Below are 55,745 nucleotides of genomic sequence, written 5' to 3' on the forward strand. Positions count from 1 at the left end.
TTAAAGATGCCCCACCGCTGACAAATGGTATTTTTGTCTTTATCAAAAACAAGAATAGACGAATTTGTATTTTTCTTCAGCTACAAAAATTACTTACTCACCATTGAAAAGTTTGACTACTGCTTTTAGTCCAAGATCAAAATATTAAAAATCATTAATTTCATCTAATAAACGTGGCACTATGTCTTATATGGAATAAAGTTCTAAATTATTTTATATTTTTTTTGTGTGTGTGTTAATTAGACATGCATTTACACGATTAAACACCAATTATTGTTCTCTAAAGCTCTGATGAAATATCCGCAATGTATGTATGTACGGTGTGTTCTCCATTTGCCCACTTTTAGAAAATAAAGAAAAGTGTTGGTATAGGAGAACAATGAAAAACCAATTACAGTCAGATCAATATCGATTTTTACCTGTGCTTACCTGTGTTCGTTTACCTGAGATACCTATATTTTTTATCATACTTGTATGGGAGGGTGTGAATGTGTGTGAAAGTGTATATTGTTCTGTAATGTGAATAATGTCCTTATGTCTTCTTACGTATTACTATATATGAATATATTTATATGTTGCGATAAGTTGTAAAAACTTAAGCAAAATAAAGCATCTGAATCTGATTCAAAATTGGGGATATCGAGAGATATGAATATATATACAGTACAGTACTTTATACATTTTATTCATTTAGACAGAATAATATGCATATTAGTTAAAAACAAACATATTACAGAATACTTTTAGCATGTCACTATATGTTTCATGTAAGCTGCAAAATACCGGTATTTCACAAGAGTAATACACACATTCCACTATCATTATCATAAAAAACTTATACATTTGTCGTTAGAAGGAGAACCCAACAATTTAACTATAACCATATACACCAATCCCATTCCCTTCCCAATAATGCACTGACACCTGTTGTTGTCAGTGGAAGAAAACCACACGTAAAAACCACCGTTGGGACTAACCCCGGATATCTTTATTTCATTTCACCAGATTGTCGGATTATCGTCCGATCACTGTTAGTTTTTAAGAACATAACAGTGCGAATGCTTCCGCTTGTCCGTCCGCGCTCTCCATACTAAGTATGATAAGCGAGTGGTAAGAAAAGTCTTGACACAAGTGGAAATTACCATTAGGACACAACAGGGCTCGGTATGTCGTGTGGTGCCTTCCTGTCCTGGTTGCACTGTTTTGTAGTATTGCAATACATATATTTGTTAAATGTGATATTAGTTCCCCTTTTAGTACGTATTTAAACTTCTCCTAATTGTCAAATTAACTAACCTGATGCTAGGTCATTTTAGAAGGAAAGCCTTTTGTGAACACATACTTTTTGGTTTTTAAATAACAGATCTTTGTAACCTGCGTTCATGGGATATCATTGACCAGAACGGATCTATCGACCAATACTACTCAACACTTGGAGGAAATCTGTGGACCGATTATCACTTCAGAGCAAAATGGCAAGGCGACACATTTTTGTTGGGTTGCTTGTTTCCGTAATTTTGACATTGTTCATTACATGGAATAATATCCTACCAAGGTGAGTAGTTATTGTTATTGTGATATAAGACTTTTGTGTATCTGTTTTTTACGTATGTTTTTATTCATGCACCCCTTCATAAGCCCCTCTTCAGTTCGTTATCAGTGTTATCCCCGACACTGTTATGACATAGAAGGTATTGAAATGACTAGAATTTGATATAAACAAACAATACAATGTATATAGAAAAATATAATAATACGTATACATTGTACAATTTCTAATATTATTCATTCAGGTAAAAGGCATAAATACAAAATCATTCATCACACCATGCACCATAAACAAGTTTCATACAAATTGAGATCATATCATACTTTGAAAATAAATATATATATAAACGATATTATATAACGATGTTTTGAGTTATAAAATACTTGTTTTCTGAAATAATCTACATTAATGTTTAAATTAATATCGTAACCTTCCTCATCTGAAAATATCAATTATTGCATTTACATTATATCAATAAACAAAAACTGAATTTCATATTGATAAACATATTTGTTACTGAATAACAACGAACTCTTTGGCTAGCGTATCAAAAACAAATCTGGTTGGAAGGACCTGGTGTTGTTCAAAAATAAACTTTTTGTGTAAGTTACCTTTTCACAAATCGTTATGTTAAACATGTAGTTCAGATATTAATGTAAAATCGGGATACTGGCCGGTATCATATTGACATATAACATATTCTTAGTGGTTTTTACTCAATAAAACATTAATTTAAAAAAAATGATTTCTTTCCATTAATTAAGTCCTTAGTCTCAGTACTTTTCTTTACTCCCTTATTGTGTTCTACGACTGCACAAACAAACCTTAAGGTATTCATGATCCTGGTGTCTCAGATTCCTGGTGTGTTTACAAATTTTAAGTAGATATGCACACATAAGTTAATTTTAATATGAAGTAATATTGCTAAAGAGACAGGCTAGTTATTACACACAAAAAGTAGTCAGATGAAGGAAGGCTGAAAGTTAATTAAATGACGTTAAATAGATAAATAAAAGGGGCTATTGTTCATAAATCAAAAATGGTGTAATTATACTTACAAATGTTATAAGACATTCTCATAATTGGATCCTGCCTCACTCACTTTAAATTATTATAAACATTAAGGCATAGATGATGAAAATTGGATCATTTAATTACATGTTACTTCAATTATTATTAAAATAAACTATTTTAATGTAGCTTGAGCTATCTAATAAAACGTTATAGATAGCACAGATACAAGACAGGTATGTTAGTCGTGAGATAACACAGGTATACTTTCGTGAGAGAACACAGGTAAACTTCAGGTAATGTCTATACAAGGCATATCATCAATGCTGTTACCATGAATACACATTCCTGTGTATTTGCTACCTCGTGTATAATGGTAAGCTGTATCTTTATGACCCCTTTATCTAGATTGATCACAATCTATTATAACTCTGAAACGATTGTCTATATTTATAATATTATAATGGCATGTTGGTGATATTTTTATTGTATATACGTAGATCAATAAGGGATTTACTGGTTATACGTTTCCATGGATACATATTGGGATGACGCTGTCCAAAGTATTCTACAAGTTAATTAAAGAATAATTAGATATGATAACTGATGGCTCTGTACAGCTCCATTACAGATGTAAGTTCATGGAATGCCTTCGTAAATAAAAGTTAGTGTCGTCTATAGTTTGTACTACAGACAGACGTTCTATCGATAACCATGCAGGTCTACTGGACTAGAATTGTAATAATGTAGCTCAAAATACTTCTAGATAGATAACGGTATCGTCCGGTAGGAAAGCAAATTAAGCCGTGTACATATACAATTGAATGTAAGCGCGTTCAAGTGCTTTTTGGATGAGATAAGTGTGTAAATTGTTTTACCTTCAATTTAACCAATATATTGGCTCAGGTATAAATACTAGTCAAACAGATCGAGTATAGAAAAGGATGTGAATACCTGAATGAAAGTACGTAAAACAAGATATTTAGATAATATACTATAAACATTTCTATAAACTAGCTAGGATAAATGCAGCTATTTAAGCAATAAACTGTTACCAGATTGGACATACAGTTGATATGAAGCCCATCCGGAAGGAAGAAAAATAGATGGCGCCCGTTAGGGCGCCATGAATATTTATCTTTCGGACGGATGGGCTTCATATCAACTGTATGTCCAATCTGGTAACAGTTTATTACTTATATTTCCATTACGATCATTCAAATTCAAAACTATACATATATATCTTTTGAGTTCCCCGCTTGCGTTAGTGTTGACGTCACCAAGTTCAATAAACAGAACAGCCATAGCATCAGCTTCTGAATATAGTTCAACACAAAACGGTTTGAAACAAGCGAACAAATGGGATAATATTTTTTGATACACGCTATTTTGTCAACACGATATTACCATTAGATTTCATAGACCGCACAACTTTAAAACCACTTTTAAAAATATTTGACCGTTATGTATAGGCGTAAGTATACAGTGTATACATTGTCAGTGACACGGCGGAAACGTCAAATATTCATACGCTTGACCAGATTGGAGTTCATAGCCAGATATTGCCCATCTGGTTTACCATAGATCAAACGGGAAACTGAAAGTAGAATGGAAATATATGCATATATGCATATACCTGTAATTTTCAAACGATTTTGCGTACAGTTAAGTTTGAATATCTTAATGTTATTTCTTAATGAGACCACATGACAATAGTTTTAATTAATAAAGATATCTTAATGTTATTTCTTAATGAGACAACATGACAATAGTTTTAATTAATAAAGATGTCCTGCTTTAAAATATTGATATGATTTGTTTTAGTTATTTATATACAATCAAACTTTAAAACTGAAATATTGTTCAGGTGAACAATATAAAAATATACCAAGTTTGAAGATGTTCATTAAGTGCGTAGTAAAGCAACATTGTAAAGGTCAAATTAGCCGGACCAGTAGACTGTTTAGCAACCTCAAGTAAGTAAGTTGTCAAGTTAACATAACAAACCAAAATGCATATTTATTATTTAATGAATATCCCTTATATATCACATATAGATTTATCATGTCTTCAATACAGTAGCAATAAAATACCATCATTACTTCGCATATTTACTCAATAAAGTTGAATTAAATAAATTTATTTCAACCACGATAACTATCGCCCAGACCCCGTTCCTACCGCACAGACCGCACATCGTGCGCACACTACGCATACCGACCATCGTGTATACATCGTCCGCAAACCGCACATCGTGTAACGTTCTGTGGTATACGATCGATGTATACACAACTGTACCATTGAATACCTTCAGTATTTATATTTCCAGCTGACGGTGTCTCGTTTTGGACTATTCCAATAAAATTGATTTTAAAGTAAATAATTCTTACGTGCTGATAGAAGTCTGATACTCTACCTGTTGGCATTGCCTTATCGTTAGGGTGGGTAAAACGATTAACTAGACGTAAAATGACAGAACAAAAAACTAGACCGACATTTACACGTAAAGCAGTTTGTATTGATTTGATTAAATCCCTCTACATTTTGCCTGTGAAAGTTTAACGATAACAGTAGTTTATTGTTTGCTTACATAACACACCCATCCATTACAAGTGATAATAAGCTATCCCTTCCAGTTTGAGTGTAGGGTGATATCAAATGATTCATCAGGGGTGCATGGTGTTAACGCTTCATCGACGACTACGTTCGGCCTCCGTTGCATGTATATTTAATATAATATAATTATTGTGATAGTTAGAACGTTTCTCTTCGTTCTAGTAATGTGTCACTGAAACTACCAAAGACACAAGCATATAGCATGATGGAGTATAATGACTCGTTATACACATAATAACATGCATACACATGTATATAGTTTTTTTTTCTTTCTACAATTTCGATCTCATTATACTTTAAACAATTCATTTTCTTTATTGCTATTTCATAAAATTATTCATCAAAAGAATTCAATGTAGTGTGATGCAATTTCTCTAATTTGTTCGTTTGGAATAAAACAATATATTTACATTTCCGTTTTCACTTTCCTATATAACCTTACTAACGGGGCAATCGTTTACACTTGCGCAAACGCAGCGGGACTGCTGCGCAAGAACACAAACCAAAACACTGACTTCCGCCCTTATGTAAATGCGCATCCGGTTAGGCCAAAATATATGCCATGACAAAGGTTCCATATCAACATCAGTTTTAATGCAATGGAAAGCATTGTATTAATATTAAAAAGAAAATTTAAAAAAAATGAAAAGATATGGAATAAATTGATTAAAAACGATAAAGTTTTTGTGGAACTATGTTTTATTTACTCCCGGAACTTGATACATTTTCCTGCCAAATTTGAGCCAGCTGTTTCGCGATTCCATCAATTACTCAGCTGTTCCACCAATCGTATGACGTTGAAAAAACGAAGGTTTATTTTACCGGAACACTAAATTTAAATGAAGTGGTCGGTCGAAATGTGAATATAAGGAATGTATTATTTAATTTTTTGTTGTTTACTTGTATGTAAATTGCATTTTTTGTACAGATATTTCAACATGACACGCTGACTCGCGTCATTTAAAATATCTGTACAAAAATGCAGTTTACACACCAGTAAACAACAAAAAAATAAAAATCGTTCCTTAAATAAACACGTGTATAGGAAGGAAAGAATATCAGAGATCCTTGAATAAAGCGTGGACGATGGCGAAATGTTATAAAAAGAAAACGGAACAAAAGGCACTAGTCAGTCACGGCATACTATAAATAGTACATTCTAATGGTTAATGATTTTTTGAAAAGCTCTTGAAGCGGTAATGAAAAAGGACGAATATTTGAAAACTTTTTTTTTTATCTCGCATTTCTCTTCTTTTTTGAAATATCTCTTTTTTTCAAATACACATTATATTATTAAGTCTTCTGCCAATACGGTTCAAGTAACAATCATTCATACATTATCAAATAGAGACAAACAAAGGCATATTTTGACTATTCAAACGCTTTTAATTTATCCAATATGAAAGTTGTTAACGCACATGTACACGAAGAAGGATTTTTTTAACAGTAGATGTTTACCAAGACCGAAGCGGGTCAAGAGTTCGATAAACACAATAATAAACAAATTAGAATATTATTTCATGTAATATATTAGCTTAAATTCAGTTCTTTGTTTCATTTTAAGTTAAGGAAATCAAATAGCTCATAAAGATTTGTATGTATCAAGATAAATCCTTCGGCATCGAAGCACCGGACTTAATAACGGTACAACGATGTCAAAAACACTTCAGAAGGGATTTCTGTAACCCACCCAAGAATGCGCTGAAATGTGTTGTTGTCTATAGTGGGGGAAAACCACAAGTGAAATCTCGGTACAATATGATATAATACTATGCAGGATATCTTTTTCGCCAGATTGTCTGTTCGGTCACGTGATCGGCGTGTGCCGGTAAGTCACTTTCAAGAATATATCAGGAAGCACATTTCCGCTTGTCTACCCGCGCTTTTATAAAAAGGCTTGATACAAGAGGAAATTACCTAATAGCACACACCTGGAGCTGCTCGGTATATCGTGTGGTGCCTTCGTGTCCTGGTTGCCCTGTTTTGAAAAATGTAGAGATTCTAAACCCTAGCTGTGCACGTGGCAATAGTATTGACCAGAACGGATCTATTCATTAATACTGCTAAACACTTTGAGAACAGTGGACCAATTATCAGTTCAGAGGGAAAATGACAAGGCAAAAAATATTTGTTGGGTTACTTGTTTCTGTAATTTTGACATTGTTTATTACATGGAATACAATCCTACCAAGGTGAGTAGTTATTGTTATTGTGATTCTCAGACTTGTGTGTACCTCTTTGTTTACGTATGTTATGTATGTGATTCGTGTGTCCCGTCATAAGCTACACTTCAATTCGTTATTAGTGATACTGCCGTAAATGACATAGAAGGTATTAATATGACTAGAATTTGATATAAATAAACAATAAGTAAATATGAAATAAGATAATAATAATACAACTACATGTTATAATAATAATAATAAAAATGTATAAATACATAAAAGGTTCACCACACCAGGCATCACAACCAAGCTTCATTCACATTGATATCATACACTTTGATAATAAATATATAAACGATATCATATAAGGATGTTTTGAGTTATAAAATACTAGTATTCTGAAATAGTCTACTTTTTAACATCGTAACCTTCCTCATATGAAAAAAATCAATCACCGCATTTTTATGATATGAATACCGGTATTGTTAGGTATAAGTTACCTTCTCACCAATTGTTATGCTAAAATGTAGCCCAGAGATTATTTAAAACCATGTTTTTCCCGGTATTTATATTGACATATTTCATATTTGTAATGGCTTTACTCTACGACTGCACAAATAAACCTTAAGTTAACATATTCCCGGTGTCACGGATTTTTGAGTGTGCTTACAAATCTTAAATAGACATGCGCATATAAATTTATTTTAATATAAAGTAATATTGCTAAAGAGACAGGCTAGTTATTACACTTAAAAAGTGACCAGATGAATGAAGACTGGAAATTAATTAAATGACGTTAAATAGATGAATAAAAGGGGCTTTTGTTTATAAATCAAAAATGATGTAATTATACTTACAAATGTCATATGGTATTCTCATTATAGGACCTTACCTCACTCACTCTTAATTATCATAAACATCAAGGCATATATGATGAAAATCGGATCATTTAATTACAGTTTACTCCAATTATTATCAAAATAAATTATTTTAATGTAGTTCGAGCTTTCTAATAAAACGATATAGAAAACACACCTACAAGTCAGGTATGGTAGTTGTGAGAGAACACAGGTAAAATTCAGTGACAGTTCTATACAAGGCATATAATCAATTATATTACCCATACCTGGAATGAAGCACAAATTGCTGTGTATTTGCTACCTAGTGTATGATGGTAAGCTGTATCTTTACGACCCCTTATCCAGATTTATCATAACGTATTATAACTCTGAGAACGATATTCTATATATTATGATATGACAATATGGTGATATTTCTATTGTATATACGCAGATCAATAAGGGATGAACTGATTTGACGTTTCCATGGATACATGGGTTGTATTGATGCTGGCTGTAAGTGGTATTTAGGAAATAATTAATGAATAATTAGAGTTGATAACTGATGGCTCCGCACACCTCCATATCGTTGACAGTATTATACATGTGTACATTTACGAGTTTCTAGAATGCCTTCGTAAATAAACGTTATTATCGTCTATATACTACAGCTAAGACGTTATATCCATATCACTACAGGTATACTAGAATAATTATATATCTTACGTAGTGATTTATATAAAATTTTCTTTGTAATATTGTAGCTCAAACTACTTCAGGCAGGTAATGGTGTCGTCCGCCAAAGTAAGCCAGCAGGAATGTATGTTGAGTAGTCGGCCGGGTACTTAATATTAGCACGTCTGTGTGATTTTGGCTTTTTAATTTCTACAGGCGTTAAACTTCCATTTTGTACTTGTGATATAATTTCATAATCACCCGTTATTATGTGTTTCTAAAAAAACTTTACTGCAAATTATATGCAATTTATTCATGCCTATAACTCTTGCGATACAATCACCCCACAGAGAGTCCCCCACCTCCAATCATATCAAAGGAGTATTGTTTAATATGCCAACCACTACCGGTGTTGTACAGAAAACACACCCGGAGTCCTGGGAAATAAATACCTGGACTATTTTTACAGTTTCTAATAAAAAAAAATTACACCACTGTAAATTATATGTAATTGATCAATGCCTATATAGAGAAAAGGAAATAATGTAACTATTTTTGCGGAACAAAAAATACAGAAGGAAAATATGGAAAACTTTGAAATAATGAAAAAGATTCTACATATAACATAGAGCTTGTAATGGATAGGAAAAAACACATATCTATATGTATAATCTTACAAACTATCGATTATACATAGAGAAGTTAATATCAGTAATTAAAACATGGCTATAATGTCATCTTTTGTTGTCCCCAGTACTTTATTCAGACTATTGTTCAAGTACTTGTTCTGTCTGTAGATTAGTACACCTTTCACTGTACATTAGTTTACCTGTAGCTGTAGATTAGTTTCAACTAATCTACAGTTCCAGGTAAACTAATGTGCGATGAAAGGTAGAGAGTGACACTACATGTACATGCAGCATTGTAAAATTGGACGGATAAATAACAAATAAATGTACTCAAATTCAACATAAATGTTATAGAAAACTTCAATAATACATATTATTACATATTTTCTGTTTTATATATTGATTCGTGGACATCGGCATAAATCCAATCACATCAACCACAACGCATTAAATTACTCCTTGTGTTGAAAATCAAGACTCTTTAGTATTTCGACAGCACAGGCATTCCTACAATGATGTTTTAATTTTAGATAGATATGTGTACTTTCTTTCTTTGAAAATTGAATGAATGCTTTCGATATAGTTCCCAAAAAATTCACTGTTAATTGCTTAATTTCTTGAATAAACATACACGTAAGACACAAATCCACGTTTCCCAAATTGAATAATTTCGGTAGAATTCCTTATCCAAGAATCACACAAAGCCTACTGAACAAATTTGAAATTTTAAGCTTTCTTTTCATCACTTTGCCGTTTTCACAGAATTTCAATGTAGTTTCCTTTAGAATCCACTAAATCTTGATATTATGTTTTAGGACCAATCATATTCTTCATTTCAAGACGTAGAGCGGTATATTCAAGATTAATACGTTTCCATGGTAATCCTCCATATCTTGTGAATTTCCGACAAGTTATAAATATCCAAGTGAATAGTCTGCCTCTGACATAAAGAGCAGCTAAATTCACAAATCACAAAATAAACTCTGTTATTGGAAATTTGATAATCATTTTAGATAGTTTGACTTCGTAAAGATCTGATCTGTACTGTCTGCCATGTTGCCTCTTGTACTGCTCCACTCAGAATGAAGAGAACTCAAACTCACAAAAAATTCTCTGGTAATAACATTGGTGTGGAATTTCATGAAAAATTCATGCAACGCATACACGACCAGAGTAGACCTATATTACAACAATTACTGTGCTGACATGTTCAGTGTCAAAGATGGTTGAAGGCCTTACCTGTAGCTGTAGATTAGTTACACAATAGCCATAGTTAGCATTGTACATCAGAATGCCATGTTTTAAGAAAGAGAAACACCTCAAACTGTAGATTAGTCAAGATAATGAACAATGCTCGGCCCTTAATTAAAAAAACGTTATTTTCCGTTTGTGTCCCATAGAACCACTTGATCCATAGTAAGGAAAATATGTACAACCCCATCGGTATCTTAATGTACACCTCTAGGAGCTAAATCTGACGGCCGCGTCATAAAGTACAAGGCCATTAGAGTTACGGCCCTTAGACGCAACTGATTGACAGTCAATATTTCTTCTATATTTGACCATTCACGAAAGAGTTTGTAAAATGGTGCGCATGGCATGACAGGTGTACGTTGCGCTGGGCGCTTTGTCCCTCATTTAACAAGGGAGAATTTTTGAAGAAGTAGATCTTTTTTGATTGTTGATGAACGACCTAAACCCCTATACAAACAGGTAATGGCAGTACAATTGCTTCTATAAATAGAAGCTGGTCTCGCTGAAGGTGAAGCAATGTTACACAAGAAATCGCAAACAACGCTGAATGTTCTGGCTTGGGCAGAAATTCACAATTTCGGTCACATCAGAAACACTTAAGTTTATACGAAAGTCTATCATATTAAGATATTACCCAATAAAAAGGCACCTGCAAAGCAGCATACCTAAACCACTGCTTCTCGCTTAATCTGTTCGTCTATTTACTCTCCACACAAGCACATTCTATCTTTGTTTTTTTTCTTGGTTCCGCTAGAACAGACATTGCTAGGAAATACTTTGGATGCTTTTGAAGTAATATCGGAGGTGCGACGCACATTTCCAATAGTTTGCCTATCCAAGGTTGGGCGGGCCAGAACTGCGCGATTATTGTCGAAAATGCCCGCTGAATTGAAATAACATCGAGAACTTAGGGCCCAGTCTATCTGAGAAAATGCATCGACTCCTGATACAAATTGGTCGCTGAATCACCTGTTGCATACGGGTAAATGAGTGTTCAACATTGTCGCGGAACGATCTGTAGTCACCACAACGTATCGATGTAGTTCCACACTTGTGGGCGCAGTTTCACCTTTTATATCGGATTTAATTTGATCAACCAATCCGTTAGAAAATTGAGCCTTAAACCGATATACTGTATCATGCCATTGAAAACAGAGATATTCTCTATAATTTAGAATAACTAGTTTATAATTAGCACTTGCACTTTGAAGGACAGTGTTTTTGTCTTCGTGTAGGAAACGCGGAGTAATAAGGTGAGAATTTAACTCACAAAGGTCTATAATTAGTCTGTAACATTTGTTTTTCTTTGTTACAACATGAATAGTTATACAAATAGGCGAGTTAGTTATTTCAATCACATTTAAAGAAAGGAATGATTTAATGAATAAAATTATATTCTTTCTCAGAAACTTTTAAATTTGGGATGTAAAACGGATACACACGGTAAACGGTAATTTAACACCTGTTAACCATATCAACACCTTATCACAACAACCCATTTCAGACCATATTTATCAATGTTGTACTGAATGGAACCGAAACAAATTGTGTAGTAAATCAAGGTCCTTGCTCTTGATGGTCCTGGCTTGGAGGTAGTCGATATGCTGGACGGCAGTTTAAGGAATCAAAGATAACGAGGTCGATTATTATACTGAAATGGCTGACTGCGTCCTCTATCACGGTATTCCCGTGTTTTGCTGCACTTATTTCCGCCGCGACTCTGAGGTTATCCAATGACTGACCACTTAGAGCTGGGGCATCTTCCTTCAGACATATGAACAAATTGGAAGTTTTATTGTCAAACTTCCTCTTTATGAGTAACCCAGCAAACTCACCTCGAAGAAAGGCTATTTGCGCATGTAGAATGGTGTACAGTCTGCCTTGTAGTTCGAAATCCTTAGAATTATGTTCTGGATCACTTTCAAACTGAGATAGTTGTTTCATAGATGACATTCAGATTACATTGACAGTCTTTAGAAATCCCTTGCTTGTTCTTGAAAACACGGACGTTGTTTGGTAATTGAATTTTATTGAGAGTTTCCTTAATGAGTCGGTATTCTCTCTCTATACTGTTCCCGGTTGTTGCTTCAGTATCGTTAATACCGACATAACGGGGACCGGGGGGAGGTACACTCCACGAATTCGGCTCAGCGGCTTGAATATTGGACAAAGGCTGTCCTGACGATCTATCTTGTATTCCAGACTCTAAATCTTCAACTCGCGGATGAAAAAGTCTTGCTCGAACTTCTGAAATCCTGCACATTTCTCGGTTTCAAGTTTCAATAAAGGCTGATTGATATTGTCGAACTTATTGTTAGTAGTCACTGAAATTCATCGATTCGACTCTTTAACTTTTTATGTGTCCGTTCAACTTCCGACATATCAGATGTAGTGTAGGGGCACACCATGTGGTGATAAAAGCACCGACAAGCGTTGTTGTACAGAAAATACATCCGGTGTACCGGTAAAAAAATCTGGAATATTTTCCGTGGTTACAGTTTGTTTCCGTCTGAGAACAAATCAACAGAATTTGTTTAAACTACATACAATGATAGCATATGAGGTGACTCAACTTTGGATTGAATTTGAGGTCAAAAGGTCACCTACAAAGGTCACTCATGCTAAAAATAGATTATTTGGAAAATATAAGTTTCCAGACGATATTTTACAATGACAATGATAGCATATGAATATATACAGCCTGGATTTGAATTCGAGGTCAAAAGGTCAACCAAAAAGCTCACTATTACTAAAAATAGGCTATTCCACAAATATTAGTTTCCGGACGATGACTAGAGAAAACATCAACGGATTTTGATCAAATTTCACACAGGGTGTGAGAGGGTACGGTTTTCAGCTGTTCTCCTTAACATTAAGCCCAAAGACGGCATGAGTGTATTGCATCAGATAATAAAGTATTACTTCTAAAGGATTTAGGAGAAATCTATTTAGTTTCATGCATATGTTTGGTATTAGTCATGTATAGAGGGAGATATCTTAAGGATATATGTACGGAGAAGACGCTAAGAGGTCGATTTATTGTCTAGATATAGATAAGGGTATACAGGCATTGATTGGCAGCCAGTCGCCGGTCTGCTCAAGTCCCACAGAACACCCTGTAGCTACATGTACCTGATTATAAATCTACAAAACCTACAAAATATTACTTTTATAGACGTTCATGACATTAATAAATATATATTTACATATACAATATAAATGTAATACACGTACATGTACCTTTTTATGTATGTTTGGGATAAGTAACCAGTATTTATCAAACCTGTTTAATTATAACTAACTTATTTATTTACTTATTTATTTCAGATATTATACAGAACTATCGTTCCAAAATATTAACATCGGCTTGGCTAATATAATTTTCCAAAATCCAAATTTCAACGATCATCTGCCAGAAGTCAAATTAAGAGGAATATCAAACACTTTCAAGAATATTCCTCTTTCGGACTTTGCTGCCTCTGTATCTAAATCATATTTATCATCTTACCAATCGTACTTGTCATTAAGAAATATTACGGATCTGAAAAAGATTGCAAGTAATATTACTTCTACACAAGCTCTTGCTTCAAACAAGTCTACGTATTCTTTGGGAGAAGTGATTTATGTGAATATAAAACTTTTCGACGGATATGGGAAGCCACTAACCGACGGTGGAGATATTCTACGTATTTGGTTGACAAGTACGTCATTCAATGCACACGTAAATGGCTACGTCATCGACCACGGCAATGGATCTTACACAGGCCACGTTCGGGCTTTATGGACGGGAAAATGTGTTGTTAAAACAACAATAGCGGCTACTAAGCAACAGATTGCAGTTGTTCATAATTATATTGAAAAACGCGGGTTAATGCACGACATGGTTGCTGGATTTCAAAACGGCAGCGTTGTGGAACGAACCCCATGTAGTTCAAAACCAGACGTATTTGACGAGACTGGTGTATGTAATTTTACAGCGGAAAACTACGGCCTTCATTGGTATTGTGTGGAACCAAAAAATCCTAAACTAAGTTGTCAAGACTGGAGGATTACTAAAGGCCACCGTACCGATCATTTAAACACAACGGAGAGAACTATATCAAGGTATTGTGGTGAAGAAAGTGGTATCATGCAATAACAAATAATTATTTTCTCGTTGTCTTTAGCTCTGCTACATATGTTTTGATAGCAGTCGCGTACATGTCATTAATGCAATTATTCTTCTTTACCAAGTTAGATAAGTAGCGGTTCCCCAACAAATAACCTTTGTTTATCATGTTGATCAAACTCGAGATAGTGAATGTTCATTTTTTTTAAAAGACCGAGCTTTGACTAACTGTTTTAATAGTGGTAACTAACATCTGTTGGGCAACTTGTTTATTCCAATACGTTTTCTATCTGTATACCGCGGTGATCATTGGGGTGTATAAATATAAACGATAACCAACTGATATGGAACATGCGAAATTATGGGAAATCAGATAGGAAAACTACTTCCATGATTTCGGTATACATGTTAATGACTCCTTTTATGCAAAAATATTACATGCAAGATATAACTTTGACGTGAAAGAGGATTTTCTGATTTTAGAAACAATGATATTACGTTTCTTTGTGAAGTTATTCGGATTCTGTATGAAACCATGATATTTTATTAACTTACGCTGTTAAATATTTTTTAAACCGATTGCTTTTAATGTAAGATAACAGATACGACTGATTTTTTAGACCCAGATAATTAATAGGTTTAAGATATACTTCTCTTTTTGAACAGGACATACAAACATATGTTGCTGAAACAGCTACCGACAATAACAGTTACCGGTGGTAAGTAGAAAGCCATCAGAAAATATAATTCAATGTTCCGTGTAACGAACCTTTTCATTGGTTTAAAACTTGTGTTGTCATCTCATAACGTAACAAAATAAAGATTCGTGACGTTGCCTTTTATAAGCTGATACAACAGCGAAATGATTTGATAAAAAAAAAGTTCCCCAAGAAATAGTTTCACAGGATAAGAATGAAGATTCACTTAAATGGATGTTTTGATATTATAGAGTTGTGTCACATCTGCATATATTCCCATCATAGAACACTTCGTTTAGTGTTAAAGTTCATTTTAAAATATTCAGGTTACTACTTACATCAATGTGGTTGTTCTCGCCTTTATCCGCCATACAAACCTAGATCGCAATGACAATCATCATATAAAAACTAGTTTACAGTGATATCCGCCATACAAATCTAGGTCACAGTGACCGATGTCATTCAAATCTAGGTCATAGCGACATCCGCCATACAAATCTAGTTAGCAATGCTCGAAACTCGTCATAGAAACATGTATCACAGCTAAAACCACCACACAATTCTAGGTCATGGCGATATCCTTTGAAAAATGTAGGTGACAGCGACATCCGTCATACAAATATATGTTATAGCAACACCTGATATAGATCTCTACATGAAAGTGACAGGTTCTATTCATGCAGATATCTAGTATATATCAACACACCTCATAAAGATCACAGATTTAGTCGCATTTTACGATCATGCAATGGAACATCAAGAACAATCCGTGCTACTTACAGTTCATTGGTTGAAAGTGTCTCAAAAGACAAACCTAAATTACTTTAAAAAATCTGTTTTAAAACAAGAAAACCAGAAATATCTTGTTGACAGTCAGTACCATTCGTGGAATATGGCCGAATTTATGCCCGTAGCCACTAGATCAAGATTCCAAATTAAGTCGCCTTTTACAATGGGGCATTAAGCGCAATTCTGCATACCCTCTTTAATGTAGGTTTTGTATGCGATTTTCTCAAAACACAAACCGAAAAAATCTGCTTTAAATATAAGAAATCCAGTAGATGCTATGTTGACAGATGATAACATTAATTTGATATGACCTAGTTTATCTCCGTGACCCAGTCGATATGACCTTCATTCTAACAGGTCATATTAAGTTCAACATGCGGTACTAACATCAATATCAAATTATCGAAACGTTGTAAAATGAATGTTTCAGCAAGTTCCGTAACGTTTTTAATGCTAAAATAGAACAAATGCTTTACTTGGTCACTGTGACCTACTTATTCAATCTTTAATCTGTTTTTTTTCTGAAATTCACTAAGCCATAATTCACAGGCAAAAAACACTAAAATGTTATTTCTACTCTGATGTTTAATACATAAGCACTCATTAGTTATTTGTTGTATTTTTGATGTTACTCAGATACTGAATTCGTATCCTCCCCGGATCTACCGTGCTACAAGAGACCGAATATTGAAACCTGGCATGAGGAAACTCCTGTTGGATTTTATTACAAAGGCAAATGGCACCAGCGTGGATGCCGTAACACATTTACACCTTCCAAGTATTCGTACGAGAAATGCTTACGAGACCAGTATCTGTTTTTATTTGGCGATTCAAATATTCGTTCGTGGTTTGATCACATACAACACCAAACCCGAATGGTTGTACCGAAAGATGACAGATTAGGAAATCGGTGGTTCAGCTTGAGGAAAGCTGTTCGTCAGGATCTAAACTCCACGCTTCTCTGGGCTGTTCACGAGTTACCATTCTATACGGGAGAAGATTCCCCCCGAGAATTGATCAAGTCTATAGCATGGTACATGGATCTTATCCCGAACAAGAAAAAGGTTACGCTTGTCATCCATAATATGATGCATTTTGGCAGACTACCACCCTCTGAATTTCGCGAACATGTACGAGATATGAAGTTCGCTATTGGTAGACTATTCCAGCGCATTCCACATGCAAGAGTGTTTATAAAAGGACCACATTCAGCAACGTACATAAACCTCCTGAAACCTTTGGATTTTATCCGAAAATTTCAGGATCAGATATTCTATGAAGAATTAATGGAATTTCATAACGAGATAACATATTTAAACGAATGGGATTTGACAACATGTATTGGAAACGTTAACGTGCATCCTGATGCCTCCACCGTTCGAGATATGATTTATAATTTTATGTCGTATTTATGTGAAGAATAAGAATCTCAAGACAACGTTAGCAATCCAAGACCTCGATTAATTAACTACATATTACCCCCGATTACTAAATTCAACACAAGTTAAGCTGTTAAATACCCCGGTTAAGTAATTACACATCTCAATTTACTAATCTCAACACAAGTTAAGTTGTTAAAGACCCCGGTTAAGTAATTACACATCTCAATTTACTAATCTCAACACAAGTTAAGCTGTTAAAGACCCCGGTTAAGTAATTACGCATCTCAATTAACTAATCTCAACACATGTTAAGCTGTTAAAGACCCCGGTTAAGTAATTACACATCTCAATTTACTAATCTCAACACAAGTTAAGCAGTTAAAGACCCGGTTAAGTAATTACACATCTCAATTAACTTATCTCAACACAAGTTAAAGTGAATAGTCGGGCAAGGATGGCTAAAGTAGGTAAAAATGGTGTGAATGTATCCAGTATAATTTCTTATGAAATGGAAAAATAAAATATCTCGTCAAAATCTGTCTGCGTACGAAGAAATTAATTTAAAGTATGGGAATTCTAAAACGGTCCTCCCGGCTCAATATGTCCGTGGTTACATTTCTACACAGCCTCGCTTTCAATGCTTTCAACTTTTCTTTACTTTAATGGTCAGAACTGGGAAACTAAGCAGAACTTGACCGTCGTATTAATATGTGAGAACTTTTGGAAGGCCAATGAACGCATTTAGACTGGTTTTCTTTGCCCGACTATTCACTTTAAGCAGTTAAAGACCCCGGTTAGGTAATTACACATCTCAATTAACTAATCTCAACACAAGTTAAGCAGTTAAAGACCCCGGTTAAGTAATTACACATCTCAATTAACTAATCTCAACACAAGTTAAGCAGTTAAAAATTCCGATTAAGTAATTACACATCTCAATTTACTAATCTCAACACAAGGTTCGCAATTCAAGACACCGGTTAATTCATTAGATATTGTCTCTTTTTTTTATCTTAACACATTAACAAGTTTTGCAGTCCAAGTCCCCGATTAATTTATTACATACATAGTAATTTCAACACAATTTTTGCATTCCAAGATCCCTGGTAAGTAAGTTCACATCATAAATGTATTTTTCGTATATATATTTTTACGTTTTAGCAAACATTATCCTCGATACTCCAGGGCTTCCGATCACTTACGATCTCTACACCCCTGGACTATCTCATAGTGAAATTGAAGGCAGCTCAGCGGAAAACATTTGACCAATCACAGGCTAGCAAAGATTTCCTTTGAAGACTACAGAGAGAGCGACGCCTAACATCTAAGCCACACAGTCAACCACAGTGTACCGTTATACGGCACTTTTGATGTACATCAAATGACTAAATTACCTGTTCTATTCTGTTGCCTCCAGTTTTACTATGAGATAGTCCAGGGGTGTAGAGATCGAAAGTGATCGGAACCCCTGGAGTATCGAGGATGAGCAAAAATAAAAAGACAAACAAGATTCAATTGCTTAACGTTACAGTATCAATTTTGGTCAGCAATTTCATTGCGCTTGTATTTGGTCTGACAGGTTAAAGAGATCAAACCAATATCGCGATTGGTTTGGTCAGTAATTGCTATAAATAGGTTTCAGAACATATTACGGTACTTCCATACATTTGACAACGTGAAAATACCTAAACGTGCAGATCATAATAATACATGCGACAAACTCAAACATTTCATATAGCACGTAATTATGCAGTTTAAATGGCATTATATACCTTCTCAAAATATCAGTTTTGAAAATACAAATATATATATATATATATATATATATAAATAAAAAAGAACAATGTCCATGTGATGGTTTCCATATACATAAAAAAACACAACTATAAAACAGTTTTTTAGTATAATTCAGGTTTGAATTCTTTTGAAAAGAATTCAAACCCCTGAAGACCGGCATGAGCCGAGAAAGCGCTAGGGAGAAAAAACTGTTTTATAGTTGTGTTTTTTTATGTATATATATATATATATATACAATGTTTGGATGTTGGCAGAGTCCTTCACTGGGTACATACTTCACACAGGGCTCTTGTATTTCCGTTACAATTGCGCTGTTGGAAACTGATGACACACTTACTGAATAACGGCTTTCCTTTATTTATAGACAGTGAATGAGCAAAGATATTATTTCATGGCGGAACAAATTTACAGGCACAATCTGTTTACATGCGGCAAGGGAACTTTTTTACATTAATTTAGTGAAACTTAATAAAAAAAAAAAAAAAAAAAAACCCTAATATATAGGTAGGTTAACAGGACTACTACATGTATGAGTTATTTCACTATATATTATGATCAATTTTAAGATATCATTACATTCCAGGCGTACTATAGATAAAAGCATAATTAACATGCAGCGAAAGATTATTGGTTTTCACTGGCGAAACTTGCATTACTTTCTATCCAGTGTAGATAATGAGAATATCCTGTGTCATTCCATCACCAATAGAAACAATAGTCCCACACAAACGTTATCGGGTATCACGTGGTACGTGAATGAGTCCCATTGATAGAGATGTGTGAAAAGAAATTTAAAAACAAATTCTGGAGTGATGTCTTTAAATCGTGGTATATATTAAGCTCAAAATGTAATGAGAAAATACTCCTTGAAAACACTTTGATAGCTCCAATTTGGTACAAAAGTGATATTTAGGTGGAAAGGAATGCTATTTTTTATATATATAAAAAAACTTTTATCAGAAAGGTGTTTGTATTATAAAAGACATGGTAAAAATTGTAGGAGAATTTTAGGAAATTTGATACCTTGGTAATTCCATAGACATAGAAAAATGAATCCGTATATAAGCACTGATAAATTCTTAATTATTGGAAATTTCACTCATACACATTTAGAATCAAACACAGATCACAAAATATATAAACCAAGTCACCTGGTCACATTTTTTATTTATGGAAAATATCCGAAACTTTGTCAAACAAGTCTAAACAGACTGGTAATTGCTAATTGGTAATTGCTTTTGTAATTGCAAGTCTTTAAACATTAACATGGTAGATTTCTATACATGTATTGTATTAATTAATAAACATTAAAGATCATGAAATGTGAAGTTAACCATTTAATGAATTTGAAGATTTGAAGATTTCGGTTAAGTTCTTAGGTGGCCATTGTTTGAGTGGGTATGCGCAATCCAAACCTACGAGACACGTTATGGTTAAGGGTCCAAGTTTCCTATTAGGAGTTTTTCACTGTCAATATAATCTAATTTTTCACCAATATTGTTATAAGGAATTTATCTGTCAACTCGTTCTTTATGATAGATAGCACGTTTTTTTCAACCGGAAGTGCGATGAACATGACGTCATGAATTTATGCAGTGTAACTATACCGTACATATACAATTATGGCCCTCTGTGGAGAGTTATATGTAGAATCTTTCGTGGAAGACATTGGCAGATATATACTGACACATAGGGACATGCTTAATTTATTTTAATATATTCGTATGGGCATGGAAAAGGTAAAATCAATCAATGTAGATTAAGAATTGGCCTTAGTGCCCTAAACAATCATAGATTTTCTTACAAATTGACACCAAATAAATATTGTGATTTATGTGTAGACTCTCCTGAGGATGAAAAACACTTCTTTTTATTATGTCCTAGATTTATAATCCCACGTACAAAACTAATTCAAAATACTTGTAAAGAGCTGGCTCCAAATGTCAATCCTGACCTTATCATCAATCTCATACCTGATATCTTTGTCAAAATTTTATTATATGGCTCTGAAGATAATACCGATTCATCAAACAAAATTATTTTTGATTCCGTTTTCGAATACATCATCGACTCCAAAAGATTCTAAATAATTATTTCTTTACACTTCATTTCCACTCCCATCTGCATCTGCATTGCTCTCTCCCCCTCCTTCGCCTATCTCTCTCTAAGTCTCACCCTCTTCTCTCTCGATTTTTTTTCTCCCTCTTCCCTTTCTCATTTTTTTTTTTTTTTTTTTTTGTCATGGAATGTTTGTGTGAGTGAGAGTGTGTGCGTTATTCTAATGTATTGTCATGTATATATTGTATTGTCATATGTGTCGAGGAGAGCATCTAGTAGCCCTAGGGCTGTGTGCAATCCTCGTTAAAGAAATAAAGAATTAGAACATTTATTTTACCAAACAAAATTAATATGAATCCAAAAATCAACAAGGGTAATATTAACTCATAAAGGTACATCTGATAGCTTTTATTGTTGTTTGTACCATCTTTGCCGTCAACTCACTGTCAAGTGCGGAGATCCCAAGGGGTTATTTCCTCCCAGAACATTCCAAATGAAATTATGTAAAATATTGTCGATAATGATATCAATTAAAATTCTTCAACTGTGAACAAGAATAAGAGTATTTGTGAGACTGTCAGACGCTTGCATTTAATGATGTGAAGGAAAGTGATATTCTGCCCGCGGGTCCCAAAATATAGTCAAACCAGAGAGCGGTATATCCCTATCCTTCCCGGGCTGTTCAAACGTTTGTAAAGCATCAAATAAATAACAAATACTATTATTATACGTCACTTCCATTTAAAATGTTCTGATTGGATTAAACGTGATCACATGACACTGAATAAGTTAGATATATCCACGGAATTTGAAGGCGAGAGAAATAACATCAGCGGAATAACCCCTCAGGGAAATAAACCCATGGTGCGCATGCCCGAAAGTGGACATAATCTGAAAGGTCAAACAACAATGGCAACGCTGTTGCTTACATTTTGCAATCCGACGAATTGAGCAACGTTGTTGAGAGTTATTTTCTCGAATATCACTGTTTCCAGGGAGACAATTCTAGATGTTTCCTGACACAAAGGGTCATAAATGTATAAAGTATCTCATTGCGATTAAAATTATTGCTATGAAAACCTTGTCGAAATATAAACATAAGAATGTTGGTTTTAATTATTATCGTGGTTACACAGTATTTTACACTTATTTAAAATTGACCCGTGTCTCCTCAACAATCCGTCGAAAAGACCGTTTATACACCAGTGAACAACAACAAATAAAAGGAAATATTTATTATACTAGGATAGTAATTGATCGACATATGAATCATTTCGTGTCCATGGTATAGAATATTGCCCATTGTAGTTTATTAAGCTTGAAACATCTGTTACGTAATTTGTGGAGTGTCTGTTAACGTTGCAATTTGCTATCAATTTACACGGCATCAATAAATTATTTTAATGCAAAAGCCATCATTTGCATCTTTTATACTAAACCAGACTATATTTTGGGACAAAAAAGGGAGACAATAGTAGTTTATTGACACAGTGACGTCACGAAGCAATATTGCATAGGTCTACTGCATGGTATAAACCCCATTACACCCAGGTATGAGAGAATACACTGTACTTGGTCAAGAATTATAGATGGGTTGTTTAATCAGCTAGAGGGAGAATGGCAAGACGACGAATATGTATTGGATTACTTGTATCTGGAATAGTGCTACTTGTCATTACATGGAATACAGTATAACTAAGGTAAGTTAAAATTGGTATTCTTTCGTATTTACACAACATGCATTTTTATATTCATTTATTTGGAATTCTTCATACGTTCTTAAATTAGATTAGTTCATAGATGGGTGCTAATGGTATATTAAGATAGAATCAATCATTAAACATACGGGAACAAAACATACATCTTTAAAAAATACTAAAACGGGTAAAAATGAGAAACTGGTTGTTATATGATGCAATAGAATGATATAAGGTACAAATCATAAGTGTCATACTATAAAGATACTTTTATCATATTTTAGCGCTCCTCTGAAGTTATGTAGATAGCTTCTGCTATTCATTGACGCTATGAAAATTAGAAAAATACATTCAATCCTTATATTTACATTAAAATAATTTATGAAGATAAAAAAATGAAAGGTTAATATATTATATTTAAAATTAAGACACCTATATACGACGAGAAACGAGATTAATGGAACATGTGGATGACAAAGTCGTTGCACGATGTCGCATTTTAAAGCTTCCGCCTTTCGGTTGACATTTTTTTTTTTTTTTTGCAAATGACAAACGATACAAAAATAGTTAAGATAAGATTTGATCGAATAATTACAGTAAGCATTAATTGATTCTACATCAAGAAACAACACATTACAGATTATACATTAAAATATTGTGGGGAACTATTTTTTATTGATATGAAACTGGCGTAATGTTTGAAATCAGCTGATCGATGCACGAGAATCGTTGTATTCATAGTGTTTTCATTGGCAAATGTTTGTATTCGTCAGTTGCTTGATTCATATAGTGAGGAAACACTCAGAATGTAAATATATGGATATGTACGGTATTAGTTGCATTACATAATTACATATGAGTATAATTCATGATACATGTCGTGTCGAACACTGTATACTCAAATGGGGCCACACTCCAAAAGGAGCGGTCAGTCTCCTATCTGTCTCTCTGTCTCTCTGTATTTTCTATTCATATCATTGCTCAGCTCTAGATCTTATATACCCTATTTGGATTTGTGCCGACGTGTAAATGTCAGGCTATACAGATTAGTACAAGATAATCATAGTAACCGCCATTTCATAATAATGTGAAATGGTCAGCTGTGTAGGCAGTGCTGTTAATATATACATGAATTGATGAGCAATTTCTCATCGTGGTTTCCGACCGGTCTAGTCTGGGACATTGACGATATTTGTGAAATTTTCAAAATAAGACTTATTATATTATAATTATTAAAAGATCAGTGCGAAAAATGTTGAATGAAATATGTGCATATGATAACATAATGATTTGGTGATTGCTTTTTTTATTTTATAAGTGTTCTGATATGCACATCTATACGAGCAATTCCCTCCCTCTGGTTTTTTTTTTTTTTTAATTTTATGTTTGAATAATTAACGTCCTATTCACAGCCAAGGTCATGTTAAGACGGCCTCCCATGTACGTAATATGTTGCGTGTATGTAATATAAGATGAGTGTTTTGGGATTTTGCGGTATGTTCGTGTTGTGTCCTGTTGAACAGTGGAACTGTTGCCCTTTTTAAAGTGCTATATAACTGAATCATACCGCCGAAGACACCAAGCAACACACCCCACCCGGTCACATCATGCTGACAACTTTCGATAAGTTGTCCTACTCCCTGTATGTTAAGCACTAAGCAGCAACATAAACTACTACTTCACTAGACTTTGGTCTGTCTCAGCCAGGGGACAGAACCCAGAGTCTACCTCACAGGGGGCATCCTCGATACTCCATCGGTTCCGATCACTTACGATATCTACACCCCTGAACCATCTCATAGTGAAATTGAAGGCAGCTCAGCGGAAAACATTTGACCAATCACAGGCTAGCAAAGATTTCCTTTAAAGACTTCAGAGAGAGCGACGCCTAAAATCAAAGCCACACAGTCTACCATAGTGTACCGTTATACAGCTGTTTTGATGCACATCAAATGACTAGATTACCTGTTCTATTCTGTTGCCTCCAGTTTTACTATGAGATAGTCCAGGGGTGTAGAGATCGTTAGTGATCGAAATCCCTGGAATATCGAGGATGCACAGTGGGAAGCGGTCGACAAAATACCAAAAGTTAGCCGGTGTCAAGGGAGACGTCAGGAAGAATAAAGTAAGTTAGAACGAAGAGAAAAGGTAAGGTCGTAAATTAAGGCGCCTTTTACGATCCTGATCCCAACAATTATAATGTTTACAAACTGTATCTTTTTTATATTTTAGATAACAGATAACATTGTCAAACTGGAAAAAAATACTGCATGCACTCACCTGACAAGGTTTTATTTACTGATGTAAAATTGTTAGTTTCATTCCAAAATATGTGTCAATAACGAGCTAATAAAACAAATAATAATTACACGTACATGTACACGTGTGTCTTTGGTAGCTTATATATATATATATATATGGAAGCGTCACTTGTTTGGGACAGGTGGTCACGTGCACGTGGCCAATCGATTACATATGTAGACGGATTATTATTAGGATTTATATTCATTTGTGTGAAAAGTTCATTTTGTGAAACATCTAAATGACAGCTTAGAGGAGTTGACACGTTTTCTTGCTGAAACAAGCCCTACACAGTTTTACAAGTGAGTTTTTTTACGTTTTAGTAGGTGATACAAGGTGGACAACTGCTACATGTAGGTGTATGTGTACACGTGTACGTATGTGTATGAGCGCACGTGTGTCGGTAGGTGAGTTGTATCAGAGTAGTTTAAGACAATATGGCGATTGCCCATCCTAAGAAACGCAAAGGGTTGTCTCAGAAACGATTTTTGAAAAAAAAAACCCTTATTATTATTTTAATCTTAAATGTATATTTTTTAAATTGCATTGTAAGCTTTAAATGACCCTGGCTGCTAATAGAACATACATACAATAAACCATACAAAACAAAACCAATAGGAAAGCCCGGTAGTTGGACAGGCTAATAGCAGAACTTTGTTAACCTATAGTTCTAAACTAGGCAGTTCTAAAGTGAGATTTCTCAAACGGCTTATTTGGTATACATATTTTGATTTTTTAATGTCATATGAGGAAAAACAAAAGTACAGATCTGCGGTACCGGATTAAATTATTCGTTTCTTGAAGCGTACGAGTTGGATCCAAGAGCGACCCGATGTATTTCATTGGTCATCGACGAATGATCTTTTTGTTTAAAGCAAGACGTGTAAATTATAGATTCATATTCGTTGAAATTCTATTCATTAATATGTGTTCGAATGCATTTCGAAACTTTTTAAGTATTGCCTTTATATCCGTTATGCTATTACAAAAGAAAATACCCCGTTGTTTTTTTAATTCGAAAAACGTGTCTTTTATATGATGTCCCCATATTCGAAAAATACAAAGCGTTGCCGTATCAATTCAGTATAACAGGTCAAATCAGTGCAATGTGGCAACCAAACGCGCCGATAGAATCATTGTGTCGATTTAATGATATAATTATGTTATCTCGGCACAGCTGGGAATATGAATGAAAGTTTTGTACATTCCTTTTCTTACCATGGTAGTATCGTAACGTTACATGAATTATTCACGCTTGTAGCATATGGTACTTAATTGGATTAAGTTTTTGTACCTTAAAATGCGTATTGTTATCGGTCTGTACTATCCTATCAAAGTTATATTAAAAATATCGTTGATGGATGGTTTTGATCATCATTTCAGAGGGAAAATGGCAAGACGACAAATGTTTGTTGGATTACTGGTATCTGGAATACTGGTAATGGCCGTCACATGGAATACAGTATTGCCGAGGTAGGGAGTTCTTAATTGGTATTCTTTCATATTTCATACTACTTTAAATTCATGTTTGCAATTGTTCAGACGTTTTGAATTTAATTATAGATGGAAAGAGGGAATAAAAGCAAAGTTAAGAATTAATTAGTAAACGCAGTGACAATATATACACATCAACAAAATAAAATACAAAAGTGAATAAATAGTTGATTAAGAGTGCAACTGATTGTTTTAAGATATCTGTCATAAGTGTTATACCATAAACATATAGTTTGGCTACTTTTCGCATATTACACTCTTTTATCAAAATACATGGAACCAACGAAATCATTTATAAATAAAATGCAAAGATTTTCAATGAATCATTCGGTAAGAATGCACTATTACCTGGAGACAAAACACGAATATACCATTACCTTCTAAAACTCAAAACATATCCACCCCTCAACTATGGCATATGTGTGATAACAAGATGACCTGTAGTTTGGTCATTCGATATACATCACAAATATCGAATAACTATTCATGGTTGTGGACTGCATGGCTTTGAAATTGGCCTTTCTCTTGACATACAATGCACTATCAAGTTTTAAGTAGGATCTTATTGTAAATGATAATCATCTATATAATTACATGTATACACCTTCTTTTAATGTAGTCATCTCTTTACTTGATTTTAGACATATGGTGTGCAAATAATTGGAATTATTAAGTTAAAAGTCTCATTTCAGGTATTCTGCATATACCCGTATACAACTGACATAGTCAAGTCCAATAGCCATTAAAAGTAATATAATAATTTTAGATGTCTTAATCTTCTAACATTCTGCGATAAGATATTAGTATTCGATAGCATGTTCAATGTACCGCAATTGTTTAACAATGTAGTGACTGTTAGATTGCAATTAATCTGGGTGGCAGATAAATGTCCATATCGCCTTAACGGGCTCTATTCTATTAAACTGCCACCCAGATTGTATTTATATCCCCGAAAATTGCAATCTAACAATCCTTTGATTGTTATATTTACATTTGCAAATCGAAAAGATAAAAAACACTCACTATTTTTTAATAACTTTTCACTTTTCCGTTAATAATTCACACGGTTAAAAGATAGATTTTATAATGCTTTAGTTCATAGTTCATTTAACTACAGTGTCATTTTTTCCGCGCAGACTAACTTGTTAATAAACAGGACTTCCATTCATGTATATTGATATTACTAGACCATTATTCAGTCATAATGCAAATCAAGTTGATCATAAGAGTAATGGCAGTCTCTGTGGCTAAATGTAAATATGTCAGATTATTTGGGCAAAGCGAATAGCATATATTACATTACATAAAATAACTTTACTTTTTTCCTTCAGGTATTATAAAGAAGTGGACTTTCAAAATATTAACATTGATTTGGAGAATATCATCTTTAAAAAAGAAATTAATGCAGAGCTACCAGGAATCCAACGTGATAAAATACCCATAAAAACATTCCATGATATTTCTGTGTCTGATTTTGCTGCCTCTGTATCAAGATCTTATTTGTCATCTTATAAATCATACCTGTCAATCAAAGACGTAACCGATCTAAAAAAGATTGCCAGTAACATCACTTCTACACAAGCTCTTGATTCGAACAAGACTGTGTATTCACTGGGAGACAATATAACGGTACATATCAAACTTTTCGACGGATATGGGAGGCAGCTTTCAGAAGGAGGAGATATTCTTCGTATTTGGTTGACAAGTACATCACTTAATGCAAGTGCGAATGGCTACGTCATCGACCATGGCAACGGATCCTACACCGGCCTCGTTAGGGCTTTGTGGACGGGAAAATGTTTTATTAAAACATCTATAGCTGCAACTAAGCAACAGATTGCAGTTGTTCACAATTATATTGAAAAACGAGGATTAATGCATGATATGGTCGCTGGATTCACAAAGGGTAACATTGTCGAACACACCTCTTGTAGCGCGATACCAGACGTGTTTAAACAGACGGAAATGTGTAATTTTACAGCTGAAAACTACGGTCTTCATTGGTTTTGTGGGAAACCAAAAACATCAGATTTAAGTTGCAAGGACTGGGCTACTGTCCAAGGCCATCGTAAGGATCATCTCAACTCTACTGAGAGAACTATATCAAGGTATTATATTCATGAAGTGTAGTGGAATTGGATTGGGTTGTCCATCAGGTCATCTAAATCCATAGAGCATCCGGCTAGTGCTCGGAGGTCTTGACTTAGAGCTCAGTCTGGCCGCTATATTATCATATTCTGCCCCTGTTTCAAGCATTGAAATACACTTGTGAATTGTTATGTCTTAGAGGGCAAAGTCTTGGATAAAGGAGAACGAAATGTAGCGGGATTTGATTGGCTCGATCATCCGTGACTATGTACTAGTATGACTTGGACGAATGTTCAGTAAAAATGTCTCACTTCCGCAATACTCTACCATGGTGTATATCCATGGTATCTAGGTTAGCCGAAAACTACATTACTTTAAACGAAACTTTTTTATGAAACATTAAGAATGTTATTGCGGTTAGAGTGCAGCAAATTTGGTTAAGAATGGTTAAATTTTAGTGGGTTTAAATTTGGAGTTTGTCTGTAGTCCGTTAAATTAGTTGGTAAATTGGTTAGAAAATGGCAAAAAAGCTAAGAAAGATACACTTCAAAATTCCGTCGTTTCACTGAATAACAATGCATTATGTATAGAACTCATATCGGTCATACTCAAGTTATTATGTGTGAAAAAATCTGCGGTGTTCCTTTCTTTTTTCTTCCATATTTCTTTTATAGGATATACAAACATATGCTGCTGCGGCAACTTCCGGCGATAACAGTTAAAGGAAGTAAGTCGTTATAGGCCATGGGCTAGGAGGGTCCCACATGCACCCCCCCAAACCTCCCAACCAATATTTTTCTTAACCTTATGACCCACTGATCACAAATCAAAATGTTAACATTGCATAAGTTGGGATGAACTTCGATTATGACGTCATCAAGATGGCCGCCATCTCGAATTTCACTAAAAATGAAAAATAGTCATAACATTGACATTTTTCAACCGAAGTAGACAAATGAGGTATCAAAATGACCACAATAGCACAATAAAAACATATCAGGACCACATAATCCAATATATGTAGTGATTTTTAGGCAAGAAGTGAAAAAATAGGATTTTAAGCTAAAAAATGGTAATTTTTTAGTAATTTTTTCATATTTTGCTTGACGCAGCAAAAATGTTTTCCAACAGCAAACTATTATTTCTAATTAGTTTTTTGTCCACTAATAAATCAGTTTAAACAAAAACAACAAAAAACCAATGTTAACATTGTGTAAGTTCCGGTTATGACGTCATCAAGATGGCCGCCATCACGAATTTCACTAAAAAATGAAAAATATTTCAAAACATTGACATTTTTCAACTGAAAGAGATAAATGAGGTATCAAAATGACCACAATAGAACAATAGATACATATCAGGACCAAATAATCCAATATATGTAGCGATTTGTACGTAGGAAATGAAAAAATAAGATTTTAAGCTCAAAAATGGTAATTTTTCAGTTAATTTTTCATATTTGTCTTCACGCAGCAAAAATGTTTCCCAACAACAAATTATAATTCGTAATTAGTTTTTTTTATCTCTTATCAATCAATTAATCAATAAAAACACCAACAAAAAACAAAAATATATAGAAATGCAAAATTATACTCTCATTAGTTTTACAGAACATCACCAGGTGCGTATAATGGGCATATGCTATTTTTCGAACTCCAAACCGCTGACGCTGACAGCGTCTCAAAAATAATTATTACAGCACAACACCTACTGATAGAGTAACAAATGTAACCTAAGCCTGTGTTTCCGTTTATATCATTTTCCAGAACGTCTGTGCCTTTGAAAATGAGAACATTCATTGTTTATTTCCTATGCATAGCATAGGCAAAATGTTAGATGGTTACTGCAGTGTGACATATTTCTTTCACTGGTTCTTAATGATAACCATTATCATTTTGCGTGCTTTCTCGCCTCACTGCTCAATCCACTGAAGATACTCGGCATGTCTGGTAGCTGGTAGTCCAAATCATCAGAATAATCGATATATCAGTATCAAATTTGTCGAAAGCCAGAGCGTCGTCTTCAATGTCGATGAGCTGATGTGACACTACATTACCGGTGTTGTTCTAGCCTGTCATCTTTCATAACCAATCCTTGGCCAGAGTTCATATCAGGAACAACAGGTTCAGAGATATGGGATCTCCCTCAGATTCTAACATATCGTATATGCTGTTTCAGACTTGTTCGGCATAATGGAAACTACACCAGATCCACATTCTCCGTCTTGTGGAATTGGTTCTCCGTAGCCAATAGCTCCATAATTTGTATGAAGTACCATTCATTAATCTCGTGGACCCTCGTGCGACAATAAATGGTACAGGTGATATCATTGAGGTCATGAATGAGGCCATTAATGTTAAATGTTTTTCATTGGTCTGACATTTCCCACTCCCTTGAAGGTGATGGTTTTGCCACATCTGGTGTATGCGTAAAGAGACCATTGAAGACTCTCCAGAAAAAGTTTTGCACAGTGCTTTCCAGACTTGGCAAATAGTGGAACTTCACTGCAGACCTCATTTATGACCTCAAAGAATCCACCTGTGCCATCTATGGTCACTGAAGGTTCACAAGAATGAGGAATTGTGCTTCATACGAATTAAGGAGAAACAGCTCAAACCTTCGCAGAATGTGGATCTGATAGTCTGAAACATCATATACGATATGTGAATCACTAGGTTGGAAACAGGAAGAGCTCCAACATCCATGAAACTGATGTTTCTTATGTTAACTATGGCCATGGACGGTTGACAAGCTACAACCACGATGGCAGCCTGGAAATGTAATGTCACATCAGCTCATCAGCTCATTGCCATCGAAGACAAAGTACTAGTGAAAGAAATATGTGATACTGTTAAGTAACCATCTGACATTTCCTTACGTTATACACAGGAAATAACACTGGATGTTCTCATTCTAAAAGGCAGAAAACGTTTAGGAAAGTGTTATGGTATTTACGGAATGACAGAATTACCTCAGTTTTAATCTGATACCATATAGCTATTAGTTGGCGTTTTTGCTGTAATAATTCAGTTTGAGACGCTACTAGTGTACAACATTTCGAACATGAAAGTGAATTATTTTGAAGTCCCACTTAGATATTCAGCCAACCTAAAATTCAAATTTGTTAAGATAGCAATTTCAATAGCCACTGTTATATTCAGGAAATTCTAAGACATCAGGAAACTGTAGTGTCGGCGGTTTGGGAAAAATACACAATCATATGCTTTATATGCAAACGGCGATGTTTTGTAAACCAAATGATGGTATACCAATAATTCTCTTTTGCATTTCTATATATTTTGTTGTTGTTTTTACTGATTGACAAGAAATCAAATAACTGATTACGATCAATAAAAAATGTTGGGAAACATTTTGCTGCGTGAAGACATATGAAAAATTAGCTGAAAAATTACCATTTTTGAGCTTAAAATCTTATTTTTTCATTTCCTACGTACAAATCGCTACATATATTGGATTATTTGGTCCTGATATGTATTTATTGTTCCATTGTGGACATTTTGATACCTCATTTATCTCTTTCAGTTGAAAAATGTCAATGTTTTGAAATATTTTTCATTTTTTAGTGAAATTCGTGATGGCGGCCATCTTGATGACGTCATAACCGGAACTTACACAATGTTAACATTGTTTTTTTTTTTTGTTTTTGTTTAAACTGATTTATTAGTGGACAAAAAACTAATTAGAAATAATAGTTTGCTGTTGGAAAACATTTTTGCTGCGTCAAGCAAAATATGAAAAATTTACTAAAAAATTACCATTTTTTAGCTTAAAATCCTATTTTTTCACTTCTTGCCTAAAAATCACTACATATATTGGATTATGTGGTCCTGATATGTTTTTATTGTGCTATTGTGGTCATTTTGATACCTCATTTGTCTACTTCGGTTGAAAAATGTCAATGTTATGACTATTTTTCATTTTTAGTGAAATTCGAGATGGCGGCCATCTTGATGACGTCATAATCGAAGTTCATCCCAACTTATGCAATGTTAACATTTTGATTTGTGATCACTGGGTCATAAGGTTAAGAAAAATATTGGTTGGGAGGTTTGGGGGGGGGTGCATGTTGGACCCTCCTAGCCCATGGCCTATTAGATTTCTAATTTGTTCCATCGGTGTCATGAATGTAATAGATGACGTTATAACCTAGATCTGCATTACTTGTATAATAACTATCTAAACACTTTACTTTTATAAAACCTAATAATAATTATCAATCTTTACATTTTTGTTTTTTTTTTTTATTTCATTTATTTATTTATTTATTTATTTTTTTAGATATTGGCGATATATTATATTCTGTCCAAATGTTGTCTCATGTTTATATTTATTAAGTTGGCATTCTACTTTGAACTGTTATCACATTTGATATATATGTTGGATGCTTTTGATAAACCACCAAACGCTCATTCCACTAAAACATGTAGTTCTAATCTCTTTAGGGGTTTTTGAGTCTCGAATGTTTATTGATACCGACAAATTTCAAAGCTCAAAATAATATCTAAATATATTTGAATTCAATATAATGGCGCTGCTTCAGCTGTTTAAAATATCTTATATTGAAATTCGGAATTACATTTGATATGATGCAGCTGTTGTAGCTCATTGCTTTTGTTTACAATTACCTTTAAGATGATTTTTGTATGTTAATTAGATACCGACTTTGTATCCTCCCCGGATCTACCTTGCTACAAGAGACCGAATATTGAGACGTGGCAAGAAGAAACACCTATAGGATTTTTCTATAATGGCAAATGGCACCAGCGTGGATGCCGCAACACATTCATACCCTCCACAAATTCATATGAAAATTGCTTACGAGAACAGTACCTATTTTTATTCGGCGATTCGAATACCCGCTCATGGTTTGATGAAATACAAAAACAAACCAGAATGGTGATATCAAAAGATGAAGAATCGGGAACGCGGTGGTTCAGTTTGAGGAAAGCTGTGCGTCATGACTTAAACTCCACACTTCTCTGGGTTGTTCACGAATTGCCTTTTTATACCGGAGCGGAATCACCCCGTAAAATGATAAAATCTGTCGCGTGGTACATCGATCGGATACCACATCGGAAGAAAGTTTCAATTCTTATCCATAATATGATGCATTTTGGCAGACTACCACCCTCTGAATTTCGCGAACATGTACGTGATATGAAGTTTGCTATTGATAGATTGTTCCAGCGCATTCCACATGCAAGAGTGTTTATAAAAGGACCACATTCAGCAACGTACATAAACCTCCTGAAACCTTTGGATTTTATCAGAAAATTTCAGGATCAGATATTCTATGAAGAATTGTTTGAATTTCATAGCAAGATTACATATTTAAACGAATGGGATTTGACAACATGTATTGCAAACGTTAACGTGCATCCTGATGAATCGACCGTTCAAGATATGATTAATAATTTTATGTTGTATTTATGTGAGGAATAGAAACATGATTATTGAAACTGTTTCGCTCTGTTTCGTGTAATACTACTTATTTTTCCTGCTTCCTATGTATACTTAAAAATAAGTATGAATAAAAATAATTAGTGGTGTATTAGTTTGAGGCTACTTCCAAACAACTTTAAACAACTTTAATAAATCAATGAACAATAAAATTCAATTGTGTCTGCTTGTTGTGGACATTATTTTGCATCTTTATGTGGCTTTGGAAAAAGAGGTTTTCTTTAAAAGAAAAATATAGATGGTAGGGTTACCAATGTAAAGTAAATCAATAATCTCGTCGATAGTACCGAGTGGATACGATGTCTCGACGGTTGCTTTTCTCCAGATACTCCGGTTTTCCTCCACCAACAAACCTGGTACGTCCTTACATGACCCTGATTGTTAATAGGACATTAATCTAAAGAAACGTAAATCCTGCAGTTCTGTATCATATTAAGACAGCTAACTTATGTACCAACATCATATCAAGGAGTAGTGTAATAATAGTAAGGTTATATAAGCGCATCTTGTTTGAACTTATATTTGCCGTGATCATCTAAGAAAACAATCCACAGCAATGAAACAGAAAATATTCGCCCGCGATCAATTCTTTATGTAACATTCATGTATTATACTTTTTGTTAATGTCATAAGCGTCTAGCGGATCTAGATGTTGTAAGCGACAATAAATCACTTCCGGTTAGTCAGCCATGAACCATGCTTGTTGTGTTATATTACATGGTGTCAGAATCGGGATCCATCGCCGATATACGTCACTGACAGTATCAGAGACAATATGAAATGTAAACATCAAACATTGGTTTAAACAAATCGACTCAAGTTTTGTCGATCTGCAATTTTACTTCGTGTAAAATCTGTAACAAACATCGTGCCTTGTCAAACAGCATGGCGTCGAATTTTGAACAGCCCTCACTGGATTGGGATGCGAAAGATATTTACAGTGAATATCAACGATTCCAACAACATGTTTCATTCGTATTTAAAGGACCGTTAGCAAAATCGGAAGCTAAGGACCGTGCTGGCTGGATCGGAATGTGGATAGGGAAACAGGGCCGGGAGGTCTACAAAACCCCAACGTGGGCTGAGGGAGACGAGGACAACCCTGAGGTAATTCTCACAAAGTTAGGAGAATACATCAAGCCCAGAAAAAACAAAAGAGTGGCTAGATTCAAGGTCAAACAACGGCGTCAACTTGAAGGTGAGAATTTCGATAACTTTGTCAAAGATCTCCGTATAATTCTGATGGATTGCGAGTATACTGACCCAGATGATATTTTGATTGATGCTATCATTGACGGTGTTAAACAACCAAAGGTTCAAGAGAGATTGTTAGACCAAGGTCAGAATCTCACACTCGCTAAGGCCATAGAAATCGGTAGACAGTACGAACTCTCACAAAATCAACTTAAAATGTTGCGAGGCGAGGAGGTAGTTGGATTGAACAGTGTAAAGTCGTTCAAGCGTGACAAGAACCCTAAAAAGTTTAGACAGAAAAAGAGCAAGGAGTTTCATGAGAAGAAGCGTCCTCAGAAATCAGGTCTATGTAATCGATGTGGACTAGACATTTCGACACACAAAGATAAGTGTCCAGCTATAGGCAGCAACTGTAAATATTGCCATAAACCGGATCATTGGCTCGCAGCATGTCGTAAACGAAAAAGGGCTCAAGTGAATCTTCTGCAAGATGAGAGTGATCATGAGGAGGATGAACTCTTCCAAATTTATACAACACAGGACGTCGGGAGCAATGACAAAGATAAATGGACTACAGATGTAGTTATTCAAGGCAAACCTGTGAAATTCAGAATTGACACTGGTGCAAGGTGCAGTATAGTTGTGAAATCAACATACGACAAACTACAGCTGAATGGTAAAGTCAGACAGTCAAGCAAAGTACTCCGAACATTTTCCAATCACCAAATTCACCCATTGTTTACTGTCACTCTACCAGTAACTCACTCCAAATCTGATGGCATTGAAAATGTTGACTTTGAAATTGTGGACATAATTCAGGAGAATGTTCTGAGTGGTGATACTGCTGAAAAGTTGGGACTCATATCGAGAGTAGCCTCAGTCGAAAAACTCCAAGAGTTTCCGGATGCTACTGGAACTCTACCTGGTTTCTACACCATAAAGATTGAGCCCAATGCCCAGGGAGTAGTACATGCACCACGGAAACAGCCAGCTGCACTTAAGCCTAAGATAATTGAAAAATTAAAGGAAATGGAGAAGGACAACTTCATCACAAAGGTCAATCAACCTACTGAATGGGTAAATTCGATGGTTGTGTCTATGAGAAATGGGAAGGTCAGAGTCTGCCTTGACCCTAAGGACCTCAACAAGGTAATAAAACGCGAACACCACCCAATGAAAACTGTGGAGGAAGTCGTCGCAAATATCCCAGGTGCTACAGTGTTCTCAACACTAGATGCCAAATCTGGATTCCTTCAGATAAAGTTAGATGAAGATTCGTCTTACTTGACAACGTTCAACACTCCAATCGGTCGGTATCGATGGCTACGCCTACCCTTTGGTATTAAATGTGCCCCTGAAATCTATCAACGCATCATGGATCAAATGCTGGAAGGGATCGACGGATCTGTCGCCATAATGGATGATATACTGATCGCGGGAAAAAACCGAGAGGAGCATGACGTCATTCTGAAACGTGTAATTGAAAGGGCCACTGAATACAATCTTAGACTGAACTTTGACAAGTGTCAAATCAGGCAACCTAAAGTTAGCTATGTAGGGCACATTATTAGCGCTGAAGGTCTAAGCCCTGATCCAGACAAGATACGCGCCATAGTCGAGATGCCAGCTCCCGAAGACAAAGACGGCGTTAGACGATTTCTAGGCTTGGTACAATATCTCGCCAAATTCATACCAAACATGAGTCAAATAGATGTTCCAATACGGACATTACTCAGAGATGATGTAGAATTCAAATGGGAACATGAACAGAAATCCAGTTTTGATCACCTGAAACGCCTGTGTAGTACACCACCAGTTCTAGCATTCTATGACGTCAATAAGGATGTGGAGATTCAGTGTGACGCATCAAAAGACGGCCTTGGAGCAGTCCTAATTCAAGATGGCCGCATCATAGCATACTCCTCAAGATCTCTCACAAGTACTGAAAAAAAACTATGCTCAAATAGAAAAAGAAATGCTCTCAATTGTACATGGTGTCACAAAATTCCACTGCTATATACTAGGGAAAGAATGCACAGTGTACAACGACCACAAACCATTGGAGGCAATACACAAGAAGCCACTGCAATCAGCTCCAATGCGATTACAGAAGATGCTGATGAAACTACAGTGGTATGACCTCAAAATTGTGTACAGAAAAGGAAAAGACATGGTAGTAGCCGATGCTTTGTCAAGAGCATATTTACAAGATAGTACACCAGAGACAGATGACTTCGAGAATGTATACGCATTCGATCTTGTGTCTGTTACTCGCGACAAGTATCTCGATATCGCGAAACGTACTCAAAGTGAACTACGAACACTGTATGAAGTTATCATGGAAGGGTGGCCTGACAATAGAAGTGACACTCCTCTTGGAGCGAGACCCTATTGGGACTCTCGTGCTGAGCTGTCTGTCGCAGACGGCATCATCTTCAAAGGTCGAAGAATAGTAATCCCAAAGAGCATGCAACAACATATGTTAGAGCGGATACATGAATCACACTTGGGTATCGCAAAATGTAAACAACGCGCTCGAGAAGTCATGTACTGGCCGGGAATGAACTCGAAATTGAAACGTTGGTTCAAAACTGTAGTAAGTGTGCTGAGTTCCAAAACAGGCAACAGTCCGAACCACTTCGACCAACTGAAGCGCCAGAGTTACCCTACAGTGAGGTAGGATGTGATCTATTTGACTTTGAAGGCAAAAAACACCTCATTCTAGTAGACTACTACTCGCAATACATTGATGTATTAGCCTTACATTCCACAACGTGTCAATCAGTAGTGACAGCCATGAAATCCGTGTTTAGCTGCCATGGAATACCGAAAAAACTGAGATCGGACAATGGACCCCCGTTCCAGTCTGCTGAATTTAAGTCGTTCTGTGATTCATATGGAATAGAACATGTGACCTCTAGTCCATACTACCCGATTTCGAATGGAGAGGCAGAACGCTCTGTACAAACAGTAAAAAAACTATGGAGAAAGTGTGAGGATAAAAGTTTAGCACTGCTTAACTATCGTACTACACCTCTGCAAGGTGTGAACCTTTCTCCATCGCAATTACTCATGGGAAGGAGACCGCGAAACACATTACCCACATCTCGCGACCTGCTGAAACCAACAGCATACAACCAGCAAGAAGTAAAACGCCATTTTGAAATAAAGAAAGCGCGTCAGAAATTCTATTATGATTCGCGCAGAGGAGTAAAAGTATCACCAAGTCTCGAACCTGGACAACATGTAAGGTTGGAACCAACCCAAGGATCCAACTCTGAGACCTGGAAACCAGGGACTGTAGTAAAACACTATCAACACCCTAGATCCTATGTAGTTAGATCTGGCAACAAGCTATATAGGCGCAGTCGCAAACATCTTCGCGCTTCGAACGCAGTCGCGAATGCTGGAGAACACATGGAGTCCGATTCGGAGGAATCGACCTCTCCAGACTTAAAATGTGAGGACAATAAGGGAGGCAACTCTGTTTCTTTGGAGGAACCACATCTGGCACCCACTTCCGGGCCACCACCAGTAGTGACTAGGTCAGGGAGGAGAGTGACCCCACCCAATAAAATGGACCTTTGAACTTTTCGCGCCCTTTCTAGTTCGAATTGGTTTAGTTTCCAGTTATGTTAATAGTTCTAGTTTAGTGTTATCAGTTTACAGACTTTAAAGTGTAGTTATCTTTGAATGATAATAATTCATCATCATGGCACAATGATTACTTTATTCATTTATGGAATCATCTGAAGTATTGACTGTGCTCTAAACTCTATTATAGTGCCAAAGACTGTGCTAATACTCATCAATAAGCATTCTAGTCATTTAACAATAATTACATAAAGCTTCAGATGTTAAAGCATCTTGTGGATATCCGTCCGTTGTGCCATTAGTACAGTTAGCTTCAAATTTAAGAAGGAAGATGTAACATTCATGTATTATACTTTTTGTTAATGTCATAAGCGTCTAGCGGATCTAGATGTTGTAAGCGACAATAAATCACTTCCGGTTAGTCAGCCATGAACCATGCTTGTTGTGTTATATTACACTTTACATTGGTTCTAAGATCAGACATTTTACGATTGTTCGTCAAACTCATGTATAAAAACGGATGCGACAAAATCTGAGTTTGATTACGGTGACAGTATTATATTATATTTTTAGACAAAAATAATCCGTAAACCATATAATAATTTTAGTAGGAGATGTTTTTTTAATCTCTAATGGATAAATTAGAAATGTGACAGATGTTGAAGAAGAAAAAATAAGGTTTTTCCTTTAAAAGTAAAAAAAACAATCATTTTTTCAGCAAATAAACCGCTTGACCTGTAACCAATGATCCCATGACATAGTCAAAAATACTTTGTTGATATTTTAAAGATGCAGATTATATTATTTAAGATATAGGTCAACACATATATATTTATAGGACGTTTAGTGTATTTATTTAAATCATTTTCTAGCAGTGTAGGTAGTGTATTATTACTAAACTGCCTTTGTCAGTAGTATGACCTTGACCTCATTTTGACCTTTTCCAAATAATTTCCATCAATGAACCAACAAGCTATTCTACAGTTGTTAGAGATGTAACATATATTGATGGCAATGAAACCTAGTCCATTTAAAAAAAAATACTAGCTCACCTCCTACCAGGTTTTAGTCAATTTTTTAGCAAATAAACCACTTTTCCTTTGACGCTTGACCTTGACCGCTCCAAATCTGACATCATTTTTGAAAGAGGGTGGCATACGGAACATTTTGATATATGGTGTCAACCATTGAAAATATCAATTTTAGTAATGCATAGGTAAAGTCATTAAATTTTCATTATTTTGCAGTGGAGAATGCACCTTATCCTTCAATCTAATTAAAATTAGACTTGTAATTCCGCTACCACCACGATACTCTACGTTACGCTGTATTCAAATTATAATTAGACTTGTAATTCCGCTCCCACCACGATACTCTACGTTACGCTGTATTGAAGCGTAACGTAGGGTATCGTAGTGGGAGCGGAATTACAAATCTAATTTTAATTAGATTGCTTATCCTTAATAGTATAGGAGAACCTATGTTTAAGGTATAGAACATAATGACTGACTTTGGTTCAGCGTAGTGTAGTAATACATAACTTTAAACTGTGATCTACAGTTGGTTAGTCTGTATATCCACAGATAAAATCATAACCATCAAGCTTACAAAATCATCTGAAAATGTTCTGTAGGTGACAGAACTATAAAACAAAACACGTAGCAAATAATCCAATTATGTAGGTATTATGTAGGATTCCAGAGTGTGGTTTAGACGCCAATACGTATCGGACGCACATTCTCGAATGTTTCATGAATAGAATGTCTTATAATATAGCTTAGCTTCAAGCGATAGAAATCTCAGCAGGTATGTGCTTCAAACCTCTACGTTGTTGATGTTAGTCTTTTGGACACTATAGCTGTACTATCCAGCAATTGTGTGGAGGTTGGATAAGAGACTTCGGTCAAACGGCTAAAACTAGTTTCGTTGAACACATCCTATTGCGACGTGAGTAGCTGGTACAACTAATAGAACATGTAATGAGGTTGACCATGGAACTTTCGACTGAGCACATCTGTGGATACTGTTTTTTGTAATGATGTTTCGATAATGGAGAAATATGTTTTGTTGCGATATTCAGGTCCTTGTTTTGAGCACGAGCATTTTCTCAAGGTCTTATTGAGACAGTTTTATATAAAATCATAAATAAATGAGCGGAGCTTATCGGTGATATGAGTTGTTAGAATTCAGTCGCCATGTGTTCGAAATTAATAATCTGATATTGTTCAAGTAAATTAATCATATTGACTACTTTATTCTGGTCATTTTTAAATTCGTACTATAATTTCTGTCATCATGAGTATACTTATTTAACAGGAGTTGTTTCCCCTATAACCAACAAATGCCTTAGCCTGTCGCAAATATGATATAATTAATTGAAAAGTTTTAACTTCTTATTTTAAGTCAAAATAAAAAAAAAAAATTATCATTTGCGTCCTGAAAAACATACTATGGCACTACGTCCTATATGGAATTAAGAACTTATTGCGCAAGCACCAAAAGCAAAATGAATTATTTCATATACATTTTAGTGTGAAGAAGACACATATAAAGGCGATGTATCGTTTATGCTTTGATGTGGAGTATCTTTATAGTTATATGCTATGTGTGCCGAAACAGGGCGGAAATTTTTACACGTTATATTTTCTTCAGTAATATGAAAACCATAAGGTTTGATGAATTAAGCTGTGAAAATCATTCAAATGACTTTAAATGCTATATAAAACGTAAGTCACAACAAAACAATGTTGGTAACTTTTGGTGGTGAATAACGTATTACAAACGTGAGTATTAATAATACGGCAAAAATACAGTCGTTTGCCAAAAGTCATCGTAATTTCTATTTTTCCCTATATTACCGGGGCTAATCGTACAAACCGGGCTACGCTATTTACGCTCGTGAAAACGCTTCTTTAACATAGAAAACTGTCGTCTGGAGAAGCGTATGTGATAAATATTTACTCGGTGTTCAATTCACGGCCAAGAATCCAAACATACAAGTTGCCCACGGAACAGTAGAGTGTTTCATCATTGCGTAGAAGTTAAATGTATGTTTTATTGTATTATAGTTTGTCCTGTATTTCACGCACAGTATAGACAGGTACGCCATATCATCACTGAAAAGTGTGATGTTTGCATTTATTCAAACAAATATACATCTAAACCTGTTAAAGCTGAATTTAGTTCATTAAATTATCACAGATTTCAATGATTAGGTGACCTTTCCTTGTTGAATGTTACTGTTATAACTATATTTCCAAATTACGCATGCGAAAACGCTAACCGGTACAGGGCATCCAGTAGACCCCTGAGAGTATGTACATTATATTTGACTCTCAGAAATCAGATTTGACTCTTCAGTTTTAATCTTTTGTCTATTTTTCATAGGATTTGACTCTTCAGATTTTTGAAAAATGATTATTTGACTTCTGAAACTGCTTCAAAGTCAAGGGTAAACTGGATGCCCTACCTGTATATACTAAACAACATACAAGGCAGTGGATACGTCATAGTTCCTAAATCGCTTCTCATTTTTCAGTAGAATATGAGCAAAGATTAATATTTTTGAATTGAAATACAGTGTATAAAGAATAAATTCAATGAACGTTTCCGCATTGTTATTCACCCTAATCTGATAATATAGCCAACTAAAAACAGTTCAAAGCTTAAACTGTGAACAGCGAAATTAAAGTTTTGGGGAACATTCTGGTTTATACTTTGTGAACCAATCACATTCTAAGCATGAATTATTTAACATGAAGGATGTACGTCTTAGAACTTGAAACCCTCAAATGAGACCTACAAGACGAATCGGTTTCGTTACGACTGAACGTCCAACTGTTGTCACGGAAATGACTTTCGACTGAAGAAATAATATTTTAAGAACTAATATCCATTGACTTGTATATTTTATAAGTGTTCTTATGTGTACAGCTATACCAGTCTGCAGGATTTTCGCATGCGTAATTTACAAAATATCGTATAACAGTGACATTCACAAGAAAAAATCACCTAATCATTGAAATATACGATGATTTTATTAACTGAATCCAGTTTTATCTCTGTATGTCGTTAAAATATCTTCTTTCTTTGAATATTTGACAAAAATCACAGTTTTCAATCATGATATGATATACTCGCTATACTGTGAACGAAATACAGAACAAAGTATAATACAATAAAACATAAATTTTGTTTCTATTCATTTGCGAAACACTCTACTGTTCCGTGGGCAACTTGTATATTTGGGTTCTTGGCCGTGAGTTGAACACCGAGCAAATATTTACAACGTACGCAACCTCACACGACATTTTTCAATGTAAAAGAAGAGTTTCCACGAGCGTAAATAGCGTAGCCCGGTTTGTACGATTAGCCCCGGTGTATATATTCTATGTATTTTACATCTTTTCTTCGATTTTTCCTGATCTCATCTATTGGCGGATTTTAATCAAATTTGGCATTCTTGTAGAAAATTTTCTTCAGTTTCAGCTAATAATATTCACATAATTTTCCTTTATGCACTTTTTGAGAAAACCGTAATTCATTACCACTTAAAACTTTTTCGTTGCCATTTTGGTAAGAATAAAGAATGATATGACGTCATCAGTTTAAGTGATGCACACAAAAAGTATTTTGAAAACAAAATATCGGAAAATAATATAAATATTATGAGCTGAAATTGTAGATAATTTTCTACAAGTATGCCAAAATTGTAACTCAAGTATTCCCTATTGACCTGATATCTAATATTAATTCAATTTAAATATACGTTACTCGTCATATACGTCATACGTAACGATAATAGAAAAGCATATTTATCAGATTTTGGTAAAATTTACTTATACCGCTATGGATCGTTTGTTAAAATGGATTCAAAGTAAACGCTCATTTAGAAGTTTAAACAAATAATTATAAATAGTTACCGGACAGTTTTGATTTGGTAAGTCTAATTCCTGTGTTCTAATCGACTAAATATTTAAATTCAAAAATACTTCATTTAGCGTTTGGTTCTTTCTAAATTAGATTAATATTATGAACATTTCAATTTCAACCACTTCAAACAAATAAAATCAATTTAAATGTTCTAAAGAAGCCCAAAGCACAAAAAAGATGATAATTCTACAGTCAATTATTAACAAATATAATCAACAAACAAGAAGGACATTTTCTACTGATCAATAAACCAAAAAGAGACCTCAGACTTCATACTTGTCATAGCCACCACATATGATGAGGAAGGAGATGGGAAAATCATAGTACACAGCCACCTTCCTCGATTCTGTTCCATCACGTATACGTTTCTATATAGTTACACATATTAATTTTACGTGATTAGACTGGGTCTGAATGCCAAGTTTGTTCCTTTCCTGCTACATTAATAATGATCACTGCTCATAAGTCTCGGAAGTTATATTGCCAGAATAGGGTGAGAGAGTTTGGGTACTTATCGCATAAATAAGTACATCTAAGCCACGTCTAGTGCATAGAAAATAGCACGAATTATTATCCAAGAATTACGACGCGCAAATATGCATGTACCTTAGTTACCTCCAACTCACTACAAGCAATACAAAACAAACATCTTTCAAAATTGAATCTTGTTCATTTCTCCTTCTCCATATGAAATCGCCAAATGAAGAGACAGATGGAAAGGGGTACAGTATGACCCAACCCCAAATATAGAGGTGTATGAGAAATCTTTATTTTGTACATGAACATTACTCTTTATCCTACCTGAGCTTCTACCTACCGCCTCCCTTGACACAACCTCACGTCTGGCCTTCAGTTGAGTACTGTGAGGACGACCCTGGGTTTTGTCCCCTGGCCGATATGATACACCATGGTCTATTTAAGTGGTAGTTTCTGCTCCTGTTTAGAGCTCAGCATAAAGGGAACATGATGTATAATGTGACCAATCTTGGTTTGCTTGTCCTGGCGGCATGATTTAGTGGGAACACTATAAAATATCTACATCCCAAACCTACATAGGCCTCCTGCAGTATGTTCCCTGTGTGAAGGGCCTGTTTATTTTGGTACACAACAGTATTTTGTCTTTGTATATTACAGAGTTATCTCCCTTGTGGGTAGTTATCGAATATTACGTCATTATTTTGTGAGCGCAATTCACATCGTTTTCTCCGAAACGTATGACGTTACGCTCGCAAACACATGACGTCATAATCAATACCTATCCGCAAGGGCAGATAACACTGTAATATGCAAACACAGAATAGAGGGTTGAGAAGGTTTTAAGCTTCAACAGCAAATGTGACACAATTCTAACTTACACCTGTTTTCATGGGATGAGATCAAATGGAGCATAGAGATGATGATGCTAAAACAGTAGCATAGTAATTTTAACAGGCAAGGGTGTGTAGAGTTATAAGACACTGGCTGTTAAATGACGTAAATTTGATAAGCCAATCAACCAACATTTACAAATCTACACATCATTGCTTAATACTATCATTACTTCTTTTATTAATATCCTCACTTCTTTGTTCCATTTGATCTTGTCATACCCATCTCATGCAAATATGAGTAAGTTAGAATTGTGTCACATTTGCTGTTGAATCTAAATACCTTCTCTATGTATCCTTTATTACTAATATATAGCTTCCAAGTAATCTCCCCTGTTTGTTTGTTTTTTACCTCTCGCCTCTTGCGTGCTTTGTTGTTAAATTTCGTGGGTGTAAAATTTAGCATTTTTATTCTCCGGAGGTGGGATATGTTCGTGAATCATGTTATAGCCCTTTAAACGCAAAACCATGATTTTGATGAATTTCGCGTGGTATTAAATTCCGCGAATTTGTAGAAATTACACCCGCTAATATTAACTACTATACAATATCAAGATTCATCCTTCAATTGGAAACCTTCTTATCATTCTCTCTGCTCTAGAACCTTCGTTGTAAATCAACTTATTTCGCTCCATCTTCTTAATTTAACATCATTCCATAATAATAAAACCACCTTTTTTCTTTGATTAAAACATCGTCTTCCTTCCACACACCAAATATAAACTCCCACTCTCCACTCAATGTACCACTCCCATTGTCAATTTTCCTAACTCCTGACTCTAGAAATTTACCGTCGCCATGGTCACAAACCCACGCTTATCATATACTCCTTCTTTATAACCCCGACACTCCTTCTAATCTAAATCAAGACCTCTATAAAACCATTATATTAACATAAAACCCATCCACACTGTCTCAAATGTAATATAGATTGTCAATTATATTTTTATTTAATCGCTTTTCATGGTCCATACTACATTCCCTAAGGTTTTGAAATTTCTTTCGTTAAGTCACTCGGATTATAGAATTCCCATTCTGGGACTATGTAGATGGCTGAGTATTGGTGTTCTGTTCCCTTCTTCTCTTGGTTCGGTTACATCACAAGTACGTTTGTAGGCGGGAGCTGCTGGAGGCATACGATTACATAACATTGTTGCAGACGACACATTCCCGCCAAAAGTCGATATTCCTGACCAAAAAAAAATGTAATGTCTTTCCAACGCCTCGTCGTGCTTTGTGATGCATAATACTGAACGCACTGCCTTCGAAAAAATCGAACTATCGACTGTTTGAAGTCGGTGAAGTACTTAATATCCGGTAATAGATGTTAAATACCGACCGCATTATGTGTTCGTTCAATCCAATTGACCTTCAGTGACGAGGCGGCATCGCCATTGCTTTCAAATAACTGCACATCATCTGGTGGTTATGAATTATGGAAGTGTAACATGGAATATCCCCAATAAATATCACTCGACTGTAATGTAGTTGTATTGTATGTGGAGGTGTTTTAACAGACATCGTGAATACATTATATATCTCAAAAAGTCGGTCATGCACGCTAGAGTCGAGGACTACTGCAGATGGTTATATCGATTTCACATCTCTCCGACAGAGCGTTGCATACGTTAATTTTTCTGCCTGCATTGTTCTGATACTCTGGGCGAATTGTGAAAAAATAAGCTAAGCTGTATACATTTTTTAAATATGTTTGTATGCTATCCGATGATATGTAAAAATAAAAGAAAGTAACCTGCTATCAAGTAATTTATTTTTATGCGACTTCATCCTATCTTTTAATAATTGATGGGTATTCAGTTACATGTATTTATCTTCGCGAACAACCATAATCTACTGATAAAATCAACGATACCTGCGTGTAGAACGTACAAGCAAATTGTTGTATCGTTGTTTGTATACGCGTGAATCATTTCGATAACTTCGCGGTAAAGTTAAATTCCTCAAATTTAGATAACCGCTAATAAGATTTTAAGAATGACAGTTAAGATAGCATGCATAGCTTAGTGTTAATGATTGACAAATCCGCGAAAAAATCTACTCAGTAAATGGGACAGATTTTGACCTCGCGAAATTAAACAGTTATGCAGTATCATGGAATATATTTGTTTTGTAGAAACCTTCTTATTTCGAAATTGTCATAGAACTCCAAATATGAAAAAAAAAATAAACTTGCTTACGTATTATTGTCACTGTAACATCGATTAACCACGAATATTTCAGCTCACGAAATCATATTACATAGTAAGGCTTTGAAACATGCTCTCATATGATATTTGCTCATTTCGATGTGGTTATCCAGGTGATTTAAATTTAATTGTTATCTTGATCAATATCTGAGTATCAAATATAATGATAAGCTCAAATCTCAATTATTATTATTTTAGTAGATTATTGCTCCTAGAAGTGGGTGAAAAACAAATCAATTGTATCCACATTGTTTCAACCCTGGATACGTGTGAGTAGGCGGATCCCCATATCGCAGACAGATCGTTCGGGTCAACATTACAACTCGATCCTACTTCAAAGCCGATCAAGAATATAACATTGTCGATCAATATAAATCGATATACCCGATTTATCGTAGAAATTCGTTTTTGTGGGAGAATCTGTGATAATTATAGATAAACAACGAATTTTGTTCGAGATCCTTAAATAACGCATATTGTATTAAAAAAAATCACATTATCTAATTCGACAACCTACACTTTTGAATTCGATACCACAATGTGAACGAAAGGCGTTTGTTTCAAACTTGATATACCATGTTTTCGATCGGTAAAATGCATGTTTTTTTCCATAAACCAAATGTATTAAATATATATAGTGAAGTAAAATCAAAATTAAGATATCGTCGATAAAATGCTCCAACTATCTAAACTGCTATTATTGAGTATCGATAGATAAATTCAAGCATGATTTGTAGGAACCATGTGTTCGTTAATCCATTACCGTGGCTATCCTGTCAATATCAGTATCATTGCATCTCCATGAATCAAACAACAGAAAGTTCTCTCCCAGGTAACAAAATTTATAAAATGACATGAATGAATGTAATAATCAAAATAACATTGTTGATTTGAAGTATAAGAACTTTCTAAGAAATGTATTCTTAGAAGTATAAACAATATAAAAGGTTATTAGGAGAAAACAAATTGACCAATTACAGGCCTGTAAAGCCTTCTTTTGATGGTAACAGAGACAGTTGCGCCCAACTTCAAAGCCACACAGTCAACCATATTGTACCGTTATAAGATTTTTTTATGTACAGCTTGAGACATACTTTTTATGCAAAAATATTACACGAATCAATGGATACATCGTATTAGAACAGATTATGTGATAGAAATACTGTTCAGAATTGTTTAATAGAAAAAAAGTGCAAAATAATCAAGTTAGGTCCACTTGAATGACAAATCAAATTGAGGCGACATTCTGATGGCGTCCCAAAACCGTGATTGTACAGTCGTAAAAGTCTAGGTGACAAACTGCATTGTTATATGACTGTGAGTTTTGCCGTTTTCTGATTGGTCTAGACCACTTGGACAGGTCTTGACAAAATGCAATGTCAACCTGAGACCGATGAACACCTGTTCAGAGGTTGACATTGCAAATCCGGTAACCTGACTATAAATAGACACAGGGAATTCCCAGTCTTTACTACATTTTTGACCAATCAAAATAGAGCATTGCCGATCATCGGGTAATAGCCAAGTCAAACATGGCAGACATCAGTGTGGTAGGATTAGGAAAGGTATTTTACACACGTTAAATGTAGCTGTATATTCGAAGATTATATTATGAAAAAGCATAATAGAAGTACTTAAAGTACCTACATTGTACTGAGGATACGTGGATGAAGATTTTCTTGACTTTTTGTTGTGCTATCCTTGCTTCAAAATTATTTTGAATAGCAAATCTTGTATCATTTCATATAACAAAACAATTATTGACTTTTTGTAGGTTAATACGAGGAATTGTTAAACCTCTGAAAGGTGATATTTCCCTCGGCCTTCGGCCTCGGGGAATATCATCTTTCTCAGGTTTAACAATTCCTTGTATTAATCTACAAAAAGTCAATATTTGTATATTATCGGGTATACATCAGGGAATATACAGATCAAGTGATGATTTGCTTAATTAGTAATTACCACCCATCCATGACCTGATTATTCATAAAATAGTCATTAGCGGTGTTTAAAACAAACAATCAATTAGTCACACAGTTCTTTATCAATAATTATTAGAGTAATATATATTTGAGCAACGCTATCCACCTTCATGATTGGAGGTAATAAAGAGAAAAATAACAATTAGCAATCTGACCATCATCCTCGATACTCAAGGGATTATGTTCACTGTCGTTATATTCAACCCTGAACTCATAGCAAAGCAAAGGGCTCTATGTTTTAACTACAATTGAACAGGTGGGTTGGTCCTTTGATGTTCATCAAAAGAATTTGATAACGATACAACATGGTTGACTGTGTGTCTTTGAAGTTGGGCGTCGCTTTATCTGTAATCTGACAACAAAGGAAGTCTCTGAAGGCCTGTGATTGGTCAGGTTTTTTTTCTCTCTTGAACTGCCTTCAATCCATGAGTGGATGTAAGGTACGTTAAGGCTTCTGTTAACCAGAGGACGGGGGGTAATTATTGTTTAAAAATACAGAGAGGCTGTAGAGAAGGGGCAGCGATAGTAACTCCTGGAATATTGAGGATTTCTAACCACACGATATTTATGAAAGAATTGTAAGGATAGGATATTCAGTAAACGAGCGCGTACAATTAGCCATTAATCAAACGACTATAACCGTTGTGATCAAGTTCTGAGCATAGAATTAATTGGAACACAATATGCTTTCAGAACGGATATTCAGTATGGACATAATTAATTTGTACATTGACAGGAATATGATGCGAGCTCTTCCATATAAATTTCTGCTATTGCAACATAAAACTAGAGACTAATCTATATAAATGCAATTAAAATGGCAGAGGCATATAGCATTTCTTTTTTATCTCTCTGCAAATTATATTAATTTCATTTCTGTTGTAAAAAGGCGTCAATAAAATGCTCATATTTTCAACATACATGTATTGTGTTTTGCGGATAATTGAGCATTTTTATTGGTATCCTTGCGCGTTATTATTATCTTAGCGCCCGAAAAACCATTTCGTTGAAGATAATGTTACATTTTGTATGTCGTGTAAAAATATTGCAATCAATTTATTAGCTAACATTTCACCAATGTTCTTTGACTATATCCATATCCTTGACGAAGGTATAGGTATAATAATCATCCGGAAGAAATTTATCTCAGATAAAAAAAAATCCAAATTCACCCCAAAAATCATTTAAATTCTCACATTTTATAATTTCTACTCGATAGGTGAGCACTATCACATCCAGCTTGACAGTCTTTGAATCCAAAAGCGTCCTTGATATTCCAGGTTTTACAATCACTGTCGTTATATCCATCCATGGAATAGATCATAGCAAAACGAACTCAAGGCTCTGCATAACTGTCATTCCTGCTGAACTGTCTCCAGTTTTACTATGAAATATTACAAGAGTGGATATAATGATAGTGGCATTAGCCCATAGAATACAGAGGATAACCCAATAAGTAAAAATAGTAGCAGCTACCTGCAAACAAGAGTCTGGTCCATACTTGGCAATGGTAACTTTTGGTATTTATTCAGACACATAGCAAGCAGGGGTAATCACTGGGTAATATCAAGGTATATAATCCGTCAAACGTTCATTCAACAATTCTAGGCTCCGATCTTAAGTCCCAAACTGACTTAAGTCTTAAGTTTTCATATAAGTTACATAAGGAGAAAAAAACTTGAGTTTTGACTTAAGTTTGCACTTTTGTTTCGAGAAATCGGAGCCTGATCTAAATCATCACAGCTGATACAGTTGATTTTATCTCAAACAGACATTATATGAATGGTACCAGGGCAGTGAAATATTAAAGTGCATATCTGAGCGGGTTGGGATACAATAAAATTAGGAAAATGTCATTTATTTGACCGATGCATTTAACATACATGCTTAAGTATAATTCTAGTTCGTTCATCTTCTGTTTGAAAAGAACCTTAATCAATAAGTCGAATACAAAGCTAGTGTTCGCTTATTGAATAGAATATATTAATGTTATCGCGGCATGAACATTTTATCTTGTTTCACTTTCATTAAATCTCCACGAATATATGCGACCATATCAGCAAGTTATTTTTTCTTTATAAACATAAAAGTGCGACCATTATCAGACTACCACGAACAGTTTTGAAGAATTCAGTAAAGCCCGAAGGTTGTTGATTTGTCTACAGGTATTTCAGCTTCCGTCCATGTATAGGCATTAATTACCACACGGTATATATAGGTGAAAAACAAAGACAAAAAAAAGACATGCATGTTGATTCTTTAAATGCTTTAAAAATAGTTTGATACGACATCAAAATTCATTGAGTTTTAAGCTTTATGGAAATACAGTATGATAAATATGTATTTGTTTTTAAATGGAACAAAACATGTTTACGTCTGTCTATAGTATGAAAAAAAGTAACATTCGTTTAGCTGTGCGTTATAAATGAACTTGTCATATTGAATAAAAGGACTTGGACACCGCTAAGAAAGTCATAATAGGTATATTGTGTTATACTAAAGACATGGCATACTAAATATAGAAAGTGTAATGTATTAGCCAGTTTATCACTACTGTGAGTAGTAGCCTATACTTATGTGGTATACATTACATCGGCTCTCGTGTTTATCTGCTAAGATGATTTGTCATTTATGTTGTCAAAGTAGCAATATCCTCAGCCTTGGCACGGCAAATGGACATTGCTTTGTGAAAATTTCAAGGTATACCGTAACGCAATATGTTTGCATGAAAACATTTAAAGTTGTCTTTTCATATATAAATTTTCACATTGTAACGGTACGGAAATGCATAATAACAATGTTTTTTTTCAATGTTAGCAAACTACGTAATATACTTTAATTGATAGTTTGTACAAGGACGCCTGATTGTGAGTCAACAGTTGTCTGTTTGTCATAGAATTAGGTTCTGCGTTCACTTTTGTAAAAATAACAAGTGTCAATATATATAGGGTCTCAAAAGAGTGTTCAATTTATATGAGATTTTATGACACGAGTCTAAGAAGTTTTCATATTTGCAAGCCTTAGCAAAAAGTCTTGCAAAAATAAACACTTCGTGACGAGTTTTATAAAATCTCACAGGACATTAACACTTATTTAAGATCCTACATGTATTAATTTTGATTGAAGATGTAAATGGTCGCGTTCTATTGATAAGGTAGATAGTAAAGTTTTTCATACCCAGGAATATATTTCCTTTTGCTATGTTAATACATTTTCTCTTATGACAATTGCCGTGAATAACTGATACTCCACTGTCAACACCGAGTTTTTAATTAATTTGCAAATCAACTATCTGTAAACTTTTCCCACATGTTTTAAACGATGAAAACGGAAATAAAAACAAGACTGTCTGAGCGACCGCCTTTGAATAAAAAAAACCCACGCTTAATACGACATCTTTCTAAGAGTCCCAAATTGCTAATTGCATCGCATTTGCCCTGTATATTAAGCCCATTCGGAAATAAAGATATATTTTTCTTGATCTCTTAAGTGGTCGTTAAAGTTAAGTTTTACTTATTATTTGAACAAGATAACCGAGAAAAAGATCAAAATGGTAAACAGGAATCTTTTTCTCTACAGTCAGGTATTGGGGTGATTAAAAGTCGTATCTTTGTGGAAAATTCGCTAGATAAGACCTGTTAAAAACAACTTCATTAATTAATAGAAGATAAAAAGGACAAAGTAACCATGTTGAAGCTGTCGGGGTATGCCTGGTTCCTTGGAAGATCATGTCGCTAAGCAGATGCATCTGTCAGATAGCAGACATCATTATTACCAATGCTAACCAGTTGTGAATAAGTGAGGTGTCCGTCCATGGTGTTTGCAGTCAATATTTCTTCTTACCTTGGTCGTCGACTGACTATCACTTTATGCAAAATTAATAACTCTGCTGATGACCTGGAGTTCTTGTCGTAAAACTATAGACAGATGCAGAGCAAAACTATAAACCCGAGAGCACTTGATGTAGATTCAATCACCATTCCCAAATAGGAAAATGATAGAGAGGGCCGATGGATATGTTATGATCAAAGTCGACAGTGGCAATTTTACAACATTTGGGTATCAAAAGGATATCTGCATAATAACCAAAATTAATTTTCATGTTTTTAACGTTAAAGCCAACTCTGTGAAGAAAACAACTAAGAATATGGACTAGAAGATCCAGACATTTTGTACCTCTGTCGAGACGTATTTACAGCATCGGATATCTAGAGATGATTAAGACTGCCTATGTTAGCATGCAGGACAAGAACTAGTGCAATGACCAAGTACATTCTGCAAGAGAAATGAGACTGACACAATCATATCTTCCGAAAGCTAGTGTTAAGTTCTAGAACATACTGGAGTAGGTGATCGGGTGGTGTAATGGTTAAGCCTCTCGCCTTTCATCTAGCGGGCCGGGGTTTGATCCCCGGCACGGACGTGAAAAGGTTAGGGATCACCTGCCCGATCGCGTGAGTTTTCTCCGGGCACTCCGGTTTCCTCCCACACTAAGATCCCTCGCGCGCTTACATCCGGGCCATCGAGAGTGATTTACATAAGTTGTATAATTTGTTTCGTAATGTAAAATAAATAAAGTTTATATTATATATTGTAACATACTATAACAATTCATATAATGATGAAGAAAAGAGATCATCATAATATAAGTCTGAATGCAATACCTTGGCATAGCACCAAGTAAGGGAGCATACTGACCTGGAGTGAAGAGAGAACCCCCATCCGTCCTTAAAACAATCTGATGAGCTGTTTTTATTGGTTTTTGCTTATTTGTTAAACGTTCTATTAACAACCAGGATCATGTAAGGACGTGCTAGGTTTGTTGGTGGACGAAAACCACCGACCAGCGGCCAGTACCTTGCAACTGCCCAACATGGGATTCGAACTCACGACCCAGAGGTGGAGGTCTGAGGGCTTGTGGTAATGTATTGAGGCATCTTAACCACTCAACCACTGCGGCCCCCAAAATGATGAGCTCGTTTTGTTTGATGGTCTGTGCTTTGGAGAAAGATGGATATAAGTTAGTAAGTATGGTCAGTGGGATTATCTCCCTTACACGAAGGTTAGTTGATGATATTGTCTAACCAGACAGTTTACCACACACTTAGTTTAGTGGGCTAGATTATCTTACATTGACGGTTTACCAAGGATTAATGTTCTTGGGGTAGGTTGTCTAACTTAATTTCCCGCACGGAAAGGAAAGTGTAAAAGCTAGTCTACATTTTAGTCCGACAGGTAGATCATGTAAGTATTGTTCTGTTCTATGGCATAACCATGCTCATCAAAGGATATACCAGACTGAAGATGTAGAGGAATGCTGGAGTAACTGGAAAAACACAACTGACCTCTGGCGCGTGGATTGCGAACTCGAAACCAAGAGGTGGAGGTTAGTGATAATTTGTTGTAATGGCTCCTTTGGCGCTCAGTGGGGATGAATACCAAGATAAGTTACATGAAAGAAATTTTAGTGTGTTAGAATGACGACCTGAACAATTTATCAAACAGTACGGTTAATGTGACCGACTGTGAAGTCTGCCTGGACAGTGGAGTAGATTTTTAACTGTAAGGTGTATCCGATAGTAAAGATATATAGTCTATATGACCTGACAGCAATATTAGTTGGGTAGACTTCATGGATCGTTTACTTATTATACAGAAAGTTAGTTAGGTATTTAGGCCATGGGTTAGGAGGGTCCCACATGCACCCCCCCCCCCACCCCCCCAAACCTCCGAACCAATATTTTTCTTAAGCCTTATGACCCACTAATCACAAATCAAAATGTTAACATTGCATAAGTTGGGATGAACTTCCGGTTATGACGTCATCAAGATGGCCGC

General features: G+C 35.0%; 2 protein-coding genes across 4 annotated transcripts; both read left to right on the forward strand.

The window, feature by feature from the left end:
• The first annotated feature begins 966 nt into the window (after positions 1-966).
• On the forward strand, positions 967-20,003 carry LOC138328261 (NXPE family member 4-like). Of its 2 annotated transcripts, XM_069274975.1 has the most exons (5): positions 967-1,164; positions 1,364-1,555; positions 14,066-14,842; positions 15,513-15,565; positions 16,970-20,003. In XM_069274975.1, exons 2-5 carry the CDS (start codon positions 1,473-1,475, stop codon positions 17,755-17,757), a joined length of 1,701 nt encoding a protein of 566 aa, XP_069131076.1. In that variant the 5' UTR covers positions 967-1,164; positions 1,364-1,472; the 3' UTR covers positions 17,758-20,003. The 2 variants fall into 2 exon arrangements, with proteins under 2 accessions (XP_069131076.1, XP_069131077.1); XM_069274976.1 differs by lacking the exons at positions 967-1,164; positions 1,364-1,555 and adding an exon at positions 6,799-7,368.
• A 121-nt stretch (positions 20,004-20,124) lies between these two features.
• Positions 20,125-35,191, forward strand: LOC138328262 (NXPE family member 4-like). Of its 2 annotated transcripts, XM_069274978.1 has the most exons (6): positions 20,125-23,270; positions 25,892-25,975; positions 26,952-27,041; positions 28,394-29,170; positions 29,825-29,877; positions 33,826-35,191. In XM_069274978.1, the coding sequence occupies exons 3-6, from the start codon at positions 26,959-26,961 to the stop codon at positions 34,611-34,613; spliced, it is 1,701 nt and encodes a 566-aa protein (XP_069131079.1). In that variant the 5' UTR covers positions 20,125-23,270; positions 25,892-25,975; positions 26,952-26,958; the 3' UTR covers positions 34,614-35,191. The 2 variants fall into 2 exon arrangements, with proteins under 2 accessions (XP_069131079.1, XP_069131078.1); XM_069274977.1 differs by lacking the exon at positions 25,892-25,975.
• The last annotated feature ends 20,554 nt before the right edge of the window (positions 35,192-55,745 follow it).

This window comes from Argopecten irradians, chromosome 7, assembly GCF_041381155.1.
Source record: "Argopecten irradians isolate NY chromosome 7, Ai_NY, whole genome shotgun sequence".
NCBI lineage: Eukaryota > Metazoa > Mollusca > Bivalvia > Pectinida > Pectinidae > Argopecten > Argopecten irradians.

What these genes read in the sequence shown, in the direction of transcription:
- LOC138328262 (XM_069274978.1), top strand. Translation starts at nt 26,959, where the DNA reads ATGGCAAGACGACAAATGTTTGTTGGATTACTGGTATCTGGAATACTG. An exon ending in ACTGAGAGAACTATATCAAG is followed by an intron (nt 29,171 to 29,824) that starts GTATTATATTCA and finishes TTTCTTTTATAG; the next exon opens with GATATACAAACATATGCTGC. An exon ending in GGCGATAACAGTTAAAGGAA is followed by an intron (nt 29,878 to 33,825) that starts GTAAGTCGTTAT and finishes TATGTTAATTAG; the next exon opens with ATACCGACTTTGTATCCTCC.
- LOC138328261 (XM_069274975.1), top strand. Translation starts at nt 1,473, where the DNA reads ATGGCAAGGCGACACATTTTTGTTGGGTTGCTTGTTTCCGTAATTTTG. An exon ending in TGGAATAATATCCTACCAAG is followed by an intron (nt 1,556 to 14,065) that starts GTGAGTAGTTAT and finishes TATTTATTTCAG; the next exon opens with ATATTATACAGAACTATCGT. An exon ending in ACGGAGAGAACTATATCAAG is followed by an intron (nt 14,843 to 15,512) that starts GTATTGTGGTGA and finishes CTTTTTGAACAG; the next exon opens with GACATACAAACATATGTTGC.